Below are 72,089 nucleotides of genomic sequence, written 5' to 3' on the forward strand. Positions count from 1 at the left end.
GGGGGAAGGAATCGAGAAGGGATGTGAGATGTGTAAAAAGCTCCAGGTCATCTATGTTAGGGCCATAAATGTTCAGCAAAATCACCTCCCTTTTCTGAAGTGTGGCATGAAGTAGAACATATCTACCCTGGGGGTCTATTTGTGAGGATATAAGTGCAAATTTAAGACTCTTGTGAATAAGAGTCATGACGCCGCGACTTTGGGTAGAGAAGTTGGTGAAGTATCTTTGGGGACCCCATGTTTTGGCAAATCTCATACATTGTTCGGAACAGGCATGCGTCTCCTGTAAAAAAAGGATCTTGGACCCATGACGTTCGGCCTGCAGCTGAAGTAGTCTCATTTTCTTAAAATTGCCCAGCCCCCACACATTCCAGCTCATGAAAGTCAGATTATTTTCGAACAAAGAAGCGGGAGCGTTCGTATCACCGGGATGTTGATATCCATTGGGCCGGTTTAGCAGCCCTGTAGCCCCAGTAGCTTACATTGCCCTGTGGCCCGCCCTCGCTGCCAGCTCCAAACTTTTCATAACATAACACCCACCGTAACCCACTCCCACCCACATCCCTCCCCCAACTAGAGGAATGACAATCCCGAAACCCCTTAGCCAAATCCAAACCAGTGGCATCAACGCCTGGGGGACTGTGGGCCGGACTGGTGGCGCCGCTCCGGGCCAATTGCAGATCCGGTTAAAACATAGTGCCTACAATGAAGCTTCGTGCGTAACTTGAAAAAAAATTTTGCACATATTAATGTGGCACAAACATGTAGAACTAATCCAACTTGAGCTTGTTGAGGAGTACAGGTGTGATATATTTCTGGCGTAGGGAGATGGACGGTGTTGGCGACTCCCCAACAGGGTAGCTGAGCAGCTGTAGAGTCATAACTGGGGGGGGAGGGTCAACCTGGAAAATGTTCGTCAATGAATCTGAAGGCCTCATCCGGAATCGTGAAAAAAAACACCTGGTTGTTGTGCTCGACTCGCAGTTTGGCGGGATATAACATGGAGTATTTGACTCCATGATCTCTAAGCCTCCTCTTTACCGCCAGGAAAGTCTTGTGCTCCCGCTGGACAGCCACCGAAAAGTCAGGGTATAGATGTATCCTTGCTCCACCCAGCAGAAGTTCTCCCTTAAGTCTTGCGGCTCTGAGGAGGGCATCACGGTCTCGGACGTTCAGGACGCGAGCTATAATGGGTCGTGGAGGTGCGCCCGGCTTAGGTTTAGCAATCAGTGCCCGGTGCGCCCGCTCTATAGCAAACTGTGGAGAAAGCCTTGGCGAATCAAGAAGTGATAGTAGTGTATGTTTGACAAAGTCCTCCATCGGCTCATCAATGCCATTCTCGGGAACCCCGATGATGCAGAGGTTGTTACGCCTCGAACGGGATTCCAAGTCCTCATTTTTCTTCTCCACCTCAAGGATGCGGTTGGACAGAGCTGTGACTTCCGAAACGTAGAGCCCCCAGACAGTCCTTGGCGGAGCTCACCCTAGTCCCGACCTCCGATACTCGACTATCAGTCCTCTCAATATGAGCCTTGATAGAGGATATGCTGCCATTCATGTCGTCTAACTTCGAGTGAAGTGTGGTAAAGCCCTCGCGGATGAAATCCATCATATCTGGGATTCCGAGGTAGCAAGAGATGAAGAGGTGGCAGGGGCCTGCTCGGGAACCTCCTCAGGCGACCTCACCGGAGTTTTCGTAAACATGTTTATGGAGCTCTGCTTTTTTCCGGCCCCTTTAGTCATTGTGACGGTGATGAGTGGCAGGAGAGGTGGGGGAGAACCGACGGCACCCCGGGCAGCGCAGGAGGGGGACCAGTGGCATATAGCCTCCTGGGGATCCAAGTTGCCCACCTGCGCCACAGGCGGTCGCTTGGGCCGACAGTAGGGTATTGTATACGTCCCTGTAAGGTGAAAGAGGTCCACCGGAATGAGCAGTTGGTTGAGGCAGTGTGGAGCGGTGGGTCACCCCACTTGCCTGTTGTTCCCCAGAGAGGTGGGGGCCCAGAGAATCAGCTAGGTGGTCAGGGGGTCCAGTGAGCGTGTTCCTGTCCAAAAGATAGGGAGGTTGCGGTCACCACCACAGCCCATGTGCACCTGGCCCGTAGGGTACCCGGCCTGCAGGAGGGGAGTCAGGGGCGGAATCCAAATCCCCCTGCGCGCAGGTAGGGGCACCCGCTGCAGTTCACCGAGAGGGCAGGTGTTGCGCCCTTAACTTTGCCCTCATGGAAATCAGGAGTTCATGTGCAAGTAACTTGTTGTATTTGCCGAGGGGGTAAGGATGCAAGCCCCTCCACCCAGTGGTATCAGCTATAAAAGAGTTAGGGTGCATATGAGAGGGGAGGCCACGATGATGTTTCCAGAGGCCAGGGCCCCTCTGGGCTCAATGCAAGGGACTGGCGCAGTTCGATCCACGCGATGCTGGGGCTAGTGGAATCAGGCGTGTTGGAAGGAGGAGGAGCGGAGCCAGGGCAGGGCCCCAAGTGCAGTAAAGTGTCAGGTACGGGTGATGGAGCCCCGTGCTATTGTCTCGCCACAAGGCCGGGGGCTACTGGAAAGCTGTCTGTGGATCCATGCAGGGTATGAAGCAGCAGTGTCCCTCATCGGGGGTGCCTCATCGGGGGTGCGCATGGGGCCCTCCACCTCCACGTACCTTATGGCCACAAGGATCTGGCTGACAAGTGTGCGTTGTTGGGGGAGCGCAGCACTTGGTGCTAGCTGGTGTGCCGCCGCTCCACCCCGTGTGTTGCAGTCTCGCTGACGGTGGGGGGGGCCCGCAACCGGATCGCCTCCTCGATGTAGCGCTGTCCCCAGGAGGGAGGGCCGGGCAGGGCCAATGTAGGGGGAACCGCCTCCCCGTATCCGCGCTGGTCCAGCGCCCAAGGACCGGGACACGTCCCGGCCACACAGTTCCAACGGCCGCGTCTCCCCGCGGTCGCGGTGCACAGCCTCAGTGCGCGCACAGCCCGCCCCGATCCTCGCCTCCATTCAGCGCCACGGAGGCGTGTCCTCCCTCGGCGGCCTCAGCAAGGGTGGCATGGAGTCTAGGGCGTCGCATGTGGTTTTTCCGCCTCTCCTCCGGCCCAGGGTTTTGGCGCATACGTGCGCTGCCGGTGGGGGATGGGAACAGCGGCGCCCGATTACAGGGTCCCCGGCACTGTTTTTCGTCGGGATTTTCTCCAGGTGGTCCCTGGGTCGGCAGCTCAAGAATCGTGAACGCTGGGGTCCGAGCTATGATCGCAGATGTGCCAGATCAGGATCTTGCGATCTGCTTGCCACGGAGCTCGAGCTTCAGGTGGCCAGCTTGTTCGGCGCTCAACAGCGCCCCCGTCCAATAATATTTTCTGACCGAACCATTCCTTTAAGGGAAATCAGTGGTGTAAGCCGATCCAGCTTTCAGCACAGACGTGGTCAGAGCAGGTCACATGACCCCACTCTTCCTGCCTTCTGCCCGCCATCCACTGCCTACCCCGCCAACCTCAGACCTCACTTAAGAGACAGCAGTGGTGTAAGCCATATATGTACAATTGCACTGGAGTGTTCTCTCCTTGCGCTCCACTTAGGGGTCACCAGTGGCGTAAGCTGATCCAGCCTACCTTAGCAGGTGTGGTGAAGGCAGGTTACATGACCTCACTTTTCCTGTCTTTTGTCCGCTTTCCACTGCTGGCCAGGCCCACCTTGAGCTTCATGTAAGTAGTCTCTCTTAGGAATCCTCAGCAAATGACATATGAACCCCAGGACGCCATCTTTGTGCCTGTTCAGGCCAGGCAGGGCAGAGGACCTGACCCTTTGCACCTTGTTAGTAGTAAGAAAGAGTGATGTGTCTCTCAAAAACCCAGTTCATCCCCACAATCACCAGGGACCACTCCGGTAAACGCATTTGTCAAAAATGGACATCTAAACCAGTCAACCTTCTCCAAATCCCCCTTGTGCCATATGCACTCTTTAATACTGATTAACACAGACTCAGCCATCCCACACGCAGCAGACATTTCGTACTTGATAACCGCCAATAAAATCAATGGCATCTTCAAAACCTGGCTCACACAATGTTTTGTTTTTGCTTGGCCACGTGGAGGGATCTCAGACTTGCGTCCCCTCAGGCCCCAACAAAACAAGTTATTGGACTTAGACAGGCAAGAAATCACTCTTAGACCAACAGTTATAAAGAAAGAAAATTGCTCGTTTTAGGCCCTTTATTCACACCTTATACAAACACAATAGACAATCAATTATATGGAAAAATAGAAAAAGCGCATCACCGTTAGAATGGTTGTAGAAGGCACCTTCATCTTGGCCACCACAACACTGCTTAGTCCAAGAGCAGGTAAGCAGAGAGATCACTCGTGCTAACGGGAGTCTGGAGCGGAGCGTCCTGCCTCTCAGCGAGACTGCATCACCCGGGGCTACAGTTCTACCTCCTTTCCTAAGAGAAATACCTCTTCTCTTTATGGGGGGAGGGGGGGAGTCAGGGGGGAGGGAATCCCCACCCTTCTAGGTTACCAGACTGCCCTCAGCCGAAGAGCAGACAATTAGCATGAGGGGCCAAGAGTGGAACATTCCAGTTAGAAGTGGAAAAACCCAGCTTCTCTTCCTTACCTTCTTTCCCAGTACCCCTATCACTGCACCTGCAGAATGCTCCGACTCCCTTTATGACTCGTCCTTCAACGGACAATACAACTATTCCCCTCAGTTAGTCCATCTGATATCATTATTTATGTGACATTGCCTCCGCTGCCGACGTGCAGGTTTAGTTACTGAGCCCACAAAAATGTAGGCTTTCATTGCGGTGATGGAAGTGAATGCCGAAAATGGCAGTGCACTGACGCCATGTTGTTTTAGCTCGTTTTTCACATACGGACTACAGCTAACCAGCTCCAACGTCTTTGATATCCGCACCCCCACCCCGATACAGCATTCAACATGTTGACTGGTCAGAGAAAACAGGAGGAGCAGGGGCAGTCATCCACCAATCAACTTGTCTTGTACAGTACATAATCGCCATTAGATTCAAAGGAAACTATTGTTTGCCAATTCCCTCTATTCCACACTGACTCTGACACTTTGCACCTCATCTACAGTCCAATTTACAGGTGTGGTACCTTCCTAGGTGACATTACGAACATATTTTCTACAGCATCAGTCTCTCACACGACCAACATCCTCCTTGGAGACTTCAACTTTGCGTTGACCCAAGCAACTGAAAACACCAGATGCTTTCCTACCCCAGGCAAAATTGCTGGACATAACCCAACATGTACTAGCCCCCATGCACTTGAAATACCCTAGACTTCACACTATCTCCTCTCCCCCTGCCCCTGTGAAAATCTCACTCACCTGGACAAACCATGCAACCATCCCCATTTCCTAATCGCACTCTATGTAGTCACCCCACTCTATTCATCAAGCTCCCCGACAGCCCTCAAGGGCCAGGATATACACCCCATGGTGGGAAATCGCTTCTTCAAAAATGTTCCAGTAGGGGTGCTGGATAACAGTTTCTCCAACTTCCCCGCCTCTGCGAACGTCACCTTGATGTTAGAAACCTTCCCAAATCTCAAAGGAGTTGAAACATATTTTTCTCTGTAAGAGATGGTCACATCAGAACCAACACCCGCCCTCCCCCCCGTCCCCTGATATCTGTATCAACAATCAGTCCATCAGAGCTCTTGAAAAATGCTGGTGTCAAGACCCACAAACAAGAAGTCCTTCTATCTCTCAAAGCCTTACATTCCAAACGCTTACCTGATATCCAAAGATAAGGCTACTTATTACACCACTAGCTTAGGTCGAACAGAAATGTCTACTCGTTGTGCAGTGAGACAAGTTCAGTCGTTTTGGTGTATTACCACCTTAGTTTTCCAGAGATTCAAACTTTCTTAGATAGTTTCCAATTTTTTTGTTTTTATTATTTTTTGGTATTTTAAATGCAGCAACTTAAGTAGGCTAATAAGATAATATCGGCCACAACATGTACATGTTTCGATCCTCAGATCGTCCTCAGGTGGCTAAACGGAAAACAAAAAGAAACAGAAAACACAATTTCTGCATATGTAATAACTGTGTCTGTGCCTTCTTAATTAATCCAACAATTCATGTTCATTGCTGGTAATAATGCAGTAGACCGCCATTCTAACAGCATGATTAGTAATTGATTGATAACCAAAACACATAAATAGCACAGTCTGAAGATTACTGGTAAACCTAAGTACCAAAGTTGTAGCTGATATATTACACAGGGAGCTTGCTCTTCCCTCATAGAAAGTTCCATCTGCAAATAAAAGCAAATCTATGGAGAGCACAGCTTCTCTTTCTGAACTTAACAGTGGTCAGTGCACTTCTCCCAGCAGTTCCTGAGAAAATTCAAACACTTCCCCAGTCGGTAATTCTCTCTATGTATGTTCCACGTTAATTTAACTCCCAACACCCAACCACACAAAATCAACGTGTATCACCTTCCATAGGTATTTTCGTAGAGTTCTTGATTAGAATACTTACATAGTCCTCTGGTCTTTGAGTCTTTCCTGTTTAACACAGATAACACACGGTGTTCAGTTGGAATGGAAATAAACAAAGAACTAATTCAAACAGCATTATTCATAAGTATGTGCTCCCTGTGGCCATTTTGTAACTTGCATGCCATCAATATGTTTGTGTACTCTGTTGTTGCAGTCATGCACACTATGCTATGAAACCGATTCCCTGTTGCTCCATTATTAATTATCCTCTGTTTAATGTTCCTCCACTGAATTCTGATATATACACAGATTCAATTTTTACATTCTATAACTTAAAAAAAAGCAACCAAGGGTTACACATTTCTACTTCCTGTCTGTCTCTGCCTTTTATTTTCATAACTAGTTTTAATAGTTCCCTTTCAAAACGTAAACAGGATCCTCCATTTGGTAAACCTCATTGTGTCCAATATTTTCTCTCTCTCCTTTTTGTGTAAAAAGAGAGAAAATGACTACTTCATGTATCATTCCAAACTAAGGTGTATGTCTACTTGACAACCATGTTAAAGTGGCCATGTGTTAATATGTTCCAGAATTTTTATGGAACTCCATAAAGTACATAAACTATCTAATGTTATTTTATTGTGTGCAAACTCTAATGCCAATTTAACAGCTATTTGAAATCCCATAATGCTTTCTATTCATACTGGGTAAATATACTGAGTGTTCTATTAAGTCACATCAACTGCAGTGTTGTACCATGCCAACTTCATGGCAGTTTTGACCATTCTGGCAAGGAAACAAAAACGTTATTGCACAACCTTACTGTGCTCACTTATGAGACAGTGATTAAAGACAACATTGGTAAAGTGAATCAAAATCAATGAGTTGAATAGGTGTCAATTACACCTTAAGGGTCCTTCTATATATTTCCATGACATTTTCAAATTCAATGACCGTCCTATCTTATCAAAAACAACTGAGTGACCACTCTTCATTCTACCCTCTAGGAAACATAGATTGTAAATTGTGCATCCAAAACGATTCTCTTTGAGGTCATCTTTTTTCTCTGTCCCCTCCTCATAAATGTCTTGGAACAACTTCAATTACTTGGAATTTTAATTGTGTCACTTGATGGTTCAATTCCATATAATGTCACGCCACTGGAGATGTGGGGTTTCTATTCCTTATGTCTCGTTTATATTCCCAGATGCGTTCTTTGGTTGCCCTGATCATTTCTCCCATATAAATCTTTCCACACTAAAAGTTTAGACTGTATACCCTGCATTTAGAAGTGCAAGTGGCATAGTGTTTCAAAGTAATCTTTTCTCCAGTTAGTGGGTAGCGTAGAATGTTACACGTGATGATGTTAGTGCAGTGTATGCAATTTAAACATGGATAAGTTTCGGTGTTCGCAAAAGGGTTTGGTGTTCGATATTTTTGCTCACATCGGCCCTTATTAGTATGTCTCTTAGGTTATTTTGACGTTTAAGTGCTATTCTTGGAAATTCTTTACAGATTTCATTTAGATATAGATCTGTTTGTAAAATTATCCAATGTGTTCTCATCAATTTGACAATTTGTGGTGTAGTTCGACTGAAGGTATTTGGAAATGTCAACTGTGTACTGTTGCGGTTTATTAGGCGGTCACACTCAACTCCGGGAGTTCCTTCCCTCCCCCCAAGCAAGGTGGCCCCCAATAAAGCACTGTTTATTCAAGTTCACTTGGGTGAGGCCTCCAACCCGTCTCGCTCTCAACCCCAACACATACCCTGTGTCACCAATGGACTAGGAACCAGGCCGGTGTAGTAAGAAAATATATTTATTCATTTCTTGAATCAAGGTTTGACAAACAGACTAACATCAGCCACTAGTGCTGTGGCACCATCCAATATCGCAACCATAAATCTACTTCTCTCGTGCTGCCATGGGAGCAGGAGCTCCACAACACAGCATACGCAGGAGCGCCGCAATGCAGCCTAAAACCCACAAGTATTGAATGAGGTAAGCCCCTGGGTTCCACATACCTGTAACGCTCACCTGATTCCTGCAGAGGCGCCGGTCTTGACTGGGTGAATGCCATATCTTCAAAGGTGATGTGTAACATACGGTTGGCTCTTTGGGCTGGACCTCTGTGCACTGTATGTCTGACTCAAAGAGTAAGATGTCTGCAGATAGAAAATATGGGATTAATGAACTGGGGTTATTGGGTGCCTCTCTCCTCTTCCCTTTCTCTTCTCCTGTAGAACCCCAAAGGTTAACACCCTCACCTTAGGTAAGTGAACGCCGAGCTCTCCATCTGCCTCGGGGCAGGGTGCCGTAACCAGTTTCTTCACTGGATAAGGGTGCAGGCCTCTTGACCTCAGAGGACTGCTGTCCGTCGTTAACTGCACGAACGGTAAGTTCTGGGCACTTCAAATGTCTTAAAAGTCTTTTGTAATGATATCTCTTGTTTTGCAGGGTTCCGGCGATGGCGGATGGCGGGCTGATGAGAGTTGAGGATCGAACCCGCGTGAGGAATAGAAGCGCCTGGAAGCACTTAAGTAAGCGCTTGTAGCCTGCTTCACGATGCGCTCTAACTGTCCCTTTTATCTTGCAGGTACAAGTTCGGAGCTGTAGAGAAGCTGAAGGGTGCTGGAATACCCACTGGATTCGGCGTGGGAAGGAGTAATGGCACGTGAGTAATGAAGTTGCCCAATGTCTTTAAACGCACCTTCTTTTGTCTTTCAGATGCGGGGTGCAGCGCCGAAGGCCTCCGGAGCGTGCGAAGAGCTGGTAAGCCTTTGTCTTTCAGATGCCGGAATGCAGCGCGAGGCGTTGGTGACAGCCGATGGACCAGGTAAGAGATGCGCTGCCACTGAAGACCGTAGTGCTAACCTGTTCTTTCTTTGTCTTTACAGGTGCTGCTGAAGACTGGATTCCAGGATGGTAAGCCTTTGTTCCCTTAGGCCCAGGATCAGAAGCAGAAGACACGATGAGCGTTCTGCTGCAGAGAATGCAGAATAACGCAAAGCAAGATTCATCCATCGGGTGTGGTTTAAATAGCCTCCTGTAGTGCTTAGGTGTCTCCTTCCACAGCCACGCCTAAGAAAAGAGTTCCTGCTTTCCAGAAGAGTTCCAGTGTTCTGAACCTAGGGAGTGGCTCCTGCCCCACCCAACAGGAAAAGTAGTCCCAAACAGAAGAGGATCAGGAGTTCAACTGGCAGGTAAGTAAGCAGCATGGTCTGCTGCAGGTAAGTCCACCCAAGCATTATGAGCCCGGCGCTTCCAGCGCTGGGACTGGGCATCTTTATGAGCCTGGTGCCACTGGCGCCAGGACAGGGTCCAAAAGGTCCCAATTGGGACTGGCTGGCACTCGGAACCGGGGTTATGGGTCTGCTTCCAAGGGAGTCGGGTAAGTCCTGATCTTTTGGAAGCAGAGATCATGACAATACCTCTCAGCGTTTTCACATTCTCATCTCCGCAGTCTACTTACTGCAAACAGCTATCTTTATTTGTGCAAGCAACCATCTGTGCGCATCACCGAACCGCGAGGATTCCAAATATCAAAGTCCAAGATGGCCACCGCCTTTTTACACTTGGACGCGACGTCCTGAAGAGCCACAGCCACCTCCATCTGATTGGGCTCCCCCCAGCACCGTCATAAGCAACATCACCCAACCGGCAGGCGCAGCTGACCCACGCAGAAGGCACAGCAAAAGGCTCCTGTCCTGAGCATGTTACTTCTCTCGTGCTGCCATGGGAGCAGGAGCTCCACAACACAGCATGCGCAGGAGCGCCGCAATGCAGCCTAAAACCCACAAGTATTGAATGAGGTAAGCCCCTGGGTTCCACATACCTCTCAGCGTTTTCACATTCTCATCTCCGCAGTCTACTTACTGCAAACAGCTATCTTTATTTGTGCAACCAACCATCTGTGCGCATCACCGAACCGCAAGGATTCCAAAAATCGAAGTCCAAGATGGCCACCGCCTTTTTACACTTGGACGCGACGTCCTGAAGAGCCACAGCCGCCTCCAGCTGATTGGGCTCCCCCCAGCACCGTCATAAGCAACATCACCCAACCGGCAGGCGCAGCCAACCTGCGCAGAAGGCACTGCAAAAGGCTCCTGTCCTGTGCCTGTCGTGGCATGTAGGGCCAGTAGGCCAAAAACGCTGCATCTTCAACAGCAGATCAATGCGGTAAGACCCATAGCCTTAGTGTCCACCACCGCTACTCAAACTTACACTCCGATCCGCTGAGTGCAATCATTTGCCCACTTCACTCACAAGGCACACGTTTACTTAGCCTTATCCTTAGTCTCTCTCACGAATGAAAGGAAGCTCTGAATATTCGCAGGCTACCAACTACATGCGGCTGCCTGGAAAGCCTACGAATCAGATCAGTGCACCAGAACTCTAGCAAATAACCTCAAGTAACTTTATTGACATTGACAGTTCTGCTCGGTGCTGACACAGCCATATCAACGGACTCAAGTACACTGGCCCTTGTTGCTTTTTGAGTCACTTCAACTGTTCTGAAAAAGTTAAAATGTTTATGGCTTCAACTGTTATCGTTCAGAGTGCATGGTAAAGCGTTAATCCTGTGCGTTCTCGTCGGAACGCTATTGCCAAATACTCGACTATGCTCCACTAAGCGCCCGTGCAATACTATCACACACAATTCAACTGCGATTATAGTAAAACACTGTATGATGTTACCCTTGATTTAACTGCGATTATAGTCAAACACTGTATGATGTTACCCTTGATTTAACTGCGATTATAGTCAAACACTGTATGATGTTACCCTTGATTTAACTGCGATTATAGTCAAACACTGTATAATGTTACCCTTGATTTAGCTGTTAAGCATAGACAAATACTGTATGATAGTACTGCTTAATTAATTACCTAGGCATATGCATATACTGACTAATACTCTGTATAAGTACCTGTGATACACCACCACATTGCATTTAACTGTTCACCCTATACTACAAAACATTTGCCTCTATCCTAGGACACCTTGCCACCTTCAACACGAAACACCATGAAGAGTAAAGCTCTCACCAAACAACATGCTTCTCACATCAGCATACTTCACATTCTCTTCACTTACCCAGCACTCTCCTATACATTCTACATACCTCCTACCTACTACCAGACCGCGCACACGCTCATACCATCACCTAACTCCGCTGCGCTATGCAGTATTGAGTACAGCACTAACCTAGGTGCCGCATCTTACTCTATTATGGAACTATCACACTCCCACACAGTCGCTCCTAACTGTCTCACTAGACACCATAGACTCAGAGCCCGCACCCACCCCATGCATACTCTCTCTCTTCCCACGGCAATCACCTACAGGAACTGCAGACTTGGTTCCCGTATGTCGAACAGACACCCTACTAACTTCTCCATGCCATCGGTGCTCACAGCTAAGCCCACACATCCCCAGTACTCTCAGCTTTCACCCTACCAGCCCATAACCCCTATCCTACCGCCAAAAACTGGCCTACCTAGAATGCGACCAAACAACAACTCACAACTTGCTGACCTCAAATGCGCACTGCTCAATGTTCGCTCTCTCACCGCCCACGCCTTGGAAAGAAATGAACTCATAATCAGTCAAGACTTACATCCTAGGCATCACGGAAACATGGCTACATGAGGCATCTGGCCCCGCTCTCACCCCAGCTTTACCATCAGGCTACACAATTCTTAGAGAGGATAGGATTGATAAAGTAGGAGGGGGAGTAGCCTTAATATACAGAGATACCCTATCAATAAGGTTGACACCCCATCCATGGAAGAGTAGCGCAGACTTACTAACTGTGAAAGTATCCCTTTCGTCGAACGATACCATCAATATCCACCTCATATAATGGCCTCCAGGATCCACCACTGAGTTCCAGGGACACCTTACCCACTTACTCAGCGACAACATCAAGAAATCCACGAAAACACTTCTCTTAGGGGACTTAAATCTAGGCTTCAATGACACCAAAGAAAAAGCCGCAAACACACTCTCCAAGGATCTCTCTAACGCTGGATTCACCCAACAAAATTCTTAACCCAACCCACACCAAAGGACACACTCTAGATTGGATTGTGGATCACAACTGCAACTGCTCTATCACGTCCAACTACTCTCTCCCATGGACAGATCACAACTGTATCCAGTTCACTATCCCCACAGTCCCCAGCTACAAAACAACCAAGGCCGCCCTAACACGGTAGCAAGAAGCTAAAAAAAACTCACAGTTGAAAATATCCAACCACTCCTGAACATCCCATGCTCACCAGACCCAGTCATCCTAGCAGAGGTCTTCAGAGAAACCCTCTCTAATGCAGTAAATGTTGTAGCCCCATTAGAATGCAAGAAAGAAAAAAAGTCATTCCACTCAAACTCATGGTTCACAGATAAATTGCAGGCACTACGTGCCAACAAACGGCTTGCTCTTAAAAGATGGCAATCCAACCCATGTGACATCACTAGAGATAGCTTTAAACTGGCAGCTTTGACATATAAAGAAGCTATGTTCTCTGCAAAATCCAAATCATATAATCAGAAAATATCTAATATTAACTCACAAACCAAAGAGCTGTTCACCATTTTTTAGGAACTCACATCCCCTCCCACGAGCACAGATGAAATAAATCATCAAGGACGAAGCCTGGTGTGCAAGTATCCAAGCTGCCATGCTTAATAAAATAGACCTCCTCCAAAATAAAATCCAGTCACACCTCAAAGCACGCCAAAATCAAAAAAGACCTACACAAACCACACCTGATCATAAACACCACCACCTACCCACATTCTCCTTCAAGGATGTCACAGAACCTGAAGTTATAGACATTCTCATACACCTCAAACCTTCGCTCTGCAAAGGGGACATATGCCCTCCTAAAATCATAAAGGAATGTGCAGACGCCCTTGCACTTATACTCACGGCATTCACCAACTCTTCATTTGCAACTGGTATAGTCCCTACCAACCTTAAAGAGGCCTGGGCTCGACCTCTCCTGAAAAAGCCCACGTTAGACCCACCCGAGCCTAACAGCTATCGACCCATAACTACCGTCCTGTTTCTTCTTAAAATACTGGAAAAAGCGGCCCATAAACAGATCCAACTCCACCTGGAGAATAATATGGTCCTAGGAAAAAGACAGTCAGGATTCCGTAGAGGGCACGGCACCGAACCTGCTCTATTAGATCTAAAAAAACAAATTACCCAAATTCTAGACAAAGGAAAACCGGCACTTCTCCTCCTCTTAGACCTATCTGCGACCTTCGACCTGGTCGACCATAAAACCCTCACCACCCACTTCACTCAAACAGCACAATTCTCTAGTCAAGCGACGTCTTGGATCTGCTCCTCCTTAGATGGAAGAGCAATGAATGTCTTCTCTAACATAGCAAATGCAGTCCCCACCACCATCCACTGTGGCGTCCCACAGAGATCATGTACTGCGCCTACGCTTTACAATCTCTTCACTAAGCCCCTTTTTGACAAGCTGGGTGCTCTTGGGATCGCATATACCAACCATGCGGACGACACCCAAGTTCTCATTCCACTAACCGGCTCAAACGAGCAAGATGAGGCTGCCCTAAGCCAAATCTACGCCACCATCCAGGCCTGGATGGCGGAAAATGGCTTATGCCTCAATGGAGATAAGACGGAGATCCTTATCTTAGGGCAACAAACCACACTAAACAAACTAGACAGTTTCTACGCCAATTTTAACATTGTCATGATTCGCGGTTTACGCCCCTTTTGGACTTCATGGTCCATTTTGCACCGCAACGTAGGATCTGCTATCCTCCCAATGTGGCCGACGCCTCAGAAATGCTGCAGTGTAGCATTTAAGCAAGACCTGTTGCTTCCTAGAAATCAGGCACACCTCAGCGGCTCTGCGCATCTCAACGCTACCCTTCCGAGTTCTCGGCAAGTGTGCTCGTAACTACCTCCCTCCTTTCGGTGCTCCTTCTCCGATAATTCTGGCTCCCTATTCCTTCCTGGTGTTCTAAGGTGCTGCCCTTACGCTTCCGCCTGAGGGCCGTTCGTTTCTCTTCCTTTCCCGGACCCCTGTCCAGTCCTTCCATGCTCGCTGTCAGACCTCTGCACTCTGCGAGTATTGCAAATCCCTTCCTGGTTCCAAGTTCCATCCCGGACATTGACTGCCCCATCTCTTACCTTCCTGGAATCCTGAACTCCTATCATCTCCCCCAGGCTGGTTGCGGTCCTCACACTGGGCGCGCAAAATACCTGCCCTTACCTGTACAAGTCCCGGATGTCCAGGAACAAAGAAAGATCTCCAAAGAAGAAAACAACAAAGGACAAACAGGTGAGACAAGGGGCTGAGTGTGACTGTTTGAGACGCCCAAGACTTGATACTGAATTCAACATGGAGGCTGCTGTCCAGGACCGCATGAGAGGAATGCAAGAACTGACAACAGAGGTTCAAAACCTCAAAGCCGAAAATGCAGCACTAAAACAACTTGTGCTATCCAGATACTCTGCATTCCAGGAAAGTGCCATGGTAGGGGGCATAGTGGACAAATATGACGGTTCCTCCAAAGCACTGCGTTCCTTCCTCGATTCTTGTCTGGTGCATTTCACATTTAATCCCTACTATTTTTCTACATCCAGGGCCAAGGTGGGATTTATAATCTCACATCTCTCTGGTAATGCTTTAGCCTGGGCAACTCCCTTGGTGAATGCAGGAGACCCGCTCCTGGACAATGATGACAGATTTGTGGAAGCCTTCAAAACCATGTTTGGCAGCCCTGAACAAGTTTACAGTGCTCAGGAAAAGCTCCTGGAGTTCCAACAAGGGAACCAAGACATGCTGTCTTATGTAACACGTTTCAAGCAATTGGCTAAAGAGGCCGATTGGTCTCAGGAGGCAAGTTTTACCCTGTTTCAGAGAGGGTTAAATGATGAAATCAAGGACGAACACGCTAGAGTAGCCCGTCCAAGCACTTCCCAGGCTTTAATAGATTTGTCTCTACAAACCTACTTCTGAATCCAGGAGAGAAAGGCAGAGAAAAGAAAGACAAGGACTGTTCCTCCAAAGGTTTCCGTGGATTACCCTAGCCCTAAGGAAACGACCACTCTGCACTCTACTGATCCAGAACCTATGCAATTGGGCTCTTTGCGAGGTCTGATTTCTCCACAAGAAAAGGATTCGTAGGATCAATACTGGACTCTGTATGTATTGTGCTTCTGATAAACATCTTGTAAGAAATTGTCCTATAGCTCCACCCAGGCGTTCGGGAAATGCCAACTCCCGATCTTGAGCGGAGCCCAGCTTCGGGAGAAAGATACTCGCTCCGCTTCTGCTCCTTCCTTGAATTGTCCCCGACTAAATACCTTAGTGGTTCTGCAAACATTCTTGTCTTCCGCCAATAAGGAGACACATTCCATCCTGGCCCTAGTGGATTGCGGTGCCATGGGAATATTCTTGGACCACGAATGGGCCTTAAAGCACAACATTCCTCGAAAATCCAAAGAAACAATCCAAGCTGTCGAAGGAATTGACAGGAAACCACTGTCTTCAGGACCCATAACCCAGCAAACCATGGAATTGTTGCTCTCAATAAACAACCATCAGGAGATGCTTCGTTTTGATATCATAAAGGCAGCACACTTCCCCATGGTTCTGGGCATGCCCTGGCTTCAAAAACACAATCCTTATATCAACTGGGCAGCCGGATCTCTATTTCTATGCTCCGAATTCTGCCTGTCTCATTGTTTATCCCAGAACGTGGTGCAGACCATATCTCTGGATCCCCCGGATCCCTGAACAACCATCTATATGTGTTTACAACATTACCCAAGTATCTAAGATCTACTAACAATACTCAGATGTGTTTTCAACAGCCATTGTCCAATCACTACCACCCCATCGACCAGAGGATTGTGCAATCGATACTGAAGACTCTGGAGTGATACCATTTGGGAGAATGTTTATTCTTTCCGAACCAGAGAAAAGAGCACTATGGGAATACCTGGACACCAATCTCGCCAATGGAACCATTCGTCCTTCTAAATCTCCAGTCAGTGCATCATTGTTCTTTGTGCCCAAGAAGGACACTAAGGAACTCCGGCCCTGCCTGGACTACCGGGGCCTTAACCAATGCACCCTTTAAAGATCGTTATCCTCTGCCACTCATTTCCGACATATTGGAAGCTGTTCGAGGTGCTGTAATCTTTACTAAACTCGACTTAAGGGGCGCTTACCATCTCATCCGTATAAAGGAAGGCGATGAGTGGAAGACCACCTTCAGGATGTCCTTTGGTCATTTTGAATACCTGGCCATTTGGCCTTGCCAACGCCCCTGTGTTTTTTCAGCACTTCATGGACAGTCTTTTCAGATATGCTGTTTCTCTTTGTCATTGTATACTTGGATGACATATTAATCTATTCAAACGATCCCCAAGTACATCAGGAACACGTGACCTTGGTTTTACAATGCCTGCGAGAGAATAAGCTCACGGCTAAACCAGAAAAATGCACATTTCATGTCCAAACCGTTAATTACCTAGGATTCGTTGTGAGTTCCAAAAGAATAGAAATGGATCCCGCTAAGGTCGACTCTATTCTTTCATGGCCAGCCCCTATAACAGTAAAACAGATTCAATCCTTCCTGGGACTTGCACATTTTTACAGGAAATTCATTCCAACATTCTCTGACATTGTACATCCTATAGTTGCATTGTTAAAGAAAGACATTCCCTTTGATTGGTCTGATGCTCAAGAGACAGCCTTTCAGGAGCTAAAACAAAGATTTACTCAAGGTCCCGTCCTGGCTCAACCTGACATCAATAAACCCTTCCTCGTAGAAACTGATGCCTCAGATTATGCAATTGGGGCTGTGCTAAAACAAGGTGGAACATCCCATCGCTTACCTATCCCGAACACTAACTCCCAGCGAGACCCATTACTCAGTCCTGGAGAAAGAATTGCTCGCCATCCGGCAGGCCTTTACTGAGTGGTGTCATTTACTTCTGGGAGCCAAATTCCCTGTACAAGTGCGAACCGATCACAGAAACTTGCAGATCCTGCAATCCCTGGAGTGCAGGAACAGTCGTCAAGCTCGTTGGGCCTTTTTTTTGCCCAGTATCAGTTCTACATACATCACGTCCCTGGAACTAACAACATAATCGCTGATGCCTTACCCAGACGCTCTGATTATGAGCCAGTTGAAGCACGTGCCTTTCCGAAGATGTTTCCCAGCACAGTTTTCGTGGCCCAGGCCAATTTCTTATTGGAAAATGTCTGTGCCGAAACACCACTTTCTGATCTCTGGAAGGATTACATCAAGGCCAACCAATGGACCTTAGTTGCTAAAGATGGTTACCTTTTTAAAGACAAGAGATTGGTGATACCCACGCAAAAACTGAGAACCAAGATTATAAACCTCTGTCAGGATACCTTCCATTCCGGGCATCGATGCATTACTGCCACTCTCCGCCTCATTCAGAGACAATTTTGGTGGCCTAAATTGATCGACGGAGTAAAGGCATATGTCCAAGCCTCCGCTGTCTGCAGTCAGAATAAGTGCGAAAATAGAAAACCAGCAGGTCTTCCCCACCAACCTACATTGCCAGAGCGTCCTTGAGAAATAATTGCCACCGATTTCATCATGGAATTACCTCCTTCCATGGGTTTTACTACCATTATGGTTACCATCGATCTATTCACCCACATGGCTCACTTCACCCCTTTGTACAAGCTACCTTCAGCACAAGAGATGGCAGGAATATTTTTAAATCACATCTTTAGACTGCATGGTCTCCCTTCCAAGATCATTTCAGACAGTGGGCCTCAGTACATTTTCCAATTCTGGAAGCACCTGTGTCAAATGTTAGGTATTCAACGTGCCTCGTCTTCTGGATACCATCCTCAGACCAATGGGATAACAGAGCAAGTAAATCAGACGCTAGAACAGTATTTGCGGTGCTTTGCAGCCAAGGTCCAGGATGATTGGTCGGTTTTAATTCCAGTTACTGAAATTGCATACAACAACTCTGACCACTCTGCTATCAAGATGAGCCCCTTCTTTTGCAGTCAAGGGTTTCATCCATCTGTCCTGCCAACAATCCTACCTCATTCCACCCCGGTTCCTTCGGTCGATTCCTGGATTGAACGTCTGGTCACTGTACATAAGGATGGTAAGACCATTTGGAAAAGGCCAGAATGGATGTCAAAAGACATGCTGATACTAAACGGAGACCCGTTCCCGTGTATGGAATTGGTGACACGATCTGGCTGTCCTCTAAACACTTGCCTTGACACCTGCGACCTAATAAACTGGCTCCCAAATTCTATGGGCCTTTTTCTATAAAGGAGGTTATCAAACGAATGGCGCATCAACTTCAGTTACCAGAATCCTGGAAGAATATTCATCCTGTTTTTCACACTTTGTTGCTCAAACCCTATGTTCAATCCACCAGATCAGCTCATCCACCTAACCCTGTGCTCGTCAACGATCAGATTGAATTTGAGTTTTCCAGGATATGTGATTCCAGATATAGAAGAGGTTGGCTACAGTACTTAGTGGAATGGAAAGGATATCCCCCCGAGCGAACGAACGTGGGAACCAGTCTCCAACATGAATGCTCACCGTTCAGTATGAAGATTCCATCTAACTCATCCAGGTAAACCCGGTGGATCTGGGTTTAAGAGGGGGCATGCTGTCATGATTCACCGTCTCTGCCCCTTTTGGACTTCATGGTCCATTGTGCACTGCAACGTAGGATCTGCTATCCTCCCAACATGGCCGACGCCTAAGAAACGCTGCAGTATAGCGTTTACGCAAGACCCGTTGCTTCCTAGAAAACAGGCACGCCTCTGCGGCTCTGCGCGTCTCAATGCTACCCTTCCGAGTTCTCAGCAAGTGTGCTCGTAACTACCTCCCCCCTTTCGGTGCTCCTTCTCTGATATTTTCAGCTGCCTATTCTTTCCTGGTGTTCTAAGGTGCTGCCCTTACGCTTCCACCTGAGGGCCGTTTGTTTCTCTTCCTTCCCGGACCCCTGTCCAGTCCTTCCGTGCTCGCTGTCAGACCCCTGCACACTGCGTGTATAGCGAATCCCTTCCTGGTTCCAAGTTCCATCCCGGACATTGACTGCCCCATCTCTTACCTTCCTGGAATCCTGAACTCCTATCATCTCCACGAGGCTGGTCGCAGTCCTCACACTGGACACGGAGGATACCCGCCCTTACCTGTACAAGTCCCGGACGTCCAGGAACAAAGAAAGATCTCCAAAGAAGAAAACAACAAAGGACAAACAGGTGAGACAAGGGGCTGAGTTTGACAAACATCGACTTCGAGGGGATTGGTTCCTCCGACATATTCCATATCTATTACAGGTAATCACCACAGCTATGCTGCTTCAGAAAAATTTTGGCATCCGCGTCCTGCGTCGATGACGTCGATACGCTGTCCTCGAGGGCCTCCGTCGAGCCGACGTCACCAGATATTATAAGTAGGACACACGATGCCCGTAGCCTCAGTTCTGTTTTTTCCGCGAACGTGTTCGCTTTAGAGATCTCGGTGCGCCTCGGTTCTTCTGAGTTTCTATCGGTCTATAGAACTTGTTGTTTGTGAAGTCATGTCTTCGTCTTCTTCCACCCCGCGGCCGGGTTTCAAGAATTGTCGGGACTACGGTTCCAAGATGTCGCTGATGGACCTGCACGACGCCTGCCTCTGGTGCCTCGGTGAGGACCACGCCACGGAGGACTGTGACGATTGCCAGTCGCTTACGTTGAAGGCCTTGCGGGAACAGAAGAAGAAGCTTTCTGTCGGTAGGGTTTCCAATCCCTGAAAGTCGAAATTTGCTGGGCTTTCGACTGACGATTCGAGAGGCGACTCTCTGCATCGTCGGCGTGAGTCCAGGGGGTCTCGGTCCCGGAGTGGGTCCCGCCATTCCTCTGCCTCTTCTAGGCACTCACGGAAGCGCCGTCACTGGTCACATTCCCCGTCCTCATCCGAGGACTCCGCCCGTCGGCGGTTGCTTGTCCCAACAAGCACTCTTCTCCTGCGGAATGGGATGCCTTTCGCACGGAGATGATGGCGATTTTTCAGTCGCAGGGCTCCGTTCCGTCCGCGCCTTCAAAAGAAGCTGGCAGGGAACGTACTAGGGCCACCGCTCGCACGCCTTCGGGCTCGGGTGGTCGGCGCGATCTTCGGGCGCCTTCGATGTCCCGATCGGACAAGGTGAATCGCTCTAGTCATGCTCGCTCCAGGTCCCGGTCCTCGACACCGTGGAGACCGTCGGAGCCTGTAAGGTCTTTGAAGAAGACGTCGACGCCACCGGCTCCATGTCCGTCGAGGGACTCTCTCGAGGCTCCGCCTCCGAGGAAGTCATCGACACCATCAGCGCAAAGGCCGTCTAAGGACACGCTCGGGTCTCCGCCTTCGAGGCCTGTGTCGAAGCCGTCGGCGCCACGCTCGACGTCGATTCTGTCATCGCCCTCAACGCCTTTCGAGGATGCTTTGTCGGAGGTACCCCATACATCCGTGGATACCCCCAGGAAGACCCTGAAGAAGTCGGTGAGACCTCTCTTTGTGCCTTTTTCTGTGCCCTCCTCCAGGGATTTATTCCAGCCTCTGGATTATATTTCTGAGGTGGAGGAATGGTCTGAGGAAGGTTTTGTTCCGGATGAGGTGCCTGATGAGATTTTGTCTGGTCATAGCCAGATTGAAGACTTGCGTCAGTCTTTGCACGACACCAGTGGTCTTGATACCTCCCCGGAGGTTGAGTTTGGCAGGCCTGATACGCATGCTGACTCTTCGTACAGGCGGCTAATGTCGAGGGTGACAGAGTACTTGGGGTGGTCTGCGCCACCATTAGATTTTCTGCAGGATGACCTGACAGATACCTTGGACCAAGGTCCACCAAATGACCCGGTACTGCCATTCCATATCGCTTTGCAACAAAGGGTGGTGGCAGCTTGGACTGCTCCGGGGAGTCTCCCGGCAGTGGGTAAGTTGTTGCCGAAAAAGTACCGCCCAGCCAGTGGCGACCCCGGCTACTTGTCCATGCACCTACTCCGGAGAGTTTGATGGTGCAGGCGGCTACGGCCCCAGCAAAACAGGCGTCGTACCTTACCATCCCTCCTGACAGGGACAACAAACGTTTTGATTGTTGGGCGAAGAAAGTCTTTTCTTCAGGGGGTATGGCTTTGAAAGCAGCCAACTCCGTGTGTGCCTTAGCACGTTTCACTCACACTCTGTGGAAATGTGTTTCATTGGCGGCTGAACATATTCCTGAGGGGGAGGAACGGGATGGCTTTCTTGCCCTTGTACAGGATGGCAAGGATGCCATGTGTGAATCCATTTAGTCGGGTCTGGACGAGTCAGACTGTGTGAGCCGGTCCATGACGGCGAACACAGTGATGTGCAGATTTGCGTGGTTGCGGAAGTCGGGGTTTGCTCCTGATGTGCAGGCCCGGCTTCTCAACATGCCCTTTGATGGTGACCATCTTTTTGGCAGCAAGGCTGACAAGAGCTTTGAGAGGTTGCAGACCTCCAAAGCTGCAGCGCGGTTTTTGAGCACTGCAGTTCGCTAACCTCTGCCTTTTCGTCCTAGGGGACAGCAATGGAGGGGAGGTTCCTTTCGATATTACTCAACCTTTGGTAGATCGAGGGGAGCTGCAAGTCAAAGAGGCCAACGTAGGAGTACCACAGGTGGAAAACAAAGTACTCGAGGTGCCAAGGCTGCTCGGGCACTTGCCTCTTTTCCCTCAGGCACTGCCGCAGCCGCTTCAGGTCCGTCATGAGGCCATGTCCCATGGTTCGCCGGTTGGGGGAAGGCTGGCGCAGCATCTTGTATAATGGCGTGCCATTACTTCAGATGTGTGGGTTCTGGAGATCATAGCCCACGGCTACTGTCTTCCTTTTTGGCAGTGGCCTCATGACAATCCACCACGGAATCTCTCTTTGAAGAGTCGGGATTCGCTCCTTGCGCAGGAAATCAAATCCCTGATGGAGAAAGGCGCCATAGAACTGGTGCCTTTAGCGGAGAGGAACAAGGGATGGTATTCCCCTTATTTTTTTATTTCAAAGAAAGACAGGTGATAGAGATCCATCATGGACTTGCATGGTTTGAACAAGCTCCTCAGGAAGGACAAGTTCAAGATAGTTACTCTCTCAAGTCCTCCAGACCCTTCAACTTCAGGACTGGTTGGTGTTTCTCAACCTCAAGGATGCTTACTTTCATGTGCCAATTCATCCCAAGAACAAGAAGTACCTGAGGTTCGTGGTTGGAGACTCGCACTTTCAGTTTCGGGTCCTGCCGTTCGGATTGACCTCCACCCCGAGGGTTTTCACCAAGCTCATGGTGGTGGTGGCAGCGCATCTCAGGAAAGGGGGGATTCACGTCTACCCCTACCTGGACGATTGGTTGATCAGGGCGCACTCTCCCGAGCAAGTCCTGGATCACCTGTCAGTCACCTGCCACTCCGTTCACAGGCTGGGCTTTTCCCTCAACTTAAAGAAGTACCACTTGATGCCAACACAGCGGTTCCAGTACATCGGAGCAGTGCTCGACACATCCCTGGGGCAGCGTTTCCCTCCCCAGGTGAGGGCTCATCACATTCTGCAGATGGTGCACAAGTTTCAACTTGCCCAGAGTCTCCCGGTGTTCGAGTTCTTGAGGTTGCTCGGCCTCATGGCATCCTGCATTCTTCTGGTGCCAGAGGCTCGAGTGCGGATGAGATCTCTGCAGTGGGCTCTCAAGATGCAGTGGTCACAGTCCTCCGGCAGGATGTCGGACCCCGTTCAGGTGCCGCCCTCGGTCGCCAAGGACCTTCTGTGGTGGGCCGTCGAAGGCAACCTGATGAAGGGGGCTCTGTTTTGACTACCCTGGCCGGAGGTGACGATTGTGACGGACGCATCCCTCACGGGATGGGCAGCTCATGCCAACGAGTTGACAGTCAGCGGTCGTTGGTCTCCGTCAGAGTCCAGACTCCTTATGAATCTGTTGGAGCTGAGGGCCATCAGGCTTGCCCTGAAGGCTTTTCTGCCGACTGTGCGAGGGAAGAATGTCCTGATTCTGACGGACAACACAGTGGCCATGCACTACCTCAACAAAAGGGGGGAGGGCAGGGTCACTTCCTCTGTACAGGGAGGCGATGCAGCTCTGGTTCTGGGCCATCCAGCAGGATATTTCGATCTCGGCAGTTCATCTGGCCGGAGACGAAAACGCGACGGCGGACGCTCTGAGCAGGCAGAGCGCGATCTCTCACGAGTGGGAGCTGGCTCAGGAGATTCTCCTGGAGATCTTCGCCCTTTGGGGGACCCCACAAGTGGATCTCTTTGAAACCAGTGTCAACCGCAAGTGTGAAAGATTGTGCTCGCGGGAATTTCCTCCAAGAGGAGCCTTAGGGGACGCGTTTGTGGTGGAGTGGTCCTTTCCACTGCTGTACGTGTTTCCTCCAGTCCCCGTCATCCCGCAAGTGCTGCGGAGGTGACGGAGGTTCGGTTCCCGGATGATCTTCATTGCTCTGGCATGGGCCCGGAGAACGTGGTACCCAGACCTTCTCGACTTGTCCATCTGCCCTCCACGCCGTCTTCCCTACCGAGACGATCTGCTCTCATGGGTGGGGGGTCAGGTTCTCCATCCAGAGGTCAGATCCCTCAACCTTCACGCTTGGCTTCTGAAAGGGTGAGGTAGAAGGATTGGGACCTCCCTGAAGACGTGATGGAGGTGTTGCTTTCGGCCACATGGCCTGCAACTAATTCCCTGTACCGTTGCCGTTGGAGAAAGTTCTGCGACTGGTGCAGGGTTCAGAATGTGCATCCTTTTTCATGCGACATTCCTGTGGTCCTGTCTTTTTTGCTTTCCTCAGCCCACAAGAGCCTGCAAGTGGGTACCATTAAAGGTTAACTGGCGGCGCTGTCCATATTTAAGCGCTCGTCTGAGGAGTGTTCTTATTTTAAAATTCCTTTAATTTCTCAGTTTCTGAAAGGGCTCACTAATGTGTTTCCACCGTCATCTTTCCAGGTGCCCGGTTGGGATTTTAACCTGGTTCTAAAATTCCTCATGGGTGCTCCACTTGAGCCTTTAAATTCTTGTCCTTTAAGACTGTTAACCCTTAAAACTGTATTTTTGGTTGTGGTTACTTCCACTCGCAGAGTGAGTGAGTTGCAGGCACTTTCTGTTAAGCCACCCCTCATGGTGTTTCATAAGGACAGGGTTGTCCTTAGGGTTCGTCCTTCCTTTCTTCCAAAAGTTGTGTCGGCATTTCATTTAAGCCAGAAGGTCATTCTTCCGGCGTTTTATCCTCTTCCCCATCCTGGTAAGGAAGAGGAGAGGCTCCATAGGTTGGATCCTAGGAGAGCTTTAAGTTTCTACATCTCACGCATGTCCCGGGTCAGAGTGGACGATCAGCTCTTTATAGGATACTCTGGAAGGCGTTTGGGACAAGCTGTTAATAAGCAGACTGTCTAGAAGGATTATCCTGGCAATTTCTGAATGCTACCGCTTGGCGGGTAAGGACCCTCCGGTAGGCTTACGGGCCCATTCTACTAGGGGTGTGGCTGCCTGTACTGCTCTGCAGAGAGGTGTTCCCATTCGTAACATTTGTGAAGCAGCCACATGGGCTTCGGTCCATACTTTTGTAAGACATTACTCCCTAGATTCTATCCATCGGCAGGATCTGGCCTTTGGCAAGGCGGTCCTTTATTCTGCAATTTAATTGGGCATTCTAAATTTCTAAATTCAAAATTCTTTTCCCTCCTCCATACGCTGGTACTGCTTTGGGAGCCTGTCATAGATATGGAATACATCGGAGGAACCAATCCCCTCGAAGAACAAGTTACTTTCTTACCTGGTAATGTTCTTTTGATGGGATGTTCCGACGACGTATTCCATATCGCTCCCTCCCTGCCTGCCCCACTACAGAATTTCTTATGCGATTGCAGCTTACGCTTCCGCAAGGCTTTCTGTGGTCGTACTGGCAGAAGATTGGTGCCACACGTTCTGAGAAAAAACAACAACTGAGGCTACGGGCATTGTGCGTCCTACTTATAACATCCGGTGATGTTGGCTCGATGGAGGCCCTCGAGGACAGCGTATCGACGTCATCGACGCAGGACACAGACGCAGAAAATGTTCCGAAGCAGCACAGCTGTGGTGATTATCTGTCATAGATATATAATACGTTGTCGGAACATCCCATCGAAAGAACGTTACCAGGTAAGAAAGTAACCTGTTCAACTCCACAATTCCCGTCCTCAAAGCTGTCAAGACGCTAGGAGTCTACATTGATGCCACGCTCTCCATGAATAAGCAAGTCAATGCTATAGCATCTGCTTCCTCTCTCAGCACCAAACTCATCAATGTCATTAAATAGCTCCTAACTAAGCCTAACTGCCTATCAATAGCTAGAGCCACCATAGGTGCCAAGCTAAATTTCTGTAACACTCTTAGCAGGCACCTCCGCAAAAAAACTAAACAGACTCCAAGTCACCCAAAATAACGCGCTCAGGGCAGCACTCAGCATCCCTAGAAGAGATCACATCTCACAAGTCAGTCAGTCCGTCCACTGGCTTCCAGTCAAAGACCGCATTACTTTCAAAATCCTCACCACAGCACACAAATGTATCAACACAGCACCCTCCTATCTATCAGAAACACTCTGCAGGACCACCGCAGTTAGACCTACGAGATCCCGATACACTAACCAACTCAATATACCTCACATCAACAGGGTTAAAGCAGGAGGAATAGGCTTCCCGTACATAGCCCCTAAGCTCTGGAACTCACTCCCTACCGCTCTCCGAGCTGAAACTTTGCTCCCAGCATTCTGGAGACAGCTAAAAACAGTACTCTTCAACTAACTCGCCCCCGTCATACTTACACACCAGCATCTCACCCTTCTCCTACTCTTAATGCTTGTGTATAGGCATAAAAACTGTACATAATGTATGTACTTAATCCAAAACATTTTATCAAAATGTATACATGTTGCCACGTTAACTAAGCTTTGCTCACCATGTAACAAGCGCCACGATGCCTAAGGGCTGATGTGCACTCTACAAATGTGAATAAATAAATAAATAAATAATACATTCTTTAAACAACACAGATGACATTTTGAAACATGCAATCACAATTTACAACAGATTGAATTTCGATTTCACCAGTGAAAAACGTTTGCAATACAATACAAAATCCACAGAAATGACTTAAGTTTGAAACAATACTTTTCTCCCAGCAACCCAGCCTCCGGGCCTCAATTAAATATGACCCCTTTGATTGAAAGGCAAGTTGCAATTAGTGTGAGCACAACGGAAAAATCGTTTTGCTTCTGATTCAAAAAGGTGCTGTTTGGGAAAGGAATTCCACGGGAAAAATCATTTTGGGCTTGTTATTTAAAAGGCAAGGTTGGAGAAAAAGGAACTCAAATGAAAATCGTTTTTCAACATACTTGAAAATAAAAGGAAGGACTTGATAATTTCGGGTCACAGAAAAATGGGAACCAAAAAGGAAATTTTGATTTTGTACAGACAGACAGATGAGAACAATACTTTGTAATTCTGATTTTACCTGAATGAAGAATTTCGTTTTTGCACCCTCCACCCTGACTTGAAAGGTGGTGTTTTGTGGATTACTTCCTTTTGGAATTATGGACACTCCCCCCCACCCTTTCTATGTGGAAGTCCAGGATTTCAGAAACAGTTGACTAATTCTTTATGGGCTATACCAGCTATAACACACTGAGCAGGAGCTTTGTTAGTTTCGAATTCTAACAACACTCATCCTGTGATTTTCTATATGGGAATGAATTGGTTTACTTTAATCAAATGTGCTAAGGATTTACACAGCTCCCCCCACCCCCACATTTTGATGGAAAGGATTAAGGCTGGCTGCTCCCAACGCAATGCAATTTCAAGAGAGGGGTGGTTTTCTATGGGGAAATAGGTTTGAGTGAGATTTAATAAATTGGGCGAAGGCCTTATATAGCTTCACCTCCCCCCTTGACCCACTAATGGAAAGGGATAAAGGCAGGTGGCTCCCCACACAATTGATGGCTTTGGGATATCAACTTACATGGAAGGCTTTGGTCAGGGAATGCAGAAGGGCTCATCTGAGGACAGCACAGGTCTGGTCAAGGGCTTTCAGTCAAAGATTTCCTCCTGCACCCAGACTCCTTCTGCTCCTCTGGTTTTGGCCCAAGCTAGCTTCTCTATTTCCCAGTTACTGTCTCCAATGCAAGAATTGAGGCCTCTCTGCTAGTTGTTCCTCGCAAGAGTCAAGCAGCAGCTCTCTCCCGGAATAATCCACAAAATGTTCTGATGCAAACTGGTCCTTTTATAGCATGGATGACACTGCAATATGGTCATAATTCCCACAGTCATGATTGGCTAGTTGATTCCATTCACCCCCTAGCCACACACCCTGCCTGCTGATAGGATCATGAGTTGAGAGATGTGTATGATGTAGGCTGAGGGAGGAGAATAGAGACCTCATTTCAAATTGACAAGGATTAGTGCATCTTTTGTTACGAAAAGTCTCACAGTAATAACTCCCTAGGTCTTTCAAATAACCCCATGATGATTATATGAGTTCTTTATTTTACGGCGAATCAGACCATACTCATTTTACTTCGACCTGCCATTTCTGAGCAGAGCTACCATTTTTCGTGGTTTTCTGCTGTGCCTTAGTAGCTAATATTGGGACAGTTTCCCATTTAAACCTTATTTTCACGATCTACCCCCGTGCCAACTCTCCCATTGCTCAGGTGTATGTAAATGGCAAAAATTATACTTTTCCACATAACTTAAACTATGTACATCACAAAAATGTCATTTTCACAGGGTCACAACAAGCTTTTTCCCCTTTTTAATTTGAACTGGGGTGGGCTCTATTGGACACAGCTCCTCTTATTAAGGAAAAACTATATTAAATGTTTAATCGATGGCAGGGAATAACATGGCCTCAGTAGGTAGGTTTCCATTTCCCTGAAACCATGTGAACAGCCACAGTTTTGTTTCAGTGGAAATGTCCCTCTGCATCCATGCTTTTCAAAGTACAGATTTAGATCAACCAAAGGTTTTTATCTTTTGACATTTTGCACAGCATTGTGTTTAACCAGTTGAATAGTCAATTACATTTAAACCTGTAGTTTATAACATATTGTTTTTGCTTCCATAATATTAACCCTGGGGTACATTCAGAATTTCACCAAATAGGCCAAGCAACAGAGAGCACCAGTGTTCAATTATGAAAAATGACATAAGCCTTTCCATTTAAACGTCATTTTGGCTGTTGAAAATAAACACTCTTTCCCTCGTGTGAAATGTCATAGACTCGGTTTCACCTGGATTCCTGAACTACAGTCTCATGTTGCATACAGCTATTGTACACGCTGATATCTGTCTCTTTAAGTAGAAAGTCTAGCTTTTCATATTTGATGGAAACAGCATTTTCAGCCACATATGTCTTTTGCCATGGATTGGGCACATCTAGCAATTTTAAGTTTTCAAGCCATTTTCCTTCACTTGAGTGCCTGTTGATTTTGGTAAAGTTGAAAGAGGCCCATTTCTGTTCATGTGCTAGGCCATACGTCAGAAACAGAAGTGTTTTGGGACTGACCTGCATTTTCCAATGGGTAGCACCAGTCAGCTTCACTCTTAAATACTGTCCTGCCTGGTCTATTTATTTCTGACATATGCAGGGGCTATATTTTACCCCACAGTACTATTGTTATTGTGTGTTTCGTGACATAAATTATCTCTGTATTGTCTAGAAGCCTGTTGTGCTTTTTTAAAACATTAAAGGGTATCCGCAATTCAATAATTTCACTTGTGACAATTTAGCTTAATTCTCCACATCCTCTTTTTCTGAGTTGATCCTTTTTATCCTTAAGAATTGAGAGTACGGAAGGTTGTGTACAAGGTTTCTAGGATGAAATTAATCCCAATGTAACAAAGAATTTCGGACCGTAGATATATGATGAACTGTGAATTGGAACTCGTTTTCCATAGTGAATCCAATGTTTGTGTCTAAGAAAGTAACCTTTGTGTTAGATATGGTAGATGTAAATATAATAGTCTCATGCACTGTATTGACATATTGCAAGAAATGCTTAAGATCACATTCAATTCCTCATCAGAAAATAAAGACATAGGGCCTCATTACAAGTCAGCCGGTCCGGAAACAACGGTGGCGGTAAATCCGCTGCCACTGTTGTTTCCGGACCGGCTGATTCTGAGTCCTGCAGGCGAGAGGCGTCACTCCCGCCAGGTCTGACCTGGCGGAAGTAACACCACCCGCCTGCAGAGGAGCATGGAAACACTGGTTCTGTCATAGACGGAACCAGTGTTTCCATGGTCCACATCCCCATGGAGTCCTATGGGGCTCCATGGGAATGGGGCTTAACAGAATTCCGCTTCCATAATTACCGGGTCACCGGGGTTGTAATGCCCCAGTGATTCCGGCAATCATGGAGGCGGAATGGAATTACCGGTCCGGCGGCAGCCTGCCGGTTTTTCCGGCCTGGCTACCGCCGGACTCGTAATGAGGCCCATAGTCTATATATCTGCAACATAGTCAACCTCCATTTCACCAATGTTCAGTGTCCTAAATTCTGCTCAGTTCGAAGTATTGCATGAACAGATTAGCATAAGCCAGTGCAAATCTTGCACCATAAAGGCTCCTTTAATTTGTTGGAAATGCTTGTCGCCAAACTTAAAGTGACTGGTATATAACTACAGGTATGCACGCTTTAACAGGGTAAAGTAGACCTACACAATGCTACATGAAATTGTCCTTTCTCTACTTTTACACAAAAAGGAAAGAGGGTGAATATTAGATACAATAATATTTAATAAATGGACGGTCCTGTCTAGGTTTTGAATAAGAACTGTTAAAGCAAGTACAAAAATAAAAAGCTAGGGCAGGCAGGAAGTAGAAATGTGTAGCCCTTAGTTGCTTTTTTTTTTTAAAGCTGTACAAGATAAAAATGAAAACTGTGCATATATCAGAATTCAGTGGATGAGCATTATAGAGAGAATAATAATGGAGCAACGGGGAATCAGTTTCATATCTTAGTGTACATGACTGCAATAAGAGTACACAAACATTGATGGCATGAACATTACAAAATGGGCCCTTGGGAACACCTACTTATGAGTAATGCTATTTGAATGAGTCCTTTGTTTATTTTCATTCTGACTCAACACAGTACATGAACACGTACATACACAGTGTCAGGCTTGTCAGATTAAGCGTTATAACTCAGGATCCCTCGGAAGTCTAGACGCTGTGCTAACCCCCTACCCAGGTGAATAAATCCCACAGATTGGAAAACAACCTGTGTCACGAATTACCCCGGGCATGAGTGCTACGTGAGACACGGCCCCAGGATTAGAGAGCTGATGGATTCAGGAGCTACAGGGAAGACATTATGAACAAGATGGTATTACGGGCAGGACAGACGTTTATCAGACAAAAGCAAGTCTCTGACAGTAGTGTCCTTACCTATGGATAAGTGGCTCATAGCCTCAAGGAATACCAATGAACGATCCAGGCACTAAGCTAATTGCTTAAGTTAAATACCTGAAAAGGAGAGAAAACCGGATGCACAACCTTGGGTCACCAGTAATTGCAACGGTTGCGAGAACAGTGATGCAATGTGCTCTTTATGCTCTCTATGAGAGAAGAGCAAGCTACCTGTGTAATATATCAGCAATAACTGTGGTACTTAGGTTTACCAGTACTCTTTAGACTGTATTATTGATTAGAATGAAGGTCTACTGCATTATTACCATTTATGAATATGAATCAAGAAAGCACAGACAGTGATTTACATATGCAGAAATTGTGTTTTTTGTTTCTTTTTGTTTTCTTTTTAGCCACCTGATGTCACAAACCGTGGGAGCTGGCGGTTGTGGCCCCGTTGGCGTATGGGCCGCCATTGAATTCGCCACCACGCTCCCACGCACTGTATTGTGACGGTCTAGCCTTCCAGGCTACGCCGTCGGAAGCCTTTTTCCTGGCGTTCAACCCGGAAGCCGACGCGTTGCAACCTTCGCGTCCAGGCTTTCGGGTTGATACGCTGGGTTTCCTTCTGCTCGTCCTTTCGCTCTCTCCCCCCTTATCGTTTTTCCCCTTTCTCTCCTTGCGCTCCTCCCTCGTCCGCTCCTGCTTCCTCCTTTTGCTCCCTTCTCCCTTGTTCTGCCAGTATACCCATTCCTTTGCCTTTCCACCTCCTAGTGCATTATTTTGGGATCTTCCAGTGCTCTCTCATTTGGCTACTTACGCATCGTACTGGAACTCCCCATCAACACACCATCTGAAGAGAGAACCGCTGATTGGCAGAGGGGTTTTTTATGCCGTGAGGCTTTTTCCCCTGACCAGTCTGTCGCGGAAGGAGTGCCCCTCCTAGGCCTCTTGTCCAAGGGTCAGGGTGGCTTCCTCCCGCGGCAGACCCTATCTGCACACCAAAAAAAAAGCCTTGTGGCAGAAGAGGTTCAGAGACAGACAGGAACCCGAAGCAACAGGTGAAGAGGAGGAGTGGGAGTGGGGTGACCAGGAAGCGGGGCCATCAGTAACCAAGCTTGACAGTTTGCAACGCCAAAGAGTAACAATGGCCACCCCTGAACAGATTCAAGAACTGGTAACCGCTGTTCAGGCTATGAATGTAGAACTACAGAATGTCAAGGCTGACAACGCTGCCCTAAGACAGATGATAGCTACTCGAGAAACTCGTGAGATCGACTTGCCTCCCATGATGTTATCTTCAGGTAAATTTGACGGAAGCCCTAAGAAATTGAAAGAATTCATAGAAGCATGTTCCATTTATTTCGCATTTCGCACCCAGACTTTTTCTACTGATCACACCAAGGTCGGATTTATGGTATCTAACATGATCGGAAATGCCCTAGCCTGGGCAACACCGCAAGTCTTAAACAATGATCCCGTCACCCGAGATTATGGGGCTTACCCTGCTTAAGCAAACCTTTGAGCAACCCGAAATCACGCATGTGGCTGCTGAAGAACTCCTTGATGTTCAACAAGGGTCCTGCGACTTACTTACGTATATCTCCACTTTCAAGCGTCTTGCCACAAAAGCAGGTTGGCCAGAACGGGCCCAATATACCATATTTCGCTGTGGTCTCAAGGAGGAGATCAAGGACGAACTAGCCCGTATCGCCCAACCTACCACTCTATCGGACCTGATGTCTCTTGTTCTTCAGATTGATTACCGGCTGAATGAACGAAGGGCAGAACGAAGGAAACATAAGTCCCCTGTGTCCCACACTCCTGGTGCCTCCTCACTGCCTCCATTGCCGCCCCAGAGTAATAGGGAAGAACCTATGCAGATAGGGGCTGTTCGGGCTCCTTTGACTTCAGAAGAGAGAAGACGACGGAAGGAGACGGGACTCTGCATGTATTGTGGGTCCAATACTCACCTTCTTTGTAGCTGTCCTGATGTTCCACCAAGGAGAGCGGGAAACGATCAACCTTTAAACTAATGGGGACGAGTCTCCGAGGTCTAACTCCAAATCCCTATGTCACAGTAACAATATCCTCGCCCGCCGAGACCATGGATTCGCGCCTTATGGTGGTGGCCATCCAACTAGAGACTCCAACCACAGTACTCCATTCTATGGCCCTTTTGGATAGCGGAGCGGCTGGAATATTCATGGACACCCAGTGGGCACACCAACAAGGGCTCGCCCTACTGAAGCGAGAAGACGTCCAAAAGGTGGAAAGTGTAGATGGGTCACCCTTGTCATCGGGTCCCATAACCCACTCTACCGAACTTCTCAAGGTGCTCATACTTCAACATGCAGAGCAGCTACAGTTCGACCTCATCTGAGATGCCCATTTCCCAATCATCCCGGGAATCCCCTGGTTTAGGAAACACAATCCAGCCATCAATTGGACCCATAACACTATGTCCTTTGAGTCCGTCTTTTGTAGACAAAATTGTTTATCACAAGTACCTAAAGAGACTGTGCAGTTCTTGACTCCCGAACGCAAAGAGGTGTGTGACATTTGTAGTGTACCTCCTGAACTGGCTGACTTCCGGGAAGTCTTTAGTGACAATCCAATTTTGGAATTACTTCCCCATCGCCTGGAAGATTGTGCCATAGAATTGGTTCTGGATGCCTTAGTGCCTTTCGGGCGCATGTTTCCATTATCCATTACGGAAAAGAAGGTCCTACGTACCTACTTGGACTCCCATTTAACCGACGGTCTTATCCAACCTTCAAGATCCCCAGCTGGAGCCCCTCTTTTCTTCATTCCAAAACGAGACTCATATGAGTTACGACCTTGCATTGATTATAGGGGTTTGAATAAGGTCACTGTTCGAGATTGCTACCCAATGCCCCTGATCTCCGACATTTTGGAGGCCGTTCAAGGAGCGACCATCTTCTCGAAATTAGATCTACGGAGTGCCTACCATCTCCTACGCATACGGAAAGGGGACGAATGGAAGTCCGCGTTCAGAACTCCCTTTGGGTTGTTCGAATATAGAGTCATGCCATTTGGTTTAGGAAACGCCCTGGCTATTTTTCAACGATTTATGGACCGCCTGTTTTCCGATCTGTTATATGTGAACACTATAGTCTACCTCGACGATATCTTGATTTTCTCATCCTCTCCGCAAGAACATGCTCAACATCTAAAGACTGTTCTCCTTTGTCTCCAATCTCAACACCTCCTGGTCAAACCCGAGAAATGTGTATTCAATACTTCCTCAGTTCCTTACTTAGGTTACATCCTCTCCCAGGAGGGCATCTTGATGGATACAAGGAAGGTGTCTGCCATCCTGGAGTGGCCCACTCCCATCTCCCAGAAAGACGTACAAAGCTTTTTGGGTCTGGCTAACTTTTACAGAAAATTCATTAGGCAATTTTCCCAAATTGTACTGCCCATTACGGCCCTACTTAAGAAAGAGGCAAGACATTTTGTCTGGACTGACCAAGCCAACCAAGCTTTCCAGTGTTTAAAGAAGATGTTCTGTACTGCTCCTGTCCTGCATCAGCCAGACCAGACCCAACCCTTCATAGTTGAAGCAGATGCCTCTGCAAGTGCTTTGGGCGCTGTACTCTTAAAAGTTAAGGACGGAGAAGAACACCCAGTGGCTTATCTTTCCAAGACCCTGTCAGCAAGCCAAAGGAATTACTCAGTAATCGAAAAGGAACTTTTGGCTCTCAAAACAGCGTGTGAAGAATGGAGACACCTTTTACAAGGAAGTGCCCATTCGTTTATACTGCGCACTGACCACAAGAACTTGCAGGTGCTCAGGAACATGGAATGTGTTAATTCCAGGCAGGCTCGCTGGGTCCATTTTTTTGGCCAATATGATTTTTCCATCACGTATATTCCTGGCACCCAAAATAGCCTGGCAGATGCTTCATCCAGGCGAGACTCACGAGCTGCACAGTTAGTTCCGCCCTTAGAGTACATGTTTCCTCGGAACCGCATAGTGGGGGTAATTACCTCCTTTCTCCAGGAGGTTAGAGCTGTCACCACGCCTGAGCTGGAGATGAAGGTGCCCCTCAACCAACGAAGACTCGTTAGATGGTCTGATGGCCTATTATTAGAAGATCAGAGGCTATACATTCCTTCGAAGACCTTACAACTAAAGATCCTGAAATGGGGCCATGACGACGTTACTTCAGGTCATAGAGGCATCGAGGCACCCTTGACTTAATATCTCGGTCTTTCTTCTGGCCCTCTCTCACTCAGGACGTCAAGAAGCATTGTCGTACCTGTCAGACTTGTGCCAAGAGTAGGAATCCCACTCATAAACCCTATGGCTTGCTAGTGCAACCGGAGTTACCAGTTCATCCCTGGTCCAAGATTTCGACAGATTTTATTGTCGACTTACCTCCGTCCCAAGGGTTCTCTTGTCTGATGGTTACGGTGGATTCGTTTTCCAAGTTGGCTCACTTCACGCCGCTTCCAGGGGTCCCGTCCACATCTGAGATAGCTGAAGTATTTCTCAAAGAGATGGGAGTAGTTTCTTACCTGTAACTCCATTTCTCCAGCATTGGTATCTTTCATGGATTCACATGCTTAGAATATTCCCCGTCGTCAGGCTGGGAATCCCCGGTACATTATATAGACCCTTTCCCGTAGGAAAACTTTTTCGACGCTTATGCGTCCTATCCACCTCGTTTTGTATCATGCGTGCCCGCGCCGTCAGGACGCCATGATATAAATACAGGACCCGCCCCCGCGTTCCCTCAGATTTCTGCCCCCAAAGTAGTGGGGGAACCAGTTTGCATGCCCAGGGGAGGCAGGCGGGCGCATGTGAATCCATGAAAGATACCAATGCTGGAGAAATGGAGTTACAGGTAAGAAACTACTCCCTTCTCCAGCATTGGATCTTTCATGGATTCACATGCTTAGAATAGATTACATAGCAGTACCATCCCGAAAAGAGGAGGCGTGCATGCAAACTCACATACTTTCCTCACAATGCCCGTTCCCTATGGTCGTGTACCCATCAGCAATTGTTAACATAGACAACAAACAATATTCAATCATAATTGCAACAAGATCTAACCCCTCAACCGGGGCGTACCTTATTGGAATAGGTGTCGAAGCACCGCCTGTCCCATCCGAGTATCTTCGGCATGTTGTTGTGACAGGCAGTAATGGCGGGTAAAAGTGTGTGCAGCCGCCCAGGTAGCCGCCATGCAGATGTCCCCCAGAGGGACTCCAGACCACAGCGCCGTCGACGATGCCGCCGCTCTAGTTGAATGAGCTCTTGGGCGTCGCAGAAGAGGCTTCCCAGCCTTGGAATGGCAGTACGAAATGGTAGACGATACCCATCTTGACAGTCCTTGCTTTGAAATGGCTTTGCCTTTAGCACCCAGACCATAGGCCACGAACAATTGCCCCGTTTTCCTGAAAGGTTGCGTGCGATGAAGATAAAACTTGAGAGCCCTTTTCACGTCTAATGTGTGTAACGTGCGCTCCGCTCCCGAGCATGGATCTGGAAAAAAGGTAGGTAAGACAATAGAGGAATGTTTATGGAACACTGAAGGAGCTTTCGGTATGAACTGTGGGTTAGTGGCAAGGACCACCTTGTTCTTGAAAAATCTTAAGTATGGTGGGTCTACCATTAGAGCTTGGATTTCCGAAATACGTCGGGCTGAAGTGATGGCCACCAGGAAGGCCAATTTCCACGACAAAAACTTTAGAGACGATGATGACATTGGTTCAAAAGGAGGTTTCATAAGAGACGCTAACACCAGATTGAGGCTCCACACCGGAGGAAATCTCTTCTCGGGAGGGAAACTCCTAAACAAACCTTTAAGGAAGTGCTTAATCAGGCGGTCGCTGAATAATGGTGCGGAATGTCGTTGACGTGTAAACCTGGAGATGGCGGCCAGGTGTACTTTTATCGACGACACCGATAAGCCCTTTTGAGCTAAGAACAGCAAGTATGGAAGGAGCTGTTCCGGCGTAATCGACTGCGGAACCAAACCTGGTTGATCCACACACAACTGACAGAAACTCCTCCATTTGTACGAGTATGAAGTGTTTGTGGAAGGTGCTCTTGCCGCTTGCAGAATACGACGACACTCCTCCGGAATCGTTAGCTGACCAAATTCGGCGAAGTCAGGAGCCAGGCCGTCAACTTGAGGCTGTCCGGGTCGTGATGCCAAACGATACCCTCCTGTCGAGACAGAAGGTTGGGGATCTTCCTGAACCTCATTGGCTCCGCCGCCGCCATGTGCAGCAGGTCTGAAAACCACACCTGTCTGGCCCAATACGGGGCCACCAGAATCACCCGACATGGGTACTTGAGGATCCATTGCAACGTCCTCCGGATAAGAGGAAATGGAGGGAATGCGTACAGGGATTTGTTCGTCCATGGGAAGGAGAACGCATCCCCCAGTGAGCCCTGCTGAGGCCATCTGCTTGCATACTGCGGGCATTTCCTGTTGTCCTTCGTCGCGAACAGATCGATGGAAGGATGTCCCCACTTCTTGAATACATGTTGTAGTTGCTGGTCGTTCAGCACCCATTCGTGAACTTCGTTCATTTCCCTGCTGAGGGCATCGGCCTCCACATTTCTCACACCTGGCAGGTGGAACGCCAAGATTAGCATGTTGTGTTGCAGGGCCCAATGCCAGATTTTCTGTGCCTCCATCGACAGGGACCTGGAACGTGTTCCTCCTTGTTTCCTTAGGTAAAACATTGTAGTCGTGTTGTCCGTCATGACACGCACCACAGAGTCTCTCAATTGAGGAAGAAAAGATTTTAGAGCCCACCGCACTGCTCTCAGTTTTAGCAGGTTGATATGCAGGGAGGACTCTTGTAACGACCACCGGCCTTGTACCTGTAACGTATACAGATGAGCTCCCCATCCGCTCAGCGATGCATCCGTCACCACCGTCTTCTGGAACTCCGGTTCCACCAGAGGCATTCCTTTCGTTAAATGAGTAGAAACTCTCCACCAACGGAGTGCTTGTACCAGTTGTTCGTCGATGACCAGTCTGTCGGACCAGCGACCTTGGCTCTGCGCCCAACGGTCCGCTAGAAATTCCTGGCAAGGCCTCATAAACAGACGGCAGTTGTTTATCAACGGAATGCAGGATGACATGGTCCCTAGCAGGGACATGTATTTGCGCACCGACACCCTGGTACCGCATCTCCATTCCGACGCCTTGCTTTGTAGCTTCTGTATCCTTTCGCTGGATGGTCTTACAAGGCTTGTGTGCGTATGAAACTCCGCTCCTAGAAAGACCAAGGTCCTCGAAGGCTCTACGGAGGACTTGCTGAAGTTTATCGCGAAGCCCAGTTCCTGTAAGAGGGACATCGTGGCCCCCAGACTGTTTCGTGTTTGTTCCATGGACAAACCTCTGACCAGCCAGTCGTCTAGATAGGGATAGACATGGTGACCGTCCTTCCTTAAATGGGCCGCTATAGGGGCCAAACACTTGGTGAACGTCCTGGGGGAGGACTTGAGACCGAACGGGAGGACCTTGAACTGAAAATGCTTTCGCCCGACGACGAACCTTAAATATCTCCTGTGTCGTGGACGTATTGGGATATGAAAATATGCGTCCTGAAGGTCTAGCGACGACAGATAATCCATGGGTTGCACTGACCTGATAACCTCCTGGAGCTTTAGCATTTTGAATTTTGAGTTCTTTAGCCATTTGTTGAGTACCCTCAGGTCGAGAATGGGCCTCCATTTTCCATTTGGCTTCTTGACAACGAAGAACCGGGAATAAACCCCTTGTCCTTCCTGTGCCACAGGAACCCGTTCTACCGCTCTTTTTTGCAGCATAAGCGCCACCTCTTGTCTTAGAACTCGAAGGTGGGGCTGGGCCGAAAACACTGGCGGACGACTTGGAGGCTTGTTTTTGAATTGCAGCGCATGACCCATGCGAATCGTGTCCAGAACCCATCGATCTGTGGTGATGCATTTCCATTGGTCGATATGATGAGAGACTCGACCCCCCAGGACGTTCCGAAGGCCGTCATTGGTTGCTGGTTTGCTTGTCCTTCGTCGACGAGGGACCCGAGCCGCGTCGTCTGGAGGCTTGATAATCTCTGCCTCTACGTGCCGACTGGGATGCACGTCTGTAACCTTGTGAGGAGTATGAGGGCCTGTTAAATCCACGGTGCCTAGAGGCTCCAAAGCGGGAGTTTCCGGAAGCACCCCTGAAGGGGCGAAAAGAGCGAAAACTTCTACCTGTCTGGAGGGCGCCGAGAGACCTAGCGGTATCCGTGTCTTCTTTCATCCCCTTCAAGGCTTCATCTACCTTGTCTCCAAACAGATGTTCTCCTTCACATGGCATGTCTAGGACTTTGTATTGGACTTCAGGTCTGAAAGTAGTACATTTGAGCCACGCTTGTCGACGTAGTACTACGCCATGATTGATTTGTTTGAAACCAGACTCTGCTAGGTCCACCGCAATATTAATTGCGTGGTTCGAGGCCTCCTCACCATCTCGTACTAGCAACATGGCTGCTTTTCGATGTTCTTCCGGCAGATGTTCTAGGATAGGGGCTAGTTTATGCCACATCTCCCTATCGTATCGTGATACAATCGCCAAGGAGTTGGCTGCTCTTACCGTCGTGGCGCCGACTGAGAGCACCTTTTTTCCAAAGGGGTCCTGCCTCCTGGCCTCGCTTTCTGGTGGGGTTGAACATTTTTGCTGTACTCTGGCCTTCCTAGCCGCTGCCGCCGATACCACAGAGTCTGACAGAGGCTGTGATGTTAGACATTTTGGAGTGGACTCCGGAGCTTTAAACTTTTTCTCAATACGCCCCTTAATAGCCGGTTCCGAGAACGGATGACGCATCGTCTTGAGGCCTTCTTGCCACACGTGGTCCAGGATTGGGATGGCAAATACCGATTTCCTCCTTTGACCCATGTGATCAAAAAGAAAACAGTCTTTCTTTTGCTCCTCAGGAATTAAGCCGAACTCGGAACACGCTTTTCCCATCATTGCATGGAAGGCCCCCACATCATCCGGAGGAGATGGTTGTGCCTGGCTCCTCGTAGACTCTACCTCTACATCCGAATTCCATGTTGGGTCTCTCGACGGTGACAGGGAAATGTCCGACCCTGAGTCACCTCGTATAGAATCGGACTCCGATAGCTCAACCTCCTCCTGCGCTCGAGGACGATCCTTCACCACCTGGGAGGCCGACGGGCTTCTGGTCGTCGAGCGAGCTGCTTGAGCTTGTTCGTCGACGGAAGGTGCAGAAAATATCAACGATGAAGTGCCAGGCTGAGGGATCTGTGTATCCAGACGCTGCAGGAGCTTCTGAAGTGTATTAAGCACATCCAGAGACAAAACCGTCTGGTGGGTCAGCAACGTCGAGGACAGAGGGGCCACACCCCCACTCGCACTCGTCGTCGACGTATTGGAAGGCCGTAAGCCCAAGTCCGACAGCTGCATAACCATGCCACATTCTCCTTCCACCGACGACACCGACAAGGCCGTGTCTGGCTGCAGTAGGACCTCAGGGGGGGCCGGGTCACAAACCTCTGGCTGCCAGGCCATAGATTGAGTCACCGTCGACGAAGGAATCCCCACCGCTGCTGCCTGAATAGTAATAGGCATCGTCAGCGACACCGGGGTCGACGAGCAAGTAGCCGGCACCGAGCCTTTAGACTTCGTAGCTGATTTCGTTGCCGACTTCCCTGGTGAAGAGTCTCGACTCACGGAAGACCTAGGGCGGTCCCCTGAGGAGGATTTTGATGCCGCTTGCCTCTCCGTCTTAGAGGATGAGGAGGAGGAGGACTTTTTGTGTGATGAGGAAGACCCAGCAGGCTTCTCCGTATGCTTGTCCGCAGGGCGTTTTTCGACAGGCCGCACCTTCTTCGAGGGAGGTTCCGACTTGCTCCTGGAGGCCGTGGAGCCAACTACTGATGCCGGATAGGCACCCGCTCCGTCGTTAAGCCAGTCGACCAACCTTCTTTTCCGGTCTTTAAGGGTTTTTTGGGAGAAACCCTGGCATATCTCGCATGTATCCGCCGTGTGGTGCGGGTGGAGACAGTAGATACAATCCATGTGGGCATCACCTTCATAGACTTTTTTGAGTCCACATGTCGCACAAGGACGAAATAAAGCTTTTCCGGACATATTTTTTCCAGAATGTAACGTCGCCGAAGCGAAAATACAACCTAATTTCGACTAGCAGTAACCACGAGGATCCCACTACTTTGAAAGACGGTTGAAATCTGAGGGAGCGCGGGGGCGGGTCCTGTATTTATATCATGGCGTCCTGACGGCGCGGGCACGCATGATACAAAACGAGGTGAATAGGACGCATAAGCGTCGAAAAAGTTTTCCTACGGGAAAGGGTCTATATAATGTACCGGGGATTCCCAGCCTGACGACGGGGAATATTCTAAGCATGTGAATCCATGAAAGATCCAATGCTGGAGAAATTTAGGTTACACGGTCTGCCTGAAAGAATAATATCCGATCGAGGTTGTCAGTTTACTTCTCGTTTCTGGGGAGCCTTGTGTCAACGGTTAGGCATCGAGCGAGCACTCTCCTCTGGTTTCCACTCTCAAACTAATGGCCAGACCGAAAGACTCAATGCCTCCCTTGAACAGTACTTGGGTGTTATACCAATAACTTGCAGGATAACTGGGTAGCCTTATTACCGATGGCGGAATTTGCATATAACAATGCCATACACACTGCCACAGGCCTTAGCCATTTTTCTGCACTTACGGAATGCACCCTCGTGGCATACTTCCAGTGTGTAGTTCTCCCACTAGCATTCCCACTATAGAATCCACTCTAGCGGAAATAGCCTCAGCCCACAGGACTGCTCAGCAGAGTTTACTTGAGTCCCGAAGGAGGTATAAGGGACAAGCTGATCGATCCCGAACGCCCTGCCCCAATTGGAAGGAAGGTGATCGGGTATGGCTATCCACTAAGTTTCTGCCTCAGTGGCTCAATCCAACCAAATTAGCTCCTAGGTATTTGGGACCTTTTAAGATTTCTAGGAAGGTTAACCCTGTAGCATATAAATTGCTACTTCCTAAGAGTATGCATCGTATACACCCAGTTTTTCATTCCTCCCTCCTTCGTCCAGTGGATCCGGACACCCCCTCCACAAGTAAGAAAGGCATACCTGATCATATTCCATCTTTCCCAGAGGAGTATGAGGTAGCGGCCATAGTGGATTCTAGATAGAGAAGGGGCCGGCTGGAGTATTTAGTATCCTGGAAAGGATATCCTCGTTCCGAGGACTCCTGGGAACCTGTGACTCACGTTCATGCGCCTATTCTTACCCGACGCTTCCATAGACTCCATCCGGGCAAACCAGGTGGCATAGGTATGGGAGGGGGGCATACTGTCACAAACCGTGGGAGCTGGCGGTTGTGGCCCCGTTGGCGTATGGGCCGCCATTGAATTCGCCGCCACGCTCCCACGCACTGTATTGTGACGGTCTAGCCTTCCAGGCTACGCCGTCGGAAGCCTTTTTCCTGGCGTTCAACCCGGAAGCCGACGCGTTGCAACCTTCGCGTCCAGGCTTTCGGGTTGATACGCTGTGTTTCCTTCTGCTCGTCCTTTCGCTCTCACCCCCCCTTATCGTTTTTCCCCTTTCTCTCCTTGCGCTCCTCCCTCGCCCGCTCTGCTTCTTCCTTTTGCTCCCTTCTCCCTTGTTCTGCCAGTATACCCATTCCTTTGCCTTTCCACCTCCTAGTGCATTATTTTGGGATCTTCCAGTGCTCTCTCATTTGGCTAGTTACGCATCATACTGGAACTCCCCATCAACACACCATCTGAAGAAAGAACCGCTGATTGGCAGAGGGGCTTTTTATGCCGTGAGGCTTTTTCCCCTGACCAGTCTGTCGCGGAAGCAGTGCCCCTCCTAGGCCTCTTGTCCAAGGGTCAGGGTGGCTTCCTCCCGCGGCAGACCCTATCTGCACACCAAAAAAGAGCCTTGTGGCAGAAGAGGTTCGGAGACAGACAGGAACCCGAAGCAACAGGTGAGGAGGAGTGGGAGTGGGGTGACCAGGAAGCGGGGCCATCAGTAACCAAGCTTGACACCCGAGGACGTTTGAGGATCCAAACATGTACATTTAGTGGCCAATATTATTTTAACAGCTTTGTTGAGTTGCTGCATTTAAAATAATAAAAACACTTTTGGAAAAATATCTAAGTATGTATGAATCTGTGAAAACTAAAGTGGTAATACACCATAACGAGTGAACTTGTCTCACCGCACAGTGAGTAGAGATCATTGTTCTACCTAAACTAGTTGGGATCCTTGACCAGCACAAATGGTTGAGATGATAGTATAACTGAGTGTGTGTGGTTTATCTAAATATACTTATTACACCACCACATTTCCAACAGCCTCTAACAGTAGCAAAGACCTTTTCACAGCAGTGTAGTCAAACACTGCTCAAACCACATACGAGGCCCATAGGTACCAGAATCCCTGGAAAAGTGTGAGGCTATCATTTAGTTACTTATCAACAAGATTGATACCACCAGGCTCAAAACCAAGGGATCCAAATCCTCAGACATTCTGCTCTATAGCCCCTCACAAGCCATTCAACACTCAACAGACGTATGTCCCCTCTCGCCCGAGGACTTCTCATACAAGCTTGCATCCTTAAAACTGACCTCTTACACCGACGTCATCCTCCTCGGCCATCATTCTCAAAAACTGCACTGGTCTTGCTTTTACAGCTCTTCTTAGGATAGGCAGTGCCTCGCTCAGTGGGGGGACATTCTCAGATGTCCTGAAAAAAGGGCTTACATGGGTATCTCCTGAAAAAAACACCCTCATCCGGGAATACCCATCAAACTACCAGCCGATCTAGGGTCGCCCGTTTATCAGCAAAACCATAGAAAAGGTAGTTGCTAACAAGCTAATTACAAAAATGTAGCAACTCTTGTCTGCTCCTGGATTACCAACCTGGGTTTCCGCCCCAAATGCAGCCCTGAAAGAGCCACCATCCCAGTAATTGACGACGTCCTTGAGATGATCGACAAAGAGGAGTTGTGCATGTTAGACCTACTCGACCTCTTGAATGCAATCGACACTGTCAACCTTCATATACTGCTCAACCTACTACCACACAGTAAGGGCTTCGGTGGCATTGTCCTGCAATGGTTCACATCCTACCTCTCTGGCAGACACAAGGCTGTCCACATGGGCTCCCACAAGTCCAAACAGAGCCCTGTCACCTGTGGAGTGCCTTGTGGTTTAATTCGCTCCCCACTTATCTTTAATCACTACAGTTAACCACCAGGCTCACTCTGAGAAGACCCTGACATTGCAATATCCCACTATGCAGATGATACATAGATTTACCTGAAGGTCAAGGGCTCGCAACATAGTGCTAGCTTTTGTGCATGCCTTTCCACCATTCAAACGTGGATAACAAGTGCCCAATTAAAACATAACCACACCAAGACCGAATTTGTAGACCTGGGCCACCTCACCCAGCAGTGATCAACTTTAAGGTGTCTAGATGAAATGCACTGGACAGGTTCAGCCCTCACCTCACACACACAGCAAAATCCCTAGGCTTCACTGTGGCTAGCAATCTATCCAATATATTGTGAAAAAAGCCTCAAACTATTTGCTATAAGCTCTCTCTTCTGCATAAGATCAAGCCCTTCCTTCCACCCTAAAACTTCTGAACGGTGGTGAAGGCCCCCCTGATCTTGCATATTGATGGGGGTGAAGCCCTCCTTGCAAGGCTCACAGCTGCTCACCTCGCCGTCCACCCTGTAAGTGACCCACTATGTGGCAGTTCATCTCCACATTGGCTCTAGGAAATTTGACCACATCACCCCCACATTGCAAAAATAATTACACTGGCTTCTCATCTGGTCCAGAACCGCATGCCTCACCTACAAAGCAACCACCGCCGGTACACCAGCTTACCCGATGGCCAAACTAAAAACATTTGGTAGCACATTGTCCTCTCACAATAAGACCATCACTCCACTGGAAAGTAGAATGTTTTACAAAGAGAACACTAGGGAAGTCCTTCTCATGATATGCTCAGGTCTTTGGCTCTACATCCTGGTGTCAATTCAGAATGCGCCAAGTTTCATTCAGTTTGGGAAAAAGGAGGACCTACTCTTCCAACATCAACTTGGTATACCCTAGATTCTTGCTACCTTGTGTACACATGCATCTGTACATTGTCCTGTGATAATTGTTACGGTTTCATGAAGACTTGTTTATGTCTCGTTATCAATGTTTGGCTCCATGACCTGTACTGCACTCTGTTGCTCATGAGCTAGGCTCGTGCAATACAAATATAGAACTGTGTTATAATGGGGGTGTTGTCTTCTTTTAGTGGGTGGTAGGCCTGTCATTTGGGTCTTTCACACTTAAAAATTAAATGGCCCTCACATCGTGCCCCCGCCTCCCTCTTGTAACTCTGACATCTGATAATCCACAGCCACTCACCCCCTCACACCATTGCTTTAGCTAGAAAATTGTCACAGAAATAAGTTCAAGGTGTGGTTCATCCTAAGTGTTGTACGGCACCTCTCCTGGGAGCATGGAAGCTCCCAGGATGTTGTAATGGGTCACGTGGCAGTAGCCACGTGACCAACTTAATAAAAGAGACGGCCCGTTTCCGGCTCGTCAGCCGAGACCAAACTGACTCTGGTGTTGTTCCTGTTGGGTGACCCCTGCTGGGGTAGCGCTGCGTGGAGTAGGCCCAGGGATTGGGCCCTCCGCGGGGATCGGCGCCCCTGCTGGGCAACGCCGCCCTTATGGGTGCCTAGCCATGTGCCGTGTGCTGGGTGATTCCGCCAATTGGGTTGCTCCAGTGATCTGGAGCGAGTGCGGTGACCCCCACTCTATTGTATGCAGCGTGATTGCCGCCCCGAATAACTGTGTCAGGTGCTCCCGACACGTGTATGGGGCCTGCCCGGTGGTCCAGGGCAGGCCCCCAACACTAGGCAACATCAACGATAAAGCCAGGGAAATCCACCCATTGCAATCTGCTTTACGAACATGATTCTGTACTATGATCTAAGCACCACACAGCTGCCTCAACCTAACAGTAATTTACCAATCTTGTACTTAATGCATTCTTCCCATTCCTTAAAATATACTGATTGTGTGATCAGCTATGTGCTCCTGAGATACAAAACTGCACCAACTGAAACTGACTGTCCAAAAAGAAATCTGTTTACCACTTGTTCACTGCCTGTTTGCCCTTGACAGCCTATAAAGTACACCATATCCATGCTTTTTTTTCTTATGCCATGCAGGCAGGTTTTCTCAGTTGTAGACAAGGGAGGAGGGGGGGGGGCGATTACATTTTGGAATGGACCGGGGCCCCCACTCATCTTCTACCGCCACCGGTGGCTGAGTTTGTTCTGCCTTTCGATCGCTCCTTCCCCAACCAAAGGACAGCATCCGCCACACCCTCCGTCAACCGGGCTTAGCATCAAGGCAACGTCTAAGCAAAACACGCGGAAAGTACGCAAAGTAGATACAGCATCATCCACCCGGCTCAGGGGGCAGGTGCACCTGTGGTGGAGGGCCAAGCCCAAAACACATGCTGGGTAAACCTGACGAGGATAAACCCTAGGTGGAGTGTTACCACAATAACCGCAAGCATACAGGAAACGGCCGAGGTATGCGGGCACGTCAGGGGCGCAAGCACAGCACACGTGACAGACTGGATGAACCACTTATCGCGCCCGAGTCACTGCACCGCACGTCACGTTCACAGCCCTTGATGCACGTACGAAAGAAACAAGGATTCCAGAGACTCAAATGTCTATTAATAACACAAATGGTAAACATTGTAAGGCATACCGCCCACAACAATACGTCTGTTGTCGCGTACCAAATAACCTGTGTTATTATGACTCATAATGATCTCATTGCATAACCAGACTCAATCCGCCAGGATTGGAATTTGTGCTCGCACATCTCCCGTCGTTTCTTTTAGCCAGCATGCTTTCCCAGAAAGTCAAATTCTATCACACCAACGGTCCTGTTGAATTCAGGGTCCGGCCATAAATGACTCTGACACTCCAGTGAACTGTTAACTTATTTACTTAAGTTCAGGGACATCAAATACAGTCTTTAGAGTCAGGTAAGTAAAAGGGGACATAGGACACCCACCGGCATCCTCTCTCAGGGCTTACATCCTTGCAACTGAGAAACCTGGAACACACTTATAGATAAACATTCTAAGCCCTGCATTCCCTCTCAAGATTCTAGTCACTTGCTCCAGATGCATGCAAAGTTAATCACAACACATCTTCCCTCCATAGGGACAACAAGAACAGCAGTAAAATATGAGTGACAAGATCAATATTTCATCAAAAAAATGTGTCCAGTAAAGTCCCACCTGAAAAACAAAAGATTAAAGAAAGCATTTCACAATAACCAAAAACAACTCCAAAAGTGTAGACCTTGTCACCACTTCAAAAATCTATTAACATTAATGTCAATCTGTGGAATAAAATGAATAGTCAACCTGTGGAGAGAACATATTAATCTGCCTACATGGAACAGTTAATGATGAGCACTGTTATCAACTTAATAACTCTAATGAAGAAATAATCAACACTCATAACACTAATATCTCTTGTGACTCCCTTCACACCACATCCACTGAAGCTACACATCATACACTTAGATCTAAAAATCCATGCACAGCACCACTCCCTACTCCTGCTACATCACCAGTGAGTAGTTTACATTTGCATTGCCATATATATCACATTGTTATAGCTGAATTTAAAACCACACTCTTCTTGCAAGAGCTAAACACTATAACATTGACATTGCACCTGAGTCAACAACCACCATTCCCCACACACATACCATATAGGCCAATTGAGCATTGAACATGGTAACCAAGTAAAGGAAACGCCCCATCAATGTCCAAAATTCAAGCCTGCAGGACCTTTACTGATAATGTGCCTATGGGAAAATGTAGGGTTAAAGAGCCAGTTCCCAAAAACATGTGTTTTGACACTCATCCAACATCACACTTGTGTCAAAGCAAAAACTAAATAGTGCATCAAATTTTAAGCTTTAAAGTCCACCTGTGGAGAAAACTTGTTAGACACAATATTCCTACCAGCAATCATTGTACTGAATACACTGAACCCAGCAACCTCCACGTGGCAGGCCAATACCACCAAACTTCAAAACTAGGAGCCAGCCCCTTCTGTAATGCAGCCACATAACAAAGGTGCTTCCATTGCACCTTTCTCCCATCAACCGCTGCAATGTTCATCTACGTGACTCCCTGACACAGCATTTTCTCATTTAAACTTTAACCAAAGTCACTTCAATTTTCAGCTCCTCATAGCGCCTGTAGCGCTACACTGAGCTCCAATCCACTGCAGCTCCTCACAGCTCCCTGTAGCGCTTCCTTGAGACTCCAGCCTCTGCCATTCCTAACCAATGGACCTCTTGACTTTCCACTGGCACTTTTAAGCAGCTCCCTTGACCTCCTGTCCAATTACTTTTACTCTGCAATGCCGCTTGACAGCCTCTTGCAGCACCTCAGTGCACACTGCAGCATATCACATAGAGGCTCACTTGCCGTTACTAAAGCGCATCTTCACTTCAGCAAAGCGCTATACTTCAGCAAAGCGCCTCTTCACATCTGCAGCGCCTCTTCACATTTGCAGCACCTCACTGTGCCATATAGAGCCTTTCTGCCTCTGCAGCACCCCTTATGCATCGACTCTTCACTGCATCTTGCAGCGCCTCACTGTCCTTGCAGCATCACTTCACTGCCCCTGTTCACTGCCTCATGCAGCACCTCGCTGCCTCTGCAGCGCCTCTTCACATCCTGTTGCAGTGCCTCACTGCTCTCGCAGCACCTCTTCACTGCCTCAAGCAGCGATCCTTCACTGCCTCATGCAGCACCTCACTGCCTCTGAAGCACCTCTTTGCACATAACAGCGCTCCACTGCCTCTGCAGCATCTCACTGCCTTTGCAGCACCTGTTGACAGCCATGGCTGCTCTCTGATTCCAGTGCCTTTGCAGCGCCTCTGCCTGGGCCTTTCTTGCGCCACTGCCTCTATAGCACCTCTGTCTGGGCCACGCTTGCCCTCACTGCGCCTGCAGCGCCTCACAGCCATCCAGCGCTCTTACCTGAGAGAGAATCACTTCTCTTAGGGGGGCGGTGGGTGTCTCCCTTTGGTGCTGTCCCCCCAGCACAGCCAATCCCATCCTCGTCGCCAGTGTTGAATTCAGGGTCCGGCCATAAATGACTCTGACACTCCAGTGAACTGTTAACTTATTTACTTAAGTTCAGGGACATCAAATACAGTCTTTAGAGTCAGGTAAGTAAAAGGGGACATAGGACACCCACCGGCATCCTCTCTCAGGGCTTACATCCTTGCAACTGAGAAACCTGGAACACACTTATAGATAAACATTCTAAGCCCTGCATTCCCTCTCAAGATTCTAGTCACTTGCTCCAGATGCATGCAAAGTTAATCACAACAGGTCCTTTTCAGAAAATTCTGTTTCAGGCACTACCGCCGAGACTAATTACTGGTAATTTGTATTACTCCTAGTGCTGCTCTTACTCGTCACAGTACTTATTTCTGAGGTATAACCCCCCCCCCCCCAATATCCCATAACACATAACCCTCAACCTTTTATGTCCCCTGGGGTGTATGAAAACGATGTTGTGTTTGGTGGGTTAGAGCCCATTAAAGTGTATGTACGGGTTAGGGGGTTGGTAGGTGAGTGAACCGAGTCCATAGCGTGTGAAACCTGCCAAAAGCGAGTGAGTTGAGAGGTATACATCATTCTTCAGTTATGATGAACCAACTCGATCATGATTCTGTCCATCCTTATTCCAGGGAGAGAAAAGCAGGTTGTGGGTATTGAGGAAGAGTAGGAATAGAAGTAGTGAAGATTGCTGGTGAGTAATCGGACGCATTACCCCAATGTCCCTCTTTTTCATCGCAGTACTTCTGAGGAATAAAATACAACCATGGATGGGCCTATGAGAACACCTCTTAGACCAAAAGTATGAGGCTGCACACCACATCACCATATCAGTCCATTACACTACGGAATTCACACCTTGAGTGAATACCGGCAATGCCAATACTTGCACAAAAGCAACTGCCCATGCTATACTGACTGCTAACCGAGAAATGTGACCTCACAAAACATCCTGACTTGCCACCAGTGCAACTGCCCATAAGGCCCATTATGAGGCATTGTGCCTCATCTGCCCTAGTGGAACCCCTCATGACACACATGAGATGCTGTGGGAGATGCAGACCTATCCACTGAAGAATGCCAACGCCTTCCTTAGGCCTCAATGATGGACACCAGATATTCCCATCTTAGAACAAGTAACACTGACATCTAGACCGTATCCCAGTAACCCTTCTGGAGAGGAAACCTGCCAATAACCCCAGCAATGGGGAATGCAGAGGTCACTGCCACGATCAGACAGGACCCAAACCAGAATGAAGGTGGCCCTGAATCATGCTGTTCCCATTTTTAACTTTAATCCTGTCTTGTATTTGCTGTTCTCTCGCAACATTATGTGTTACTACTGACTTCTGCAATTGTATTCGCTCTCCCCCCTTGCTTCTCCATTTTTTACTGCTCACTCTCTGTTCTCTCCTTCTCTCTCTTTCTCCATTCTCCTCCCCTTACTTTCTTCTATGCACTTACTCTATCAGAATTGTCCTTGACCTAGTATGATAGCAACCTTGTTTGTCTCCTCCCCCTTCCCCTCCAGCACTATCTGTAATGTCATCAGGCCTAGTACGTAAGTCACTTGTTTTGTTCCTCCCCTCCCTTTTTGGCTTACTGCACAAAAACCCAGACTCATTTTAAAGTGGAAAAGGTCGCTTTAATGTGACAGGCCAAAGCTTACAATTAAACGCATACCTGGCTCCATGGCCTTACAAACTAAAGACATATTTCAAACAACCAATTACATAATTAAACATTCTCGGTTTTTACTGAACAATTAAATAATTAAATAAAGCCATTTCCTCCCTAATTATCCCTTGGACCCTACCGTCTCCTTACCCCTTTTCCAGGCGTCCCGCTTTCTCCCCGGGGCCATGCCCCTCCAGGCTCAATTCCTGTTCCCCTGTGGTGGCCCGATTGTGCAAACAGCGCCACCCCATCCTTTCCCGTGTCATTCCCCCATTGTGCTTCCCTCCCCCCACATCAAAAGGGGCCATGCCCCCGGAGCCCAGGACCACTTCAATACCCCTCAAACACCCCTCTACACCAAACTCCCCCTTCCTATGACCTGCAGCCAGTCTGACCTGCCACATCAGCAACAACATTTTACATTACAACTTCACTGCTGCCCCAACCTGTCACACAAAACTACCATATAATAGCTCCTTAACAGACCAAAAAACCCTGTAAGAACTTGACATGGGACGTAAAAAACAAAACCCAGCAGAAACCAAGTACAATGGTCCCCTATCCCCGTTTAATAAAACCAGACACCAGACCTAACCCAAAATGAAGGGGTGGGAGGGCGGGACAATCACCAAGTCCAACCGTCGCCTGCCTCCCGAATCTTCCCTGTCCCTTAAATACCATAGGGAGGCGCTCTGCCCCCCACGGCCACTCGCTGGCCGTGTGCAGTGCCAAAAACCTCCCCGGGGGGAAACGCTTCGCGTTCCCCCCGGAGACCCCCTTTTGGCTTACTGCACAAAAACCCAGACTCATTTAAAAGTGGAAAAGGTCGCTTTAATGTGACAGGCCAAAGCTTACAATTAAACGCTTACCTGGCTCCATGGCCTTACAAACTAAAGACATATTTCAAACAACCAATTAAATAATTAAACATTCTCGTTTTTTACCCAACAATTAAATAATTAAATAAAGCCATTTCCTCCCTAACTATCCCTTGGACCCTACCGTCTCCTTACCCCTTTTCCAGGCGTCCCGCTTTCTCCCCGGGGCCATGCCCCTCCAGACTCAATACCTGTTCCCCCGTGGTGGCCCGATTGTGCAAACAGCGCCACCCCATCCTTTCCCGTGTCATTCCCCCATTGTGCTTCCCTACCCCCACATCAAAAGGGGTCATGCCCCCGGCACCAGAAAAACCGTCCCCCGAGGTGTTCTTTCTGCCCCACACCCCCCACCAATATTCCTACCTCCAACTCCTCAACCAATCTCCCAGCCAAGAGCTCAAGTCCGCCAGATAATGATTGTTCCCCAAAAACCGGAAAGTTTACCCATCCTCTCTAAATCTCATCAATCCTTCCTAAACCATCTCCTTGTGGTCCAAAACCTGTACTGCCACCGATGTACAAAATTCTACCATCTCTCTGTTTATCCCCTTCCTTGCCCGCTCTATCGGACCCTCATTTCTCGCTCCCCTCCCACTCTCTGTGGCAAACACTTAGTCCCCCACTACAGTTGCTTGATGCCACACTTGTCGGACCCATAACAAAAAACCCTTTTCATTTTCCTAAGAAGAGCCACACCCCTATCCCTTACCAGATCATTTTCCCCACCAAGACTAATCCCCCCCATCTGGAGGCCCATAGCTTTCCCTCAACCCAGCCAACATAGGAAGCAACTGATCCCAGCCCAACCCCCCAAACCCAGACCATCTTACCACAACATCTTTATAGTTGCACCCCAGTTGCCTGACAACATCCCTTTTCTCAGCTTCTTTCCCCGCCCACTTAACCCTAGAATGTCCCAAAAACCAGATTTTTTACATCTGACCGGACCTCCTAGCAGCATCTGAAAAAGAAATTACAAAATCACTTACAAATCAACAACATTCCAATAAATGCAACACTCCTGCTACCTACTGAAAAATTCTATAAAGACATCCCATTTGCCTCGGTCCCTGACATACCCTTTGTATCTCCCTTACCTCCAGCGTCCCAAACTTTGCACCTACTCCTCTGAATAGCCCAGCCTGCTACCTACAGATGCTGCACCCCTCCTAAATGAATGAGTTCCAACCTCCTAACCTTTCCCACACCACTAGTAACACCTCCTCAGTACCCTATCCTTCCTGGTCATCTCCTTATCCCTCTCCAGAAACACCCCAGGTCCTCTCCTTCCTGTCCCCCTATATTTTGCACCTTTCACCTAACCTTTAAACAATACACCTAAACCCACTTAGCCCCCCTTTTTCCTCTAAACTATTACCCACCTGCTCACCCTTGCCCCCCCACCTTCCATCACCTTATTAATTTGGCCCTGCGTTGCCCCCCCTGCACCGGGGGCCCACGTGCACTCCCGTCCATGCAGGCCCTTTTTCTGCATTACTCCTCTCCACCGCTGCACCAGGGGCCAAATCTGCGCCCCCGTCCATGCAGTCCATTCCACATAAATTCCTCTTCCAGCACCTTACTTTGTTGCTCCACTTTTCTCCCCCAGCTGCACCAGGGGCCCTAGTGCACCCCGTCCATGCAGACCCATCTCATCACTTCCCCTTGCTGCACCAGAGGTGCTCCCGCACCTCTGTCCATGCAGCCTGAAGCTTACTCACCTTGTCGTGCGGCAAGCGCGAGGGCTTCGCCACCGTCGTATATGCCCTCCAAACGACGGCCACCACCCCTTAACAATTTCCAGTTACATCCCCCCTGCGGCCCTCCCCTACCTACGCGTCTTCCTCCTCACCCTTCTCCTACCCCCCTTAAGTCGCCCCCAAAAAACCTTTCATTAAACCTTGTGCCCCCCCTCCTTTTACGATAAACTGAGCCCGACCTACCAGCACACCCCATTTACCTGGCATGCGGTCTTTCCCCCCCCACCTCCTTGCCCCGCTCCTCGCCCTGACCCACTGTCCCCTGCCTGAAAACAATCTGTAACCGGATGCCGACCCGCACCCCTGCTGCACTGGTGTTTAAATTTGCACATCCACCTCGTGCAGCCTTCTTTATTGAACGCCCAACATGCTGTCGAGGGCTGTCCTATGCCTCCCCCGCCCCCTCATGGGCGGGGCGACCAAGAAAGGGCCAGTAAGGCACAGGCAGCCCATTTGCTGTGTGCAATGTCGGGGCAGGCCTCGTTGGAGCCATCCATTGCAGCCAAAGATCCATGCCTATCTCCCCCCAGACCACCTGACTGTCCTCCGCCATTCTCGCTCTGAATTCCTCATCATAGCGTACCCAGGCAAAACCCCCAAAACTCGTGAAAGCCTTCCTAATTACGTCCATATATTTAAGCAGGGCCACGCAACGCTCCGGGAATTTTTCACAATATACACTGGCATAAATGATAAATGCCGACGTCCAATTCTCAATAGTCACCGGGACCCTTGGGCGCGAAGCCAGTTCCCTCTCTTCTTCTTTAGACCCCTCCTTTGCTCTCACTTCCCTATGGAGCAACTTAAAAACATCTACAAATTCCCCCGCCTGAATCTTCTCCCTGGTCGCTGCCATCAAGTGCGCTCCCAACGGTTTTGTTATACCCATGTATGGCAGTTTTTTCTCCTTGCCTTTCGCTTCAACCTCCTTTTCCTTTTCAACTTGCTCCTCGAGCACCAATGGCTCCACCACCTTGTCTGTTTGAACTTCCACTGAGCAAATGCCCTTCTCATCCCCCAAGGCTCCAATGGCCTATACACAAACTTCTTTCCTCACCCCTTGCAGTCCAGACCGTTCATTTCCGGTCCCCCTTCTCGTGCCCCCCTCTCTGCCATGCAGATGACCATTCCCTTTCCCGCTCACCTCTTTCCACACAGGCCATCTGCGGTCTGGCATCCAGACCGATGCTTCTCATCTCCTTTCTTAGAGGGCTCCTACTGCGGGGATAAAACATGTCAGCAGACTCACACAGCCAATATTTCCCTTGACCTCTTGCCCCCTGACCACCCTGCACCTGCCTTTCGTGATCCCACCTCAAAGTTCTACTCTCATCCCCCCTTTCCCTTACAGCCCTATAACCTTCTACCTCCCACTGCCCCACTTAATCCTCCAATCCAACTTCATCACCCGTTAAATACCATTGTGGATGCGAGCTCATGCCCGAGTTGAGTTGATCTTCTTCGTGCGAGCCTGGGGCGTCTGCCCCGCCACTCCTTTGACGTCTTCTCGGCGGGGTCGCAGAAACCCCTGCCTGATCCTCTTCTCTCGGGCGAGGCGTGCCGTCCTCCACCCTGGAATCCTCATCGCTAGGGGCCGTGCTGCACCCTCTAGGCTCTCCTTGCGCTGACCGAGGAGGGGCCTTACCAAAACCCTCTCCCTCCACCTGAACAGCGGGGGCTGCGCAGCGCCCTCCGCCCACACTCCTCCTACCTAGGGGGGCCGTTCTGCGCCCCACTCCAACCTCCTCAATTGATGGGGACCTCTCCCTCCTTCTCCCACCTGCATTCTTCTGCAGGTATTTACCCCCTTTTCCCCTCTGCCCTGTCGCCCCCTTCTGTGCCCCATCACCACCCCCACTGTGGTTCCCTTGACCCATCCCTTTTTGAGCACTCCTAACATCCCTTAGCTCCCCTCGGCCATCATTTGCACCATCCCTCTCTGGCTCCCCACCCGAAATCCTTTCTCCCCTGGATGCTCTCCTGTCTATCTCCCTCCTCATCTTCCTGCCCCTGGATTCCCAAACCTCCCCTCTCCCCGCTGCGGGGGCGCAAGCCACCACTGCCACGAGAGCCCCATCTGCCGCAGCTCTACGCTGCGGCCTACCACCACCTAACTCCACCTCACCCGTGACCTCCACCACCGCCCCTTCCAGCTGGGCCTTAGATGCCCTGCTAATAATTTCCAGGGCCTCCCTCAGAGCCCTAGCATCCACCATACTCTTCCTACTGGCTCCCTGACCCACCATCGTGCACCAATAATCTGGTGTTGCACAAATTAAGCCCTTTTAATCTAAAATAGCTAACTAAGCCCCCGAGCCAGCACCTACCCGTGAACCAAAACCCCTAAGCTAGGAAACACAGATCAAATTGAGCTATAAACTTAATATCACTGTAAAGAGTTAATCAAACTCTATAATTACCAAATAGAGAATATAGAACCACTTATTATCCTAAGAAAAATATATTTTTTTTTATTTATTTATTTAATATCTACCCCCCCCCACCTAAATAACACACATGCCCTAAAAAGCCCCCTCCCCTACCTCCTCACCTGCCCCTGGAGCAAGCACACACAAAACTACAAACCCACGCTTAATTTGGGGCCAAAAATTGAGCATAGAACACTGCCCCCTGGCGGTTCAAGGCCGCACCACACTAGCAGTTTCCTCACAGCCACAGAAAACAAAACGGTCCCTTTAAGGGAGCCGCACTGCCCCCTGTGCCCAGCTGCTGCTACCGCGCACAGAAATGCACAATCCGGAGAAGGGAAAACCCCACGGGACTCAGCAGAACACGGAGAGGGATCCCCCAGGCAGCTGATGGGAATGGAGCTGCGCAGGGCGGCTTCACCACTTATTAAAACAACTTTTTACCCGGAGAGAGGAGGGCACACGGCCCCTTCCTTAAAAAGGCGCTAACGAAGGAACGCTGTAGCTGGACGGCGGAACCACGGACACCTCCCTAATCACAGCTATCCTGACAAAATGAAACGACCGGACAATAAAGGCACACCTGGCACAGAGATCCCACCCTCCAGATAAAATAAAGCGGGAAGACACGGGGAACAGAGAGTACCTGCAGTAAGTGGAGGTACCTTATTTACGGTACCTCCTTATTAACTTTATTTTTTTTTAAATTATTTTTTATATCTAACTCTAACTGTCTAAAATTAAACTTATCCTAACCCTCTCCTCACCTCACAAATAAACCCTTACCACGCCCAAAACCCAGGGAAGGCTCGGGAGCATGCGACAGGACAATCACCAAGTCCAACCGTCGCCTGCCTCCCGAATCTTCCCTGTCCCTTAAATACCATAGGGAGGCGCTCTGCCCCCCACGGCCACTCGCTGGCCGTGTGCAGTGCCAAAAACCTCCCCGGGGGGAAACGCTTCGCGTTCCCCCCAGGCCCCCCCTTCTGCACCCATCTCCCTAATCTCCAGCTCTACCAGAAATGGCGTCAGGCCTAGTACCGTAGTCGCATGTCTGTTTCCATTCCCTTCCCACTCTCCCCCTCCCTTCCTTAGCACTTGCAATATCTGAAATGTCGCCAGGCCAAGTACGATAGTTAATTTCACATTTTTATTGTTCATGGACTTTAAGAATGCCTTGTTTTTTGCCTTGTTCCCTCCCTTGCCTTGAAGCGCTTTAAAACACATTGTGTAAAGGAGCTATTTAAATAAACTATCATATCAAGCCAGGAAAACATTAAATATAGTGCCATGCACAGTGGACTCAATTTCAACCAGCTTGGGAACGGCTGTAACTGCCATAAAGACCAAAGGCACTAAAAGATGAGAATTTTAAGTATGAAGAATACCGGAGGACCAACCAATGTCCATCAAGGGGATATAAGCATCAATTGTCAGCCCTAGAGGATGGTACCATGAAAGTCTCAAGTACTGTTCTGTCCATCGTCCACCCTGCTTGTCCCCCGGGCACAGCTGAGCTCACAGTTCACTTAGGACAACAGAGATTGCTGGAGGGGAAAACCAAACCGCTGGTGTGTGCCCAACAGAAGAGACCGCATACGTCTCCTTTCATCGAGGCATGTCTTCCCGAACCAATATGGGACTATGACAATCACATCCCACCACTGCTCCTTTCTGAATCAAGGGCAGATCGCAATAAAGCAAATGCCTCATAATTCAGGAACTCATCCTGGCTTAAATCTCCCAGGAACCTTGAGCCAGGGAAGCAGAGTGGAGACCCTAGAAGAATAAGTGGCTCGAAGAAGAGAACACCCGATGCAGGAGATTTGGCTTCTACCGAACTCTTCTGATATGTTAAGTGTTAGGCTCGATGATCGTGGGAGAAGGGCAAAGCCCCCTCAGTTTGTGCAATATGTTAGTCACAAGAGGAGAGCCCACAGGAAGTTCTCAGTAGGGAATCTGCTGACAGTCACCATTGTATGACTGCTCTTGGCCTCGCTGACTTCAGGGTGTCTATTTTCTGCTCACTGATAAACGTATCCCATATTGGCCAAAAGAAACACAAACTAGCCCATTCGGATGTATTAGGGCAGTCCTTTGGGCGTGCTCTGGACTAGCAGAAGCCATGGCCTGGCCCTGCAGAATGCACAGAGCTACTCTAATTAGCAACTTTCTTCGTTGGCCGCCTGCCTCTCTTATCCCTTCTGGATCACGAGTCAGTTCTCTGTTTTCTGTGTGTTAGTTCTGTCCGCGCCCTCACACCCTCGGGTCTATGGCTGCGCAGTACAAATGTATTAAAGTAAAGTAAAAAGTAAAACTATGGAGTAATTCAACACCATTTCCCCCTGAAAAAAGAAATGTTCCTAGACTGCGAGATCTGGGGTGGTTCTAGGTCTGACTACTCTTTCTGGACAATACCGCTTGACCCCAGGATCTCACATATGATCTTGCCTCGACAGCTGTGCAAGTAGCCAATCAACGAGCAGAGACATCCATGCCTCCTGGGTCGATACCCGAGAGCAGGGATACTGTAACTCACTGGATGGCGGAGGAACCCTTACACTATCAGTGTGCAGAGTCATGGAGGCACTCTATTTCAACAATCTGTTGTACACAGCCTATAGTAGCCCCTTTCCTACCCATTCTGCCTCACACCACATGCTTCACCACAAGCGTGGGTGCCAAAAAGCATGGCAACCTAGAAGTCTTGTTCTACCCATCCCATGGTAACATTATTAATGACCTCTTGGGTCATAGCCTCCAAAATCCTTGGGCCATAATAACGGGAAGGGTATGCTACTTTAAGGGGCAAAAACCCTCATAGGTAAATATTCGACTAGTAGGTGGAAGAGGAAAGAGGGACTATTTAATACCCTCATTGTCCCAGCTTGCTCAACTACATACCATTTGGAACCACCTAACATGTAGCCTGTCTACATATTCCAGAACGCTATGACTGTTACACTGCAGATATCTTATCCTTGAGAGAAGCTGCATATGTAACTATTGAAGACCACGTCTGAGTGTTCCTGCCTCCAGCCATTGTCTGAAGAGATCGCTCCATCACCCTCAGCTGAAAGTAGCTCCAGCACACGTTAGTGCAACTTCTTCGTGCACAGAAGGCAAAGATTGCATTTAGCCTTATCCTAGGTTACTATCATCAGAATTTTAAGAGTGGTAGATAAGCCCCAGCCTTGGATCTTCAGTGTATCATTCACTACCCCTCAATATCCAAAGCCCTAATAATCGCTGGAGCAAGTAGCCTGTATTAGACATGGCGGGAGACTTCATAAGGAGAAGAGAAGAATGGTTCCGAATAAGGCCCTTCAAATGCTCCTCCAAAACAGAAATAGAGACTGGGGGGAAAATATCACACCCAGTTAAACAACCCCACTGCAGGTTCTTAGTCTAAAAATGACTATAATGTCACTGAGTCAAATCGTTTCAGAAGATTTTTTTGAGTGTCATTCCCACCTTAACTCGGTTATATCACAACAATTGCAAAGAAACAGTCAATCCATTAGTGTGCAAAAATACCTTTTTTTTTATTGGATTTAAATCGGTCTAAAAAACGTACAAAAGGGAAATATACTTAGCAATTTTGCACGAAGGGAAGATTAAAGTGCTTTGTGCTTTGTAGTGTAGTACATCCTGTACCTTGAAGCATACAGTAAATTCCACACTATAGTACAAAACTCTAAAAACCAATCAACTCAATCACACTATTCATGCTTCATTCACCCAACATGTTTCATTACTACTTCTAGACTAAAAAAACTGCTGTAGGAAATTCTTCAGGGGGTTGCTATCTCTTATTTCCCTCCTTTATAAACACTGGGTCATATTATTTGGTCCAGTTTAATCCCTCGATCTCTTTAGCTTGATAGATCCGAGGATAATCGGTGGCAGTCGACCTAACGTTTTATTCTGAAACGACATACACATGTGTATCACTTAAATGTGTGCTACATTGTAAATATGCTCTCCAGTACTTAGTACTTCTTGTTACCATTACATTTTAGTTGTGTTTCCTAATTGTTCTCTGTTCACCGGGTGTCAATTATTGCCAACAGTTGGTGATTTAAATATACAATTTGTCCCCTCCCACTCAAACCTCAAATACTCTGTTTTAGCTTAGCCTTAGGCATGCAACAGAACTAGGATAAATAATAATAATAATTTAGCATTTATATAGGCTACGAACCCTCGGGTATTTGAGCTGCTGCTTCCAACAGTGTGTGGTGCTCATTTATCGACCTCGGAAAAATGAAAGGCTGGTATCCTTAATGCTGAACAGCGCAGTGAGGCAGAAAAAACAAGCAACCATTGCTTAGTGCATTTTATGGAGCTCGAGCAAACATTTACCTGGGTGTCTTTAAATGTAGTCATGCGCTTGTTGCTCGAAACGTGTGGATGTGAGTTTGGTGTCTTCACGTTCTCTATATTCCAGGATACATTGTAGGTGCCCCATTAACACGTGTGCCATTCATAATCAGAGGCTATGAAAGGCGGGCAGTCTACTGGGCATTGATAATTATTCGCTCTGCAGCCAAGAGGCGGAGCCTGGGCAGGCTTGCAGAGTGAATGCACTCTATTATTTTTGTTTATTATTTTTACAGTATTTAGGGAGCGCAGAACTAGCTTTGGGAAGCAACCACAGTGGGTAGAACACAGTGAGGGAAGCAGAGAAAAGAGGCAGTGGGGAGGGTTGGCAATTTGGTAGGAAGGGATCTACAAGCAACCAGGGGAGGAAACAGTGGGGAGAAGATCACCCAGTCTCAGATAGTGTGGGGGAGAGGAGGTATGTGGACCTAAGTTTTAGGGGGAAGACATTCCTTGAAGAGGAGGGTCTTGATCTGTAAACAAAGAAAGCAAGCACGCGCTGTGAGGCCGAGGCTCAGCAGCTCATGGAAACAACATTATGAATCTAGGAAACTATTCATTACATCTGGGCATTATTGCCTCTTGTCTTTTTTTTTACATACTATTACAGAAACAATCACACCGAAATCACCATGACCAATATTAAGATGGTCACACAGTGGATAAAGTTAAGAGCTTACTTCTGTGATATGTGGTCCACTTGGTGTGCACCATTACATTGGGTAATAGTAACACATGTGTACACTCCAAAATCCACTGTACCAAGAGCTTATACATTCTATTATAGCCACCGATAATCACCTTTTATTAAATCACTTCCATGCAGCTCTTTATGATATAGCCTTAATTAAGATGAATTAAGTTAGAACATATTTTAAATATTTGCATTTAATAATGTATATGGATTATAAATGTATTTATTTATTATGTTTATGATTTATATTCCATGTGAACAGTTTATTTATAAACTAAAACACATTAATAAAATAATAAATAAATAAGATATGGCATTTCCTGTTTGTAAGCGCTAAAAAAATTGATGTTTTTACCCATTTTAATGATACTCGGTAATGGCTTAGCAGATAAGATCGAAACAGCAAATAAAATCAAGTGAGATAGAGGGGAAGAGCTGAAGAACACACGATACAGAGTGCTTAAAGTGAGGGAAGAATTAGGAAGTTGATGGAAAAAAAGGAAAATCGGCTGATGGAAGCGAGACGGAAATAGAGACCATGGTATGAGAATGGGAAAATAGAAAGTGGCGGGTGAGAAATGGCAAGTGTGGTGGTATGATACTACAAGTAGGAGAAGTCTTACGATGAGTGGGATGTGGTCAGAGGGAAACTGAAATAAAGTTGCTCGTTTTAAAAAGATTGAGGGGGAATTGGGGGGCGGTGAGAGGCAGACCTGGAAAAATAGAGGTGGGAGAGATGTTGACTGGGTGAGAAGAAAATGAGATTTAAGACCGAGATGGAGATGGAAATGAATGAAATAAATCGAAGAGAAAAGTCCACAGAGTGGGAGGAGGGAATAAAAGGTAGGCTGGTAGAAACAGTGGGGTAGCAGAGGAGAGACAAGGACAGAGGTGGTCGAGGTGCAAAGGAGACTGGACAGGAAAGAGGCAGGGATAAAAGCGAGAGGCAACAGTGATGGAGAATATGGCAAAAATAGTTAAGAGAGCCAGTGACAGGTTATGCATGCGACATGATGGCTAGAGAGAGAGAGACGCTATATGTATAATGGAGAAGAAAGATGGAAAAGGAGAGGAAGTAGATGGGGAGGCATAGTGACAGATGAAAAGGTTAATAACAGATATGTACATGCAAGAGGCAAGATTGAGTAGAGTGAAAGAAAGGACATTTAACTCGAAGAGTGGAAGTAAAGGCTAGAAAGGCACAAGGAGTGAAGAGTGATAGGAGGTTAAGACAAGTAGGGGGTTGGGGAAGAATAAGAGCTGGTGATGGGAAGAAAAGAAGCAAACAAGCCGAAGGACAGTTCAGGCATGAGGCATGCTTTGGATAATTAATTTGTTACAGAAATCAAGTGCCTCTAGCTTTTGAAGGTTACCTCTTCCAACGGACCCACTATGGTCTCACTCCTCTCTGCACACTACTACTACTCTCCATCCACAGCCACTTTCTTTTCACTCTTCCAGTCACCTTCTCATTCACTCCCTTGTCTCCTGTTTATTTCACTCGCACACCGTGCACGCCTACTGAAACCAAATGACCACTTCCTCCCACCAACCAATACCTCACCTTGCACACTCCTTCAGCAATCCTCCTCCACCTGTTCTATACCATGCTTGCTCCATTTGGTCTGTTGGTCCACCTTCTCCACCCTTGACCTCAACTGAATAACACTCACCCTCCTGTTTCCTCTACTACTGCTTATCCTACCCCTTCCCTCTCCATTGGCTCTCTCCCTCACCTGGTTCCCCGGGCCAACCAGTGGCTTTCCTTTCCCTATGGGAGTTGTTACAGGTGAGCAAAAGCACAAAAGAGGTATTAAGCCCCGCCACTTTCTTGCATTCAGGTCCACCAGCTCTAGACCGTGGCAGCCCGCTGCAACGAGAATTAATGGCAATGTCGCAGTTCATGTGAGGGTTCCCCGGCATATGTGAGGTGCCAGTTTGACAGGCGGACCGCTCCACTGTCCCATCACAGGTAAGAGGATTCTGTCAGTTTAGGTTGAGTATGCCGAGGTCATAATATACTGGTAGGAGAACGCTCCACATCCGTGCTTCTGGTGGAGCCGGTTTTCCTAGCATCGGCCCATGTCAAGTAACAACTCTATTTTTCTAGTCTGCAGTGTGCATTGCTCTGAGGCCCGACGGCTCCCCACATTCTGTTCCCTAGACAGCCCGCACGCTCTTCCACAGCTGTGCATTCTGGTTCTTGAAGTCCTATGGGACAAGGAAGAAACTGGCCAGCATTGTGCAGTAACAGGCATGGGGCAAGAAGTAGTACATATTTCAAACATGCAGTCACAGCTAGAAGAAACGGGCACTGGGACCCTCCCAACTCCTACAAGTCCTCCACAAGACCGTTCCATCTGGGGCAGGACTGGCTCTGCTGAAAACCTTGGTAGACCTCGTACTCCAGGTGGAGAGTGCTCCCCATCCTCTCTTCCAAATAAGAGTTCTTCTTTACTCTTTTTACAATCCGAGTACACGTGAGATTTTTAATGCAAGATTTTTGCAAGTTACATTTTCGTCTTAAAGACACTCTAATAGTAGTCAACAAAGTCTCAAATAGTTAAGACCTGATTACAATTAAAATCAAAACAATGAATACAACTTATGATTAGCGATTCATTGTTACAAATAATAGTTTTCACTAGATTGTGTTCTATGACATATTCCCATTTTTGCCTTAATCTGCAGGAAGATAGGTACCCTCCCAAAATTCGTATTTTGCTTAATGGCATTATGGTACTTTGGCTTTGACGGACATTATTGCATGGTCACCATCAGGTCTAGGGATCCTTTATAAATCGAAGAGCCAGCTCCATTACCCCAGAGTAATACAACAACAAAAAAGTCGATGAGCCACATGCGCCCAAGAGTGTAGAATTCCCTGACATTTCAGAGAAGGCCAGTTCAGTTTGTCACACTTTGTTCTTGACAAATCTCAGGTCCAAATGCCAAAGGTCTAATGTGCTTGAAAAGATTTCCATTTCCTTTCCGAACTTTCATAAGCTGAGACATCACTTTTTCTTGACAAGAAGTAGATATTGATCATGCTGCTGGGGATCATTAAGTTTTTGCTCCCATCAAGCGTCGATTTTAATGATGACCTTAATTTCATGATGAGAGTTGGACTCACTGACAGGGTCCCTTGAGATCAATAATACTTCACTTCTCAAATTGACAAGGGGGGTCCTGGGAGTCTCTCTGCCAGACATTAGTCCTGGTTACGAGAGACTTACCCAGAGTCTTTAGCTCACTATCTTTCACAGAGAATAAATATCCCAAACATATCAGTCTTTGTCCTGCCCTGGGGCAGTCCAGCACCGAAATGCTAGGCAATTCTCCTCTGAACAAGAGTACCAACAGCATCCCCAGACACGTGTTTCGGTCTGGTTGGACCTCATCAGTAGGGAGGAGCTGTGCCTCTCTAAGAATAGTGAGCAAGGGGTCTACGTCAGGATTCCCCTAGTAACTTAGGGTGAGACCCAACGTTACTTAAATATGCAAATTGACAAGGGGGGTCCTGGGAGTCTCTCTGCCAGACATTAGTCCTGGTTACGAGAGACTTACCCAGAGTCTTTAGCTCACTATCATTCACAGAGAAGAAATATCCCAAACATATCAGTCTTTGTCCTGCCCTGGGGCAGTCCAGCACCGAAATGCTAGGCAATTCTCCTCTGAACAAGAGTACCAACAGCATCCCCAGACACGTGTTTCTGTCTGGTTGGACTCTGGGTAAGGCTCTTGTAACCAGGACTCATGTCTCCCAGGACCCCCCTTGTTATCTGCATACTTCACTTCTCTACATGCATTATACTTGGCTGTTGATAATACTTGGATTCAATGACAAGGTCTCTTGGGACCAATATGTCTTCATTTCCCAACAGGCACCAATTTGTTACGGATAGACCTGGGCTTGACCATTAAACAACCTTTCACAGCCTTGTTCATCATTGACTAACTCAAAATACAGGAGTGTCTCTCACAGGAATACAACTAGAAAGTAGAGTGTTTCTCAAAGTGGTCTTTTTAGGATGGGCCCCACATGATATGTTAATAGAATGTGGGAGGCAGGGAGGGGGGCACTGGCTGAAGTGTATGGAGCAATTAAATCAACATCTTAGTTCGGAAGATATCTGGAAAAGATGGAACTGCTTATGCTTTTGCAGTGTACCAAATGTGTTGGTATTGCAAATCAGACTGCTCGACTACAGTTCAATATTTTATCTTTAAGGTTGGTAGGTTTGTTGATAAAGACATGGCAACACACTTGTATTTGCTTTTTCTATCCTAAGTGAAGCTTATTTATTTTTCTACATGTTCTTATTTTTGGCAGCATGAAATTATCCTTTTGATAAAAGTGATGTTTCTAGAAGTGTTATTTTTGAATTAGTTTTTCGCTATTTTATTTACTTGATAATGCTTTAATCACATTTATGCTATTTATTCAATTTTGTAAATTACTGTATCGGTGTTAAACCTAAATTAAACGGAATTTTATGATAAAGAGTAACAGCCGGGTCAACTTTCAGCTTCTCTCCCACGTTCTTAGCCTCCCACAATGTTTGTAGGCTATGCTGTCATGCAGTGGCTCTGCGTTTTCATCAGCATGCCCCTGGTTCTCTTCAAGGGCTTTGCGCCCAGCAGCTCATCTCAGCATTTGTTGGTGTCCGCTGTTATCTGCAATTCTCCTGCAGGTGCCCCTAGAAATAACTGCATTCCTTCTCCCAGTCAAACTTTCACCCCCAAAGTGTAAACTATCCCCCCTGTTTAGAAATTCACAGTATGTTTGAAGGGCATGCAGCCTTGTGGGGCTAGTCATGTGAGGACTAACACAGACTTTGATTTCTTCGGCTACATTGGCGAGGGGGGTCACCTCGCCACAACGCAGTATTTGTTTCGGGGTACTGATATTACTTTCACTGCAGACGTGTTTGATCATTTTTAAGCCTATCGGGTGCTCTTCTGCACAAAGCACACTGATATGTAGCTTTGCTTTTCTTGCATTTGGATGTGCAAATCCAGGAAAGGGATCAGACAACGATAGCTCCCTTCCACGCACACCCCGTTGAGCAAAGGGGGACTATTGCTGCCAGCAAAGAAGAGAGGCTGACTGATGCCTGTTCATGCCCGCAAAAGGTAAAGTGGTAAATTTGCTCGACCAACATTTGGTTGTGGGGCGAAAATATATATAATGAAAACCAAACGCGATCCGTGATGCAAAGAGTCACGGGCAGGCACTCTGCAACAAAATAGGCTATTTACCTTGTTGGTGGTTAGGATCATCTTGTAATGATGATACTCTGTGAGAATAACGCAGGACTCCACAGTTTCCAATTACTACAGAAATTCCATGGTTTCAGTCAAACAAAAACGGGCGTTTCGCTATGACATGCAGCTTAGTTAGTCATGGTTACAGTGAATAGTTAAACATGTTGGAAAGGCCAAGAAGAAGGGGACTCGCTGGAGAGGCGGGGACCTCCACCCAATGTTATTTGAACTGAAAGCTGAAATTAAAGGGGGCACTGATTCAGTGGCGCAAACCATCTCTGAGTGTACTCATCATCTGCAAAAGGTGGTGAAGAGATTAGAGAACCTGCAAGACAGTGTGAGCAGGCCTTCCAGCGAAAGGCCATCAAAACATGGGTGTTGGAGTGGGAATCTGCGATCCAACAGATCCTTGATAGGCAGGAGGAGGTGGAAAATAGATTGCTCAGCAAAGACTTAAGGGGGAGAGGCATTCCTAGATCAGTACATGACAAAGACTTGGAAGGATCTGTACAAGACCTGTGCAGAGTGAGGAGGGGGGGGGCCAAGAGATATATCTGGATCGTACGCATAGAGCCTATAATGCATATCAGCAAAGCAGGAATCTGAATCCAGATGCAATAACCACGGTCCACTTATTTCAAATAAAAGAGAAGGTAAAGCAAGGAAGTCCCCCGTCCCACCTCCAGATTCACGGCTGCTGTGCGCAAATAGGACTTTTTCAGGACCAGTCTCCCTAGACGCTACCTAAGAGGAAAGGCCCCCAAAAAGTGACTGTGCGACATCGAGAAGAACAAGTTACTTCTTACCTTGTAACGTTCTTTCGACGGGATGTTCCTCCGACGTATTCCTCATCTTAGATATCTCCTTCCAGCTCTGCTGGCCTCGGAAAATGTTTTCTCTAGAGGGCGCTGCGCGTCGACGTCCTCCGAGTCGATGTCCCTCGACAGCCGCCGTATCGACGTCGACGTCATCCTGCCTATAAAGGCAGCGCGCAGCGTCCGTTGCTCAGTTCCGTTTTGTAGCCCACAATAATACTTTCTGGACTAGACTAATCACCCTGAAGGAGCGTAAGCTGCAACCACAAGGGAAGTAGAACTGCGGGGATGGATGGGAGGGTCGATGAGGAATACGTCGGAGGAACATCCCGTCGAAAGAACGTTACAAGGTAAGAAGTAACTTGTTCTTCGAAGGGATTGTGTCCTCCGACGTATTCCTCATCTTAGATAGGCTCCCATAGCAGTATTCTATTATTGGAGGAGGGAGAACGACTTCACGCTGTCTTCTATTGATGAATAGAATGCAGTACAGCCCTTCCAAACCTAGTCTCTTGACTGGAGGAGGAATCCAAATTGTAAAATCGTGTAAAGGTATGGACAGACGACCATGTAGCGGCCGCACAGATGTCTTTAACCGGCACGCCTCTTTTGAGGGCCGAAGAAGCTGCGATACCTCTGGTCGAATGGGCCCTAAGGTTTTGAGGGGGCTCTTTCCCTGCCAGTTTATAACATTCCAGAGTGGCTAGAATGATCCATCTGGAAATGGTCTGCTTAGTTATTGGTAACCCCAGCTTGTGACCTGTGTAACCTACAAACAGCTGGTCTGCCTGTCTTATCCTGGCTAGTCTACTGATGTAAAAACTTAAAGCCCTTCTAGGGTCTAGCCTGTGTAACCTCTCTTCCTCTTTCCCCGGATGAGGAGGAGGATAGAAAGATGGTAGGGTAATCTTCTGAGTGATATGGAATTCAGAAACCACCTTTGGGAGGAAATTAGGCTTCACTTGCAGGACAACTTTGTCTTTGTGAAATATTGTGTGAGGGGGTTTACAAGAAAGTGCTTGTAATTCGCTCAGCCTTCTAGCAGATGTAAGTGCTATTAATAAAACAGTTTTAAGGGTAAGGAACCTTAGCGAACAAGAATGGAGTGGTTCGAAAGGTGTGCCCATCAGGAAAGTTAGTACTAAGTTTAAATCCCATAGTGGAACTTGGAATGGTCTTGGGGGATAAACATTGGTTAACCCCTTTAGAAACTGTATTACCAAGGGTAACTTGAAATAGGATGGTTCTTCCGCAGTGCGCTTAAAGATGGATAGCGCTGCGAGATAGCCCTTAATGGTGCCAACTTGAAGGCCTGAATTCGCCAAATATAGAAGGAAGGACAAAACCATTGGTGTACCACATGAAAAAGGGTCGACATTCTGTTCTCTACACCAGCTGCAAAATCTGTTCCAACGGCAGCGGTATAAAGACTTTGTTGCTGGCCTCCTTGCCGAAAGCAACACCTCCATAACATCATCAGGGAGGTCCCAATCCTTGTACCTCAACCTTTCAGAAGCCAAGCGTGAAGGTTGAGGGTTTTGATATCTGGATGGAGAACCTGACCTCCCTTCTGTGAGAGTAGGTTCTCTCTGAGTGGAAGTCGAATTGGAGGGCAGATGGACAAGTCTAGAAGGTCCAGGGACCACGTTCTCCTGGCCCAATCCGGGGCAATTAGGATCATGGTTCTCCGGAATCTTCTCAACCTCCTGATCATTTGAGGAATGACAGGGACCGGTGGGAACGCGTACAGAAGCGGAAACTCCCAGTCCACTATGAACGCGTCTCCCAGAGCTCCTCTCGGGGGAAATTCCCTTGAGCAGAACAGATCGCATTTCCTGTTGACGCTGGTGGCGAACAGATCCACCTGAGGGGTTCCCCAAAGGGCGAAGATCTCTTGAAGGACTTCCTGAGCTAGTTCCCACTCGTGGGAGACTGTGCTCTGCCTGCTCAGAGCGTCCGCTGTCAAGTTCTTCTCTCCGGCTAGGTGAACTGCCGATAGAGAGATTCCTTCTTGGATTGCCCAAAACCAGAGCTGCATCGCCTCTCTGCACAGGGGTAGTGATCCTACGCCTCCTCTTTTGTTGAGGTAATACATGGCCACCGTGTTGTCCATCATTATCAGGACGTTTTTCCCTTGTACAGCTGGCAGGAACGCCTTCAGCGCAAGTCTGATGGCTCTCAGCTCTAACAGGTTGATATGTAGTCTGGACTCCGATGGAGACCATCGACCGCTGATGGTCAAGTCGTTGGCGTGGGCTCCCCACCCCGTGAGTGAGGCATCCGTGAATACTGTAATCTCCGGCCAGGGTTGCCAAAACTGTTCTCCTTTCAGAATGTTCTCCTGACAGGCCCACCACTGAAGGTCTCGAGCCACCCTGTCGGGAACCTGAAGAAGATCTGTCATTTTCCCTGAGAATTGTGACCACTGAGTCCTCAGTGCCCACTGGAGGGATCTCATTCTCAGGCGAGCCTCTGGCACTAGGAAAATGCAGGATGCCATGAGGCCTAGCAACCTCAAAAAGTCGAAGGCTGGGAGACGTTGGGCATCTTGGAACTTGGTAACCATCTGTAGAATATCTTGAGCCCTCACCTCTGGTGGCGAGGCTTTTCCCAGGGAAGTGTCCAGGATCGCTCCTATGAATTGGAGTCTCTGTGATGGTATAATTTGTGACTTCTTTAAATTGAGGGAGAAGCCCAGTCTGTGAAGGGAGTGGCACACGTGATTTAGCTGGATCTGAGCTTGTTCCGAAGAGACAGCCCTGATCAACCAATCGTCCAGGTAGGGGTAGACGTGAATCCCTTCCCTCCTTAGACTTGCCGCCACTACCGACATTAACTTGGTGAAGACCCTCGGGGCGGAGGTCAGATCAAATGGCAGCACTCGAAATTGATAGTGAGAGTTGCCAATTGCGAACCTCAGGTATTTCCTGTGTTTGAGATGGATAGGCACATGGAAATAAGCATCCTGAAGGTCCAGAGATACCAACCAGTCCTGGAACTGAAGGGCCTGGAGGATCTGAGAAAGAGTGACCATCTTGAATTTGTCTTTCCTGAGGAATTTGTTCAATTCTCGCAATTCCAAGATGGGTCTCAGTCCTCCGTCTTTCTTTGGAATGAGAAAATAAGGGGAGTACCAGCCCTTGTTCCTCTCCGCTACAGGTACCGGTTCTATGGCACCTTTCTCTAGCAGGTCGAAAATTTCCTGCAAGAGGAGCGGATCTGGAGCTTTCTGCGAGCTGATCCCCGGTGGATGACTCTGAGGTATGCGTAGGAGAGGCAGGCAGTAACCTTGGGCAACTGTTTCCAATGCCCAAGCATCTGACGTGATAGCCTGCCATTCCGCCAGATGTTGAGTCAACCTGCCTCCTACAGGTGTCCTGTGAGGGAAGTCCTCAGAGTGGTTTTGGAGCGGCTGATGCGGATGCCGATGGTAAAGAGGCACCTGCTGTTGCTGCGGCTTTTGAATATCTACCCCGTCCACCTCGGGTAGTTCTTCTTTGTCCCCTTTGAGCCGGACGTCCTCTACCTCTTCCGAATGCGGAGTAGAAGTGAAAGGACTTGCCCCTCGCAGAGGTTCCTGTGGGACGAAAAGGTGTCTGACGGATTGCAGCGCCTAGGGATTTTGCTGCTGCTTTTGAAGTTTGCAGTTTCTCTAAACTGTCATCCGCCTTTTTCCCGAACAAAGAAGAGCCATCGAATGGCATGTTCAAGAGCCTGGCTTGCACATCAGGGGCAAAACCAGACTTTTTCAACCAAGCAAATCTCCTGGTTGTTGTACTTGCCGCCACTGCTCTGCTGATACTGTCAGCCGAATCAATGCCCGTCTGGAGGGATTCGCACATAGCGTCTTTACCGTCCTGTATGATATTCAGGAACGCCTCCCTTTCTTCTCCCTCCGGGATGCAGTCAGCCGCTGTAGAAGCACACTCCCAAAGTGTATGGCTGAATCTATCAACGGTGCAAGTAGCATTAACAGATTTTAACGCCATGCTACATGCCGAAAAAACTTTCTTTGCCATAGCATCATATTTTTTATCGTCCCTGTCCTGTGGGACGGTAGGATAAGCCGTCTTGACATCGGTAGAAGATGCTGCCTGTACCACCAGACTTTCTGGGGATAGGTGTTTTGACAAAAATTCCGGGTCTGTAGAGGATACCCTATATTTTGTAGACAGTTTTTTATTTACTGCCGGGACGACATCTGGGGTTTCCCAGTTCGTCATAATCTTCCTCTGAAGAGCTTTATGAAAAGGCACCACAGGTTCCTCCTGTGGGCCCTTGTCAAGAATATCCGTAAGGTCATCCTGTTGGAAAGATTGTGAGGGTGCAGACCACCCCATAAACTCTGTGATCCTGGCCATTAAGACTCTATAGGGGGTTTCAGCATGCTCCCCCGGGTCTGGCCTAGCAAACTCCACCTCAGGGGAAGTGTCTAACCCACTTGCCTCATGTAAGGAATCATGAAGATCCTTTAACCTGCGTTCTTCAGAGGAAATTTCCTCTCTAATTGGGGTTACAGGTCCCTGCAACTCAAATGTGTCATCCTGTTCAGACAATTCACCCTCTTCCATAATTAAGGACATAGTTCTCAATTGTTCTGAACTCATAAAGGGTGTAAATCCCATTTCCAGGGCAGAGGGTGCCGAACTTGTCATAATCAGCCTCGAAAACGTCGATGTCGTCGACGTCGAAGGCTTCGAGCGTGGCGTCGAAAACAAAGGCGGAGGCCTCGATGACCTCAACAGAATTGGGATTCTACTCGACAATCTCGAAGCCATCGACATCGAGGACCTGGGGATAGTCACTGGGTGTGCCGTGACCGTGACTTTTCTTGGCGTCGACGCCGGTGTCGACGCCGGCGTTGAGTCGACAGACCCGTGTTTCGAAGGTCCCTTCGACAACGGCGTCGAAGACACCGACCTCGGCGTCGACGGAACCTTCGTCGACGGCGTCGATGGAACCTTCGAGGAAGGTTTGGAGGTCATAGTCCTACTCGAGGGTTCGAGATGCGCTCGAGAGGTTTCCTTCGCCAGGTACTGCGACTCGGGGCGTTTTTGACCTTCGGGTCTT

The sequence above is a fragment of the Ambystoma mexicanum genome, chromosome 13 (genome assembly GCF_040938575.1).
Source record: "Ambystoma mexicanum isolate Mex_15411 chromosome 13, UKY_AmexF1_1, whole genome shotgun sequence".
In the NCBI taxonomy this organism is placed as follows: Eukaryota; Metazoa; Chordata; class Amphibia; order Caudata; family Ambystomatidae; genus Ambystoma; species Ambystoma mexicanum.